The sequence below is a fragment of the Dromiciops gliroides genome, chromosome 3 (genome assembly GCF_019393635.1).
Source record: "Dromiciops gliroides isolate mDroGli1 chromosome 3, mDroGli1.pri, whole genome shotgun sequence".
In the NCBI taxonomy this organism is placed as follows: Eukaryota; Metazoa; Chordata; class Mammalia; order Microbiotheria; family Microbiotheriidae; genus Dromiciops; species Dromiciops gliroides.
The window spans coordinates 596,189,761-596,260,390 of record NC_057863.1 but is presented as its reverse complement, the minus strand read 5'-3'; the positions used below and the strand labels follow the sequence as shown (position 1 = coordinate 596,260,390).

The window sequence follows — 70,630 nt, the reverse complement described above, 5'->3', positions numbered from 1 at the left end:
TTTAAATTTACTTTCTCCTTCTCTTCTAATTTTAACTGCACTGATCATGTTTGTACAAAAACAAATGACTTAATTTATGTGACCAAAATTATTCATTTTACCTCCTGTGAACCTCTCTATTTCTTGTTTAGTCATGAGCTCTTCCCCTATCTGTAGATCTGAGAGGTAATTTCTTCCATGCTCCTCTATTTTGTTTATGATGTCACCCTTTATGTGTAAATCATGTACCCATTTGGAGCCTGTCTTAATATATGGTGTGAATGTTGGACTTTATCTAGTTTCTGCCAGACTGCTTTCCAGTTTTCCCAACAGTTTTTGTCAAATAGTGAGTTTTCTTCAATACCTGAGATCTTTGGGTTTATCAAACATTGAGTTACTGTGGTCCTTTGCTTCTCTTTATTATATACCTAATCTGCTCTACCGATTAACCTCTCTATAGCTTGCCTAGTATAAAATTGTTTTGATGATTATTGCTTTGTAGTATAGTTTGAAATCTGCACTAGCTACTAGGCTCCATTCCTTCCTACTTTCTTTCATTAATTCCCTTGATATTTTTTTACCTTTAGATCTTCCAGATGAATTTTGTTATCTTTTAAGTTTCTATAAAGTAATTCCTTGGTAGTTTAATTAGTACATCACTTAATAAGCAAGTTAATCTAGGTAGTATTGTCATTTTACTATAGTATCTCACTTTACCCAAAAGCAATGAATACTTCTCCAGTTATTCAGATCTGTCTTTATTTGTATAAAGAGTCTTTTGTAATTGTATTCATATCATTACTGTGTGTGTGTCATGGCAGGTAGACTACCAAGTATTTATATTGTCTGTAGAGTTATTGTAAAAGGAGTTTTTCTTTTTATCTCTTCCTGCTAGATTTTTAACATTCATAAAAGCTGATGATTTATGTGGGTTTGTTTTATATCCTGCAACTTTGCTGAAGTCATTAATTGCTTCAATTCATTTTTTAGTTGACTCTCTAAGGTTCTCTAAGTATCTTCTGCAAAAAGTGATAGTTTTGTTTCCTCTCTGCCTATGTTTAATTCCTTCAGTTTCTTTTTCTTGTCTTATTGTGACAGTTAGCATTTCTAGCACTATGTTATGTAATAATAATGATAATGGACATCTTTGTTTTACCCCTAAATTTGGTTCTTTATAACTATCACCCATTGTTCCTAGTTTTTCCCTCTGAAGCCAAATAGAACAAGTTTAATCCCTCTTTGGAAAGACAAGCCTTCAAATACTTAGACAGCTATTATCTCCTCTCAAGTCTTCTCTTCTCCAGCCTAAATATCCCTTGTTCCTCAATTGGCCTGGTTTTCAAACTCTTCATCATCATGGTTGTCCTTCCCTGGACAGTGTTCAACTTGTCCTAAAATGTAGAAACCAGAAATGAATAAGTATGTTCTGACCATTTCCCTAGTCCTGGACATTCCGATTCTCTTTATGTTTAAGACCTCATACATGTTTTTGGCCCCCATTTCACAATGTTGACAAACATTGCTATCGTAGTTCACTGCAACTCTAAGCTCTTTTTCATACAAGTGTCTAATCATACCACTCTATATTATACTTGTGAAGTTGATTTTTTTTTAATTCATGGGTAATGCTTTACATTTATCTCTATGACTTTATTTGTTGTTTTTTTTTTTTGGTGGGGCAATGAGAGTTAAGTGACTTGACCAAGGTCACACAGCTAGTATGTGTCAAATGTCTGAGGCCAAATTTGAACTCAGGTCTTCCCGAATCCAGGGACAGTGCTTTATATACTGTACCACCTAGCTGCCCCTCTATGACTTTAATTTTATTAGATTCCATCCAATATTCCAACCAGTCCAAATCTTTTTGGATCCTGACTGACATTCAATGTGCTAGAAAGGCTAAATGATGTAGAAGAAAGAATGCTAGACTTGGAATCAGAGAATTTGGGCTCAAATTTCAATTCTTCCACTTACCACCTGTGTGACCTTGGAAAAGTTATTTCATGTATCTGAGCCCCAATTTCCTCATGTGTAAAGTGAAGAGGCTGGGCTCATTGACTATTAGGGGTCCTTCCATTTCCAGATTTATGATCTTTTGATAGCTATCTTTTCCAGTTTTAACATTAATTTCTCTATTAATGACTTAGAGAAATTTTTCATATGGATAAACATTTGATAGATATGACATGTGTGCTTTTGTCCCAATCATTGATAAAAATATCAAAAAACATGAGGCCAAAACCAGAATTCTAAAGCATTCCACTGGAAACTTCCTTCCAAAATGACATCAAATCATTAATGACTACTCTTTGGATCTAGTCATTTGATCAGTTTTAAATCCACCAAATTACATTATGATCTAGCCTATATTCTTCCAACTTATCCAAAGAATTGTATTAAAGTCATATGCTTTACTAAAATCTAGGCAATTTCTCCCTCAACTCTTGCCCTCATATTAGTATCCACAATTTGGCTCCCCCAGTGGGCTGGTGACCATCTCGAAGTTAAAGGCATCAGCACTCCTAAAAATAGCTCATGAGATCCACCAGTTCTTCCACCTTTAGCAGTCATCTAGTACATACAACTAGTATAAAACAAAATCATTTCCTAAGATGGCACAGTAAGAGCAGAGTAACTCTACAACATTCCCTCATAAACCATAAACTCTCTCACAAATCCATGCAGTGTCAATGAGAAGACACAGTTCATTTAAGTAAGCTAGAGTACACTGGTAATGAGATTCACATATTGGGAGCACCTGTCTAGGAAGCATGTGGCCAGTGCAACTACCCCTCTGGTACTGAAGGACCCCAACATCTTCTCTTTTCACCTTTTCTCACTGGCCATTGGATCTTTGTATTTATTAGATACAATGGCTACATCTGTGTGAGTAATTTTATTTCAAGGTACCATGGTCAATAGTGAGGAGGGATGAGTAAATTCCCTTCTCCCATCTCCATTGCCTTTTGGGGTGGAGCAATGAGAGTTAAGTGACTTGCCTAGGGTCACACAGCTAGTAAGGGTCAGGTCTCTGAGGCCAGATTTGAACTCAGGTCCTTCTGAATCCAGGGCTAGTACTTTATCCACTGTACCACCTAGCTGCGCCCTTCATTGCCTTTTTTTTTTTTTTGGTGATGCAATTGGGATTAAGTGACCTGCCCAGGGTCACACAGCTAGTGTCAAGTGTCTGAGGCCAGATTTTAACTCAGGTCCTTCTGACTCCAGGGCCAGTGCTCTATCCACTGTGCCACCTAGCTGCCTCACTTCATTGCCTTTTGATATAGTTGGGGGGGAGAGCAGGAGGGAAGTGAGGACCACCTTTCACAACTCTATTCCCTGCCTCAGGTATGATGTTGTGGAGTGCTGGACTTAGAGTCAGAAAGACCTGAATTCAAATCCTACTTCAACATATTATTTTCACCTTTTGGGGGGTTTTGTTTTTTGTGGGGTTTTTTTTCCCCTTTTGTTCTGTTTCTTCTTTCACAACACGATTAGTGTGGAAATATGATTAACATGATTGTACATGAATAATCAATATCGGATTTCTTGTCATCTTGGAAAAAGGTAGAAAACTTGGAACTCAAAATCTTATAAAAAAACCAAATGTTGAAAACTATTTTTGCATGTAACTGAAAAGGGGCAAGTAGGTAGTGCAGTGGATAGAGCAGGTGCCCTGGAGGCAGGAGGATCTGAGTTCAAATCTGGCTTCTCACACTTACTAGCTGTGTGACCCTTGGCAAGTTACTTAACCCTGATGCCTCACCAAACAAACAAACAAACAAAATACATGCAATTAGAAAAAATAAAATACTATTTACTAAAAAAAAAAATTCTGCTTCAAATGCTTATTAGCTATGTAAACATGAGAAAGTCACTTAAACTCTCTCAGCTTCAGCTTCTTCTTATGTAAAGTGGGTATAAAAGTAGCACCTACCTTAAAGGGCCATTGCAAGGCTCAAATCAAGTAACACATAGAATATTTTGACAACCTTGAAATGCTACGTCAGTATCCGTTATCAGTATCATCATCTTTGTAGTTGTTGCTGGCATCATCATCATGTCCCAGAGCTGACAAGCTTAGCCTTTTAAAGACCTTGGTCAAATAATGGAAAGCTGCCCTTCCAATTTAATTAGGGGATCAATTAAATAATTAATTCATGCCCTCACATCTCTTACTTCATTTAACTCATTAACACCTTGTTAATGCCACCTGCTTATGATTTCCTTTGAATCTCCTTTGGTTCCAATCTGTGTGCCCCATCCTACTGAGGACTCGGGAGTAATCTACTTCTTGCTTTGATCATTTATTTTATGCCTCTCCAGAGAATCATTCATTTATTTTAAATCCTCAAGTTTATGTGCCCAAAGGGCTATGAGACTGTGCATACACTTTGACCCAATAATACCACTGCTAGGTCTGTATCCAAAAGAGATCATAGAAAAGGGGAAAGGGGGGCAGCTAGGTGGTGCAGTGGATAAAGCACCGGCCCTGGATTCAGGAGGACCTGAGTTCAAATCTAGCCTCAGACACTTGACACTTACTAGCTGTGTGACCTTGGGCAAGTTACTTAACCCTCATTGCAAAAAAAAAGGTGGGGGGGGGAGGAGGAAGGACCCACATGGACAAAAATATGTCTAGCAGCTCTCTTTGTGGTGGCAAAGAATTGGAAATTGAGGAGATGCCCATCAATTGGGGAATGACTAAGCAAGTTGTGGTATATGAATGTAATGGAATACTATTGTGCTGTAAGAAATGATGGATGAGCAGGCAGATTTCAGAAAAACCTAGAAAGACTTAAGTGGACTGATGCTGAGTGAAGTGAGCAGAACCAGGAGTACACTGTACACAGTAACAGCAATATTGTATGATGATCAACTGTGATAGACTTGGCTCTTCTCAGCAGTGCAATGATCCAAGACAATTCCAAAAAACTGATGATGGAAAATGTTTTCCACATCCAGAAAAAAGAAGTGTAGAATCTGAATGTAGATTGAACCATACTGTTTCTATTTTTTGGTTGTTTTTTTTTTCTTTTTTGAGGTTTTCCTCTTGTGTCCTGATTCTTCTTTCACAACATGACTATCGCAGAAATATATGTAATGTAATTGTACCTATATAACCTATATCAGATTGCTTTCTGTCTTGGGGAGTGGGGAGGGAAGGAAGGAAGGGAGAAAAATTTGGAACTAAAAATCTTATGAAAACAAATGTGGAAAACTATCTTTACAAATAACTGGAAAATAATAAAATACTTTCATTATTTAAAAAAAATCCTCAAGTTTAACAGCATATAGAATTAGTTTAACATTATATAGAATAATCTGTGATCATTTTCTTGATTTCTTTTACCCTTGTTATTTTGCCTTTCTTGTTTCTAGCATTGGTAATTTGGGTCTGTTCTTTTTTTCTTTTCTTTCTTTTTTTTTTGGGGGGGGGGCAGGGCAGTGAGGGTTAATTGACTTGCCCAGGGTCACACAGCTAGTGTCAAGTGCCTGAGATCAGATTTGAATTCAGGTCCTCCTGAATCCAGGGCCAGTGCTTTATCCACTGCACCACCTAGCTGCCCCTGTTCTTTTTTTATTAGATTATCTCACTACCCACCAATTTTTTAGGTTTTAGAAAAAAACCTGCTCTTTAATATATTTAATATTTCCATTTTTAGTATTAATCTATGTTCTTATCTCACTTATTTATCTTTTTCTGTTTTCTGTTTGCTTTGTTCAGGAACTTCTCTGTTATTTTCTTATTCTCATTCCAGTGTTTCTAGCTCTCTAGTTTCTTCCTCACCTGACTTGACCCAGGAACTCCTGGCCTCTCTAAAGCTTCCTCCATTGTACCTATCCCTAGGACCTCAGGCTTGTACATGTCTTCATCCAGAGAAGTGAGTCTGGATATATAGTGCCCCTTCTGTCTCTGTTCAAGCTATCTGTCTCTCCAACTTTCAACCCCCTGGGGTCCCCTTTAAAAAGCCAAGCCTAAGGATGAAGATCATTTTATGAACTAGCCATGAATGTCATCATCAGTATGGTGTCAGGAAGGTAACAAGGACTCAGCATTACAAACAATAATACCTGACATTATATAACATGTTAAAACTTATAAGGCACTTTACATACACAATCACATTTGAGCCTCCAATTGCAACCTGGTTAGGCAAATTCTACAAGTATTGTTGTATTCATCATTACAGATGAGGAAACTAAAGCTTAGAGAGGTTAATGACTTGCCAATAATCACACATCTGGTAAGTGTCAGAAGCTGAACTTGAACCTAGGTCTTTTTTTTTTTTTTGGCGGAGCAATGAGGGTTAAGTGACTTGCCCAAGGTCACACAGCTAGTAAGTGTCAAGTGTCTGAGGCCAGATTTGAACTCAGGTCCTCCTGAATCCAGGGCCAGTGCTCTATCCACTGCGCTACCCAGCTGCCCCTGAAACCAGGTCTTCTTGACTTCAGGTCTAGTACTCAATTACCATGTAAAATTTCCTTATCAATTAAGTTTTACACAAGGCATATTCTTCCTAAAATAAACAACACAGAGCAATTCTTCTGAGCTCAAAAACATACATCAAGAAATATAATATGTAAATGCATTTCTGTCTGAATATTGAATAGGGAAGATAATAAATCCTGCTTTATTGGTACAGTTCATTGATAGCAATTTACCAGGAGGCTGCATTAACTCTCCTACAATGTTCTTTGAGATATTTCCCCAAGGAGTTCAGACAACTGTTCTTTCCCATTTCTCTTTAATGCCAGCTGCTATTCATTTTCCACAGAATCCTTTAGCCTTTTTGTTAAACTTGACATTCCTTTCATTAATGTCATCAGTCTCAGAGTCATCATTACAGAGATGTCTCTAGCTGTACTTTTCTCATTTTTCAACTTGTCTTCCTAGTAACCATCCTATTAATTTCCACTCTGGAAAGTACATGTTCCTTTAAAGAATACTATTGGTTGTCTATGCTTTGTCAAAGGGTTGATCTTGTCTTGAGAATTCCACACCTTATTCAGAAGACAATAGAAGGAGGTGAGGTACCTCTTTAGTCATACCTACCACATATTCATTATATAATACATTCTAACTGTTGCGTTATGATCTTTAAATGTAGTATGTGACATCTCTGCTTTTCCATATGTGCCTGTGTCTTCTGTGAAGTCTGCCAGCAATGATCAGATTTTATGTAAGTTCTATATAGTCACACAGAAGTATCACGGACTTGACACAAGACTACCCAGGCAGAAGTCCTGCTTCTGTCGTAGACAGGACTGTGTGACCCAGGGCAACTCTTAAGACATTAAATTGCAGAGAAGATGCTACTTCCATTGATTGGTAAAGGGAGTTTCTTCATCATGCAGTTCCTTACACTAATGAAACCATAGATCCAGCCCCTCTCCTCTTCCTAACTTCAAGTTCAGCTCACTCTCCACTGCACCATTATAGATCTATCTTTGAATACTTACCTTTTTTTTCCTTTTGCTTAGAGGGTTGTCATTGTTCAAAGATTCTTTGGAATGCACAGATCCTTTTAGAATATGGTCAATGTGAGAATTATTTTTGCTTGACTGTGCATATTTGTTATGAAGGTCTTGTTATTCTTTTTTTCTTTCTCAATGGCAATGGTGGGGAGGAAGAGAAAATATACACTTTTTAATTTTAAAAAATAGCTTTTAAAAAAGTAAATGCATATGTCCCTAAGAAAATTTTAAAGTCTAAATGCTTTTCACATGTATATCTCTTGTTTTCATACAAAATGCTAAGATTTGCTTGATAGATAACTCTGTGCTTATGGCCTATGCTTCTTCATCTTGTATATATTATAACATTTTTCCAGCAGCCCTTTTCCTACATGATAAGTCTGCTATAATTTATTTATTTATTTATTTTTTAGTGAGGCAATTGGGGTTAAGTGACTTGCCCAGGGTCACACAGCTGGTAAGTGTTAAGTGTCAGAGGTCGGATTTGAACTCAGGTCCTCCTGACTCCAGGGCCAGTGCTCTATCCACTGCGCCACCTAGCTGCCCCTATAATTTTTAATAATGTGCCTTGGTATATTATTTCTGTTATTCTTTTTTTTAATTGTAAATTTTATTATTTTCCCATTACATGTAGAGATAGTTTTCAACATTTGTCTCTATAAGATTTCTAGTTTCAAATTGTTCTCCCTCCTTCCTCTCCCTTCCTGCCTCCCCAAAATATCAAGTAATCTGATATAGGTTATATATGTGCAATAACATTAAACATATTTCTGCATTAGTCATGTTATAAGAGAAGAATCAGAGCAAAAAGGAAAAACCTCAAAAAAAAACAGCACCAAAAACAAAAGAAATAGTATGGTTCAATCTGCATCCATATTCCACAGTTCTTTTTTTTTCTAGATTTGGAGAGCATTTTCTATCATGAGTCCTTTGGAACCATCTTGGACCATTGTATTGCTGAGAAGAATCAAGTCTATCACAGTTTATTTGTTATTCTTCTTGAAGCTTGTAGCATTTTTTTCTTATTCCCATGTTAGAATTTAACTAAAATGTGTCTGAATGGACTGAATCTTGGATTTTTCCTTAACAAGGTCCTGTGGATTCTTTCTCTTTGCATTATTATTGTATTTTTTTGTTCATTCTGGGAGTTTTTCTTTGATGATTTCTTAAAATATTTTCTTCATGTTTTTTTGCTTTCCTAAATTGTTATTTCTGTAATGCTAAGGTTGATGCATCTTGATCTTTTAAGTCTATCACTTGAATCTGCATTTTTTCTTTAGATAATTCAGTTATTTTTCTGGGATTATTTTTCCCATAGATGGACCACATTATCAATAATGCTATTTTTTGGTCTAAGTCTCTTATTGATTGAATCCATTTCTTTCAGGCTTTTTCCTATGTTCTCCACATTGATCTTTTATTTTGTTTTTGTTTTGGGGGTTTTTTTTGTGTTTGGGTTTTTTTTTAGTGAGGCAATTGGGGTTAAGTGACTTGCCCAGGGTCACACAGCTAGTAAGTGTTAAGTGTCTGAGGCTGGATTTGAACTCAGGTACTCCTGACTCCAGGGCCAGTGCTCTATCCACTGCACCACCTAGCTACCCCCACATTGATCTTTTAAATAATATTTCCTCTTTATTCTTTTTTAAGCATTTTTAAATGTTCTACACTGTTCCTTTATTTTGGAGGCAACTTGATGGTGCAGTGGATTGTTTGTTGTTGTTTCTCCTTCATGCTTGAAGAGGACCAAAATGACATCACTATGTTGGGGTCAAGGTACAGTGTGTCCAACTGTGACTGATCAGATCAATATGAACTCCAAATGCTCTACCACAGGTGGGGCACAAATAGTCTGTATGAACATTTGGGATGGAGATGGCTCTAAATTTGTACATCTCATATTTCTTTTAAGCTACTACAATTCTCATATAGCACAGCAACTTCTTTGATCCTGATCATGCCATGCTGGATGATCCTGTGCCAGTATCTCCCCTTGTCTCATAATCAATTCCAAAGTTCTTCAGATAGACCTTGAAAGTGTCCTTGTTTCACTTCTGCTGACCACCTTATGAGCACCTGCCTTGTGTAAGTTCTCTGCAAAATAGTGTATTAGGCAAATATACTTTTGGCATTCGAACACTGTGGCCAGATCATCTGAGTTGCACTCTCTGAAGTAGAGTTTGAATGCTTGACAGTTCAGTTCAAGAAAGGACCTCAGGGTCCTGTACTCATTTTGTCAGGTGATTTTCCAACTCTTCCAAAAATAATCCATATAAAAGCGGTTCAATTTTCTGGTAGACTGGACACTGGTAGACTGCCCAGGTTTCACAAGCATACAACAATGAAGTCAGCACAAAGGCTCTGTAGACCTTCCGTTTGGCAGGCAGCCTGATACTTCCCAAACACTGAGATAGCTCTGGCAATGCATGTGTCAACCTCATCATTTATGTGTATATCCCTGGAAAGATAAAAGTGGTACTAGACCTGGAGCCAGGCTTCAGACACTTCCTAGCTGAGTAACTTTGGACAAGTCACTTAACCTTTGTTTATCTCAGTTTCCTCATCATATCGTCATAAAATGAGAATAATAATTGTTTCTATCTCCAGGAATTGTTATGAGGATAAAATGAGATATTTGTAAAGCATTTTGCAACCCCTAAATCACTATATAAATACTAGTTATTATTATTATTATTATTAGGTCTTATTATTTTCTTGCCAATGTTAGCCCTTATTTAATTTCTTTAAATTTATCCAGTTGAGGGGATCTCTTGGGATGTTTGGCATTGTTCTCCTTTCCATTTGAGTTCTTAAGCTTTTGCTGGTTCATTGCTCTGTGGTATTGTTTATCAGTATTTTTCTTCAGCTTGCTCCTTTTCTATTTGTGCAACCATTTGTTGTTCAATTTTCATGTGTGGATTTTTAGGGTTAATTTTCTTTTCTTTGTTGTTTTTTGAGAAAGATGTTCCAGGAGCCTATTTCCCTTCAAACTTCTCACTCCACTATCTTTTTTTTTTCCAGTTACATGTAAAGATCATTTTCAACATTTGTTTTTATAAGATTTTGAATTCTAAATTTTTCTCCTTCCCTCCCTTCCCTCTCTCCTCCACAAGACAGAAAGCAATTTGATATAGACTATATATGTATAATCATGTTAAACACATTTCCAAGTTACTCATGTTGTGAAAGAAGAATCAGAACAAAAGGGGAAAATCTCAAGAGAGAAAAAAAAAACAAAAAAAGTGAAAATAGTATGGTTCAATCTGCATTCAGATTCCACAGTTCTTTTTCTGGATGTAGAGAACATTTTCTATCATGAGTCCTTTGTAATTGTCTTGAATCATTGTATTGCTGAAAAGAGCTAAGTCTATCAGAGTTGATCATCACACAATGTTGCTGTTATTGTGTACAATGTTCTCCTGGTCCTGCTCACTTCACTCAGCATCAGTCCATTTAAGTCTTTCCAGGTTTTTCTGAAATCTGCCTGCTCATTATTTCTTACAGCACAATAGTATTCCATTACATTCATATACCACAACTTGTTCAGCTATTCCCCAGTTGATGGGCATCCCCTCGATTTCCAATTCTTTGCCACCATAAAAGGGCTGCTAGAAATATTTTTGTATGTGTGTCACTCTACTATGTTGACTATAAATAACTTCAGTGATATTTCTGTGAGAGTTTTTACCTTTTCAAGGAAAACGGATAGCCTCTGCTCAAAAGTCATAGCTCAGGGTGGCTAGGTGGTGTGGTAAAAAAAAATATGAAAGTTTTTTAACAGTCGGTTAGGATAACTGAAAGACGAGCTACGCATGCCAGTCTGCCTGCTGCGCACGTCAGACTGCCTGCTAGGCACTCGACTTCAGGGGTTCGAGCTTAAAAGACAAGGAGAAAACGGAAGTGGGGCTTTTTCCTGCTCTGCTGGTCTCCTGACTGCATTGCACAGACGGTCTCTCTCTCTCTCTCTCCAAAGGTGGCCTTCGGTTTTGGTGAGTTTTTATAAGAAATATAGACTAAGCTTAGACTTAAGACGATTTGTATTGTGTTTCTACTTTCCTATCCTTCTAATCAACATCACCTTGTGACTACCATAACAATAAAAGGTCTATCTAGAAAACCAAAAGCTTCTTCCATTTACTAGTCTGGGAGATAAATTAAGGGAAAGGTTAAGTAGGGGAGATTTATGATCTAATATCCAATTTTAAATCTCACAGTGGTGCAGTGGATAAAGCACTGGCCCTGGATTCAGGAGTTCCTGAGTTCAAATCCGGCCTCAGACACTTAACACTTACTAGCCATGTGCCCCTGGGCAAGTCACTTAACCCCATTGCCCTGTAAAAAAAAAAAAAAAGTCATAGCTCTATAGCCTGTTTATTGGTCTGCTTTTGAGGACTCAGACATTTTAGACACTAGGATCTGCCTGGCCCCTAGACCTATATCATTTCCCTTAACAGGCCAGAGGGCCTGCCTAGAACTATGGCAGCTTCCAGACAGATGTTAGACCCTCCTGGTGATTCCTGTCCTAATGATTAATGGTGGGCCTGTAAATCCAGGCTGTAGAATTTTAACTTTATCTTCTAGGCCATAGAAACATCTGCTGAAGGTCTCTGCCAAAAGCAGGGCAGCTGAGAAATGAATGATTTCAGGGCAGCTAGGTGGCGCAGTGGATAGAGCACCGGCCCTGGAGTCAGGAGTACCTGAGTTCAAATCCGGCCTCAGACACTTAACACTTACTAGCTATGTGACCCTGGGCAAGTCACTTAACCCCAATTGCCTCACTTAAAAAAAAATAAAGAAAGAAATTAATGATTTCCCTTAATGATGATTTTACCTTTCAAAAAGTAGAAGCCCCAAAATAAACTGTCTATCTGCACCTGTTTCTCAACAAAAAATAGGAAATGGCCACTGAAATAAAAATGAAGAGAACCTTAGGGACAAGCAACTATTCTATTATAGAGATCAAGATAGGGAAGAAGAAGGAAGCCAGGCATAGTCTCCCCCAGATTTGGGAAGAGTAGATTTCAGGGACAGAATTAGGCCAAAAGACTAATATTCTGCAAGGAAAGTCAGCCAAGGAGGGTTGGGGAGTGTTCAACAATGAAAGCCTGAAACAAAGATGATTCCATTTCTGGGGCCACCTACACTGAAGAGGATATAAGCACTATTGCCAGTGCCCCCAACAATGTCCCTCCAAAGGAGGACAGAGGAATGGCATGGTCTTGAGTTGCCCAGGACTGGAGGTGTCCTTCATCTCCTGAACCTCTTGACTGCCACTGCTATTACTCCTCCATTCCATGCTCTGTGCTTCTGAGCACCCTGATCACTTTTGCTCTTCTGTCCAGATATCATCTAATATTTCTTTTTCCTTTAACTATAAGATACCTAGAGTCAATTACGTTCCCTCTTCCACTTCCTCACCTCAGTTCCTATAACCTGGTTTCCATTCCCACCACTCTAATGAAATCATTGTCCTCAAAATTATCGGTGACCTCGGAACTGGTAAATCTTGTTGCCTTTTCTTGCTCCTAACTTCTCAACTACTCTAGTGATCATTCTTTTCTTCCTGGATGTCATTTCCTCCCTTGGTTCTCCCAGACTTGAATCTCCACTTGACTGCACCCCACCCCCGGTTGTCCTATAGACTTCTCAAACTCAACTTGTCTAAAATGAACTAATCGTCTAGCCCCATAAATTCTCCTCTCCTCTAAATTACTCACATTAGTCCAAAGCATAGGTCTTGGGGTAATCTTTCTCCCTAGTTGTTCTGGAGACAGGATATAAATCAGAACTGCAGTCACTGGGTAGAAATCAGAGATGGTCTTTGTAAGAAGCAGGAGCAGGTCCATTTTATATAGGGGAAGATATGTGCTCTTTGAGTTGAGTGGAGAACTCTCCTGATCAATCAATCTTCTAGGGGATGTCTAAAAGTCTAAGATTCTTGGTATACCTATAGGAGAAACTGAATTTATATGTAAAACTTTCAAAGATGCTCTTCTCTATAATGTTATTATTGTATAGATTGTTCTCATAGCTCTACTCTTCTTCTCTCTGTATCCGTTTGTAGAGGTCTTCCCACTTTCCTCTGAAACCATTTCATAATCTTATAGCATAATTACATTCCATTACTTTCATATGCCACAACTTTGATAAGCCCCTTTAGTTTCCAATTTGGGGCTACCATGAAAAAAGCTGCTGTAGATACTTTTGTTCTTTTCCTTTCTTTGATCTCTTTGAGGTTCAGGCTTAGTAGTGGTAGAATTGGGCCAAAGGATATGTACAGTTTAGTAAGTTTTCAGACATGATTCCAAATTGCTTTCCAGAATGGCTGAACAAATTCACAGCTCCACCAGAAGTTTACCAGTGTATCTGTTTCCCCAAAGCCCTGCCAATATCTGTCTTTTTCCTCTTTTGTCATCTTTGCACATCTGATGGGTATGAGGAAGAACCTCAAAGTTGCTTTAATTTGCAATTTTCTAATTATTTGTTAGAGTATTTTTCCATATGTTTGTTGATAGCTTGGATAGCTTTCTTTTTCTTTTTCTTTTTTTTTTTTTTTGCAGGCAATGGGGGTTAAGTGACTTGCCCAGGGTCACACAGCTAGTGAGTGTCAAGTGTCAAGGCCGGATTTGAACTCAGATCCTCCTGACTCCAGGGCCAGTGCTTTAACCACTGTGCCATCTAGCTGCCCCTAAAATCTGCCTTTCCATTTTTTTTTTTGTGAGACAATTGGGGTTAAGTGACTTGCCCAGGGTCACACAGCTAGTAAGTATCAAGTGTCTGAGGTCGGATTTGAACTCAGGTCCTCCTGAATCCAGGGCCAGTGCTCTATCCACTGTGCCATCTAGCTGCCCCGATAGCTTTCTTTTGAAAGTGTCTGTACTACCTCTTTTTTTTTTTTTTTGGTGGGGCAATGAAGGTTAAGTACTACCTCTTAATCTTATAAATTTGAATCAGTTCCTACTATATCTTGGATATAAGACCTTAATTAGAAAAACTTTGCTACAAAGAATTTTCCCCAATTACCTATTTCCCTTTTAACCTTCACTATTAGATTTGTGTTAAAACTTTTAAAATCATCCACTTTATTGTATGTGATCTTTTCTATCTCTTGTTTAATCATGAACTCTTCCCTCATTCATAAATCCAAAAGGCAATTTCTTTTCTCCTCTAATTTGCTTATAATGCAACCTTTCATAGCTAGGTCATGTATCTATTTGGAATTTATTTTCCTATATGGTGGGAGTTCTTGGTCCAAATCTAGTTTCTACCAAACTGCTGTCCAATTTTTTCAACTGTTTTTGTCATAGTGAATCCTTCCTCCAGTAATTGGGATATTTGGATTTATCAAACACTGTGCTACTGTGTTTGTTTGCTTCTATATGTTGTAGACCTAATCTGTCCCACTAATTGACCTCTTTTTTTTAAACATTGCCAAATCATTTTGATGATTACCACTTGAGATTTGGTACTGATAGAGTCGTCCTCTAATGGCCTTTATTATTACCCTTAAGATTTTTACTCTTTATTCCTTCATGGGAATTTCATTATTTTTTTTAGCTCCATAAAATATTCCACTGGTAATTTGGTACAGCACTGAATAAGTAAATTAATTTAGGCAACATAGTAATTTTTATTATATTGGCTCAAGCTACCTATAAGTAACTAATATTTATAGAATTATTTACTTCTGTCTATTTCTGCAAAGAATGTTTTGTAGTTGGACTCATAAAGTTTCTGGATGAACATTGATAGTATACACTCCCAAATATTTTATAGTTTCTCCAGGTTGCTTTCCAGAATGGTTGTATTGATTCATAGCTCCACGAGCAATGCAACAGTGCCTTTCTTTATCCAACTGAGGAGGAACATTTGTGATTGTTGAAGGCTGTGTAGAGGGTTGTAATGGAAGGAATGTCTAAGATCCAGGTGTCACAGTTTCCAATACCAGCTCTGACACTTAGCTCTTTTATTCTGGAAAAGTTCAAATTGGTCAAGTCTTCCCCAAACATATCCCATTGTGTTCTGGCAGAATGATATCTTGGGGAAATCCTTTGCCATATGGACCCAGACCTGATGGAGACCCAGGTATTTTACCTGGGCTTTTATCGCCACCTGCTGGCAAGAGCATCACGGTGCTAAAGACAAGTTGGAAATTGAGGACAAGCAGCATCAATTGAAGAGTTATTCAGTTAGAACATTTTAATCAGAGGAAGAAGGGGAAGAAATGGACAGATTTGGAGGTGGGAGAAGGATTGGCTATATAAGTGCTAGAATTGTAGACCTCTGAAGCTAGAAAGAAACTAAGAGATCATCTAATCCAATTCCCCATTTTAAATTTACAGATGAGGACCAGAGAGGGAAAGAAATTTTTTCAATGTCACATAGCCAATTAGCAGCAAAGCAAGGACCTGCAACTGTTTGCCAGTGAAACTATTCTCCCTCTTCCTTCTTGGCTGAAGGAAGGCATATATGATGTTAGAGCCAAAAAGGATCCTTAAAAACTATCTAGTACAATCCTTTCAATTGACCAAGAAAGAAACTAAGACTAATTTTTCATGTTTTGAGTTCAGTGTAGACAAAGAATCTGTGTCAGATGCTGAGGAAGACACTGCCACATTCTGAGACCCACCATGAGGCTCTCCTTTAGGGGTGTAGGACTGAGTCCAACCTTGGAGAATGAGATTCACAGAGCTCTCTCCAGAGCTATATATCACCTACTCCCAGCTAATCCTAACACAAAGAAAGCCAAAAGCATGTATGAACACGGAAGAAGCTGAATGACTGAGTCTAAGCTCCATCTCCCAAAAGTTGGCCTTTATCTCCTTATTGTACTCCTTTGGTCTGACTTATAACAGGCTAGGTGAGGATGAAGATTCCAGAAAAACATAAGAGTCAAATGTAGTGGTAATTCCATTCATCTGGGAGATTGAGGTGGGTGGATTTCTTGATCTTAGGAGTTCTTCAATACAGTGTCCTAAGATGATGGGATGTTCACACTATTTGTCATAGTGAGTTCCCAGGAGTCGGGTGCCACTAGGCTGTTCAAGGAAGAGTGAACTGATCCAGGTTGGAAAAAGAGAAAATCAAAGCTCTGGGGGCAGCTAGGTGGCACAGTGGATAAAGCACTGGCCCTGGATTCAGGAGGACCTGAATTCAAATCTGCTCTCAGACACTTGACACTTCCTAGCTGTGTGACCCTGGGCAAGTCACTTAACCCTCATTGCCCTGCAAAAAAAAAAAAAAGGGGGGAAGAAACAAAAGAAATGGACCACAAGTAGCCCCTGTACTTCTGACCTGGGTCAGATAGGGAGACCCACTGTTAATAAGCAGCTATAAATGAATGAATAAGTAAATAAAAAGAGATAAATGAACAAACAAAATTTTATTTTTTTTAATTTTTTTATATTTTCAGGTCCTCCTGAATCCAGGGCCGGTGCCCTATCCACTACGCCACCTAGCTGCGCCCTCAAACACATTTTTAAAAGAGGAAATGTAAGCGGGAATTGGAGTTTCAATGAGGAAAAGAGAAAAGTGAGTAATTGAATGCCGTTACATAGAGGTTTGCTGGCAATTGCCTTTGCTACTTGAAAACTTGGCAGAGGAAAGTGTGCTGGTTGTGTGAGGGCTTGGAAGGAATATGTTAGTGGCCAACCAAAGGTGGCTGAGAGAGATAGCATAACCATAGTTATGGAAGGAGAGACCTCCTCAAGAGCATGGCCCACAACAACAGGCTGGGTGTTTATTGAACAAACAAGTTGCTGCAAAAGTTAGCCAAGAAAGAACAGCAAAATGCTGAGCATCTGGTTTTCAGCAAGAAGGATGGGGAGGTGCTTGGCTTGTTGTCCTGCCAGAGCCACGTGACAATGTTTGCACAAAAGTACAAATGATTTTCCATCCCAGAGCAGAAGGTGAAGGGGCTTGAGGAATCTGTCCACCCTTCTTCAGGTTATCAGAAAGAATTAAGTCTTCCATGAAAGACTGGAAAAAGAGTTTCAAGGAGTAAAGAGAGAAGCTGATGCTAAAGCATCTGAAGGAATCTTAACCTGTATCCTAACCAGGATGTTTAAGTAACAGAACTTATGACAGAGGAATAAGGGGAGAAGGTGATTACTGAACATGTGTCGTTAAGTAACATGTTCAAGGATCTCTTACTATAGAGAGAGCATTTGAACGAACAGGAAGAAGCAGAAAAAGGAGAAAATAGATAAGGAATTTGGGAACCTGATAATATATTACCCAGCATGAAAGCATGATATAGGGGGATGGGAAGGGAAGGGAAGGGAAGGGTAGGGAAAGGGAAAAGAGGGGAGGGGACAGGGAGAGGAGAGAGGGGAAGGAGCATTTATATAATGCCTACTATGTGCCAGGTACTGTGCTAAACACTTTGCAAATATCTCATTTGATCCTTACACTGGGAAGTAGGTGCTGTCATTATCCCCATGTTACAGTTGAACAAACCGAGGTAAACAGAGGTCTTAGTCACTTACCCAGTGTCACACCACTTGTAAGTTTCTGCAACCAAATTTGAACTCAGGTTTCCCTGATTCCAGGCTTATCACCATATCCACAGAGCCGCCTACCTGTCTTTGTAAGCATTCTTAATTACTTTTTTTGTCATGGATCTCTTTGGCAGTCTGGTAAAGCCAAGGGACCCTATCTCAGAATTATGTTTATAAATAATGAAAGGAAATGCTAAATTTCAGTTAGAGGGTAGTGAAAATAAAGATGCAAATTTTTTTGCATTCCAACTCATGAACCACCAGAAATCTATCCAAAGATCTCTTGGGGAGGTTCATGGTCCCCAGGTAGAAAAGACTTCAATTAGCTGGATGGACATCCATTGCAGCCCTCTTTCACTATCAAAAGCAAAATAGCTGATAACTTTTTGGCTTACCTATGTGAGAATTTTATCCTCCAAAAGGTGAGAGGGAACCACAAGTGTGAACCTGACGCTCACCTACCAGGAGGAACTTTTTGATGAACTAGAAATAATGGCCACCTTGGGGGAACGTGTAACTACTCCATCTTAGAGTTTGTGATTGACAGCAAAGACCGACATAGTCTGATGCGTGCCCTCGATTTTGAGAGAGAAGATGATTCGTAGAAAGGGGAGGTAGGATATCATGGGCCCAAAATTCTATAGGGGAATTGAGCCCAGGAAGGATGGGAAGCTCTCAAGACTGAATGTCAAAGACACCAAAAGAAACAACTCTAATGAAGAAAAGGACAAGAATTGCTAAACATGATTGCACCAAGAACTAATTAACTTTGATTTTTAAAAGACTTGTGCAGATGATTGAAGCAAGGGCAGTTAACAGAAGATGAATACAAAGTAGAAAAGTATACAGTTCTCATCAAGGCAGCCAAGAAATTCTGAACTGCTCCATTTTTGGCAGAGAATCCTGCCTCCAGCAGGTGTCCAGTCAGATAACTGAAGTCTTCCTCTGTCATGCCTCTGTGCTGGCTTGTGATCAACATGTCTTGTAAAAACAGAGTTTTAGGATGAGCAGAGGTTACTAATGTAAGCTAAGGCCCACAAAAAGGACTCCTGTGGCTATTTTAGAGAAAGTGAAGAAAAAACATTCAAAAGAGAATAATCTTTGGATTAAAGAAGAAAGAAGAAACATTTTTAGTAAGAAATAAAACCCAAGAGAAGTGGGACTAGAAGGGAGTACGTGACTGCCCTTGAGTTCAAGGCACCAGGTGTAAATGATATACATCTTAATCTACCAGAAGGCCTGGCAGATGTGATTATTCAGGTATTGCCAACGATCTTTGAAAGATCATGGAGAAGAATGTGCTGAAATCATCTTCTAACCAAGAACGGCTTGGAAGGTCAGGAAGGAGCTGCTGTGCTAATACAGGAGTCAAGCCCAAACCCACAGTCACCCTGACACAGATCCAGTCCCAGGAAGGCCTCACCAGAAAAGCAGACCCCCAGAGCCTCTGAATCAGCTGAAGCACCAGTGTTGTCTGGAACTAAGCTCACAGTCTGGTGAGTGGGCTGAGCCCTGGGCAGGGGAGAGACTATAGGGGTCTATGCTGGTGCTAAGGCAGAACTTGGATTTTACACCCCTGCTGAGAACCAGGAGGTAGGCCCAAGTAGCAGTGGCCCAGGTGGGGGAGGGGCACAGGCTCATTGGAGCTAACAACCACAACACACAAAACTGGTTGATTAGCAAGTTGGTCTGGGGTCATCTAAGGACTAGGGAACAGGCCAGGGGAGTGAAGAACCTGATTCTCCTTAAATCATAACACCTGGGACTTCTTAAGCTTGGGATACTGTAGCCTGGGAAGAGTACCCCACTTTAAGGAGCTAAAAGCAAGATCATGGCAGGGGGCAGCTAGGTGCCACAGTGAATAATGCACCAGCCCTGGATTCAGGAGGACCTGAGTTCAAATCCGGCCTCAGACACTTGACACTTACTAGCTGTGTGGCCCTGGGCAAGTAACTTAACCCTCATTGCCCTGCCCCCCAAAAAAAAGAAAGAAAGAAAGATCATGGTGAGGACAGCTATGTGGCACAGTAGATGAAAGCACCAGCCCTGGATTCAGGAGGACCTGAGTTCAAATCCAGCCTCAGACACTTGGCACGTACTAGCTGTGTGACCCTGGGCAAGTCACTTATCCTTCATTGCCTTGCAAAAAAGAAAGAAAGAAAGATCATGGTGAATAACAAAAAAGGATTGTGGGAAGATGGCAGAATAAGGCAGAAAATTGCTGGATCTCCCAAATTCCTCTCCAAATTACTTAAAATAACACATCAAATTGAACTTTAGAACAGCAGAAATAACAAAAAGTAGGGGCAAACCAATCTTCCAGTCGAAGACAACTTAGAAAAATGTTAAGAAAGATCTGACTTACCAGGAAGGTGGTCTGGTCTGGAGCAAAGTGTAGATACCACCATTTCAACAAACAGCAAGCCTTAGGGGTAACTGTCAGGTTCCTGGAGGGAAAGGACTGATAGTGGCCACTCCCTAGTTTTGATTCCAAGTCAGAGGGCAAAACTAATGCTTGCAGCAGCAGGAGAACAAAAGCTGGTGGCACATTTCCTGGACCATGGGGAGTGAGAACATGTGCAGTGTCAGCAGTGTGGGGACCCTAATCTCAGCTCAGGGGTAGAGAAGGAATACTTGAAGTTTCTCATAAACCAAGGTATAAGCTGAAAGAACAATAGCCACACCTGGCCTTGAATCATAGCACACTGGAGGAACCAAAAAGTCAAAGACCCCCAGATAACTGAAAACATGAAAAACCTGAAACCTGAATGCCATAGGGTAATTCCTGGAGTAGCAAAATCCACAAAACAATGGGCTGAGATCATTTTCCAGCCAAAGATGGCTTAGAAGTTTGGCAGGAAGGGGTTGCTGTGTCAGGGTGGGAGTGGAGCCCAACCCCATGGTCACACTGACACAGATCCAGTCCCAAGCAGGCCAAGTCAGTGAAAGAGAGCCCCAGAGCCTCTGGATCAGCTGCAGCACCAGTGTCATCTGGAACTAAGTTTACAATCTGGTGAGAGGGCTGAGCAGTTGGCCAGGGGGAGATTACAAGGGTCTCTGCTGGTGCTGAGGTAGAACTTGGGTTTTTCACCCCTGCTGGGAACCAGGAAGTAGGCTTTAGTGGTGGTGGCCCAGGTGGGGAAGGGGTGCAGGCTTGTTGGAGCTAACAACCACAGCACACAAAGTTTTGCTATCTGGGTAATTAGCAAGTTGGCCTGGGGTTATCTATGAACTAGGGAATAGGCCAGGCAAGGGAAGAAACTGCCCCTCCTTAAAGCATACCACCTTGGGGGTAGCTAGGTAGCACAGTGGATAAAGCACCAGCCCTGGACTCAGGAGGACCTGAGTTCAAATCTGGCCTCAGACACTTTACACTCACTAGCTGTGTGACCCTGAGCAAGTCACTTAACCCTCATTGCCCTGCAAAAAAACAAAACAAAGATAATTAGCAAAACAAGATATAATGGAGGGGAAAATCAAAGGGGGCATCTAGGTGGCTCAGTGGATAGAGCACTGGCCCTGGATTCAGGAGGACCTGAGTTCAAATCCGACCTCAGACACTTGACACTTACTAGCTGTGTGACCTTGGGCAAGTCATTTAACCCTCACTGCTCCCCCCCCAAAAAAAACAAAAACAAATAGAGAATTTTTTCAGCAAGAATACCTCCCTTCTCTGCAGGTAGCTTCTGAAATAATACAGGAGTTCTGTCAAGCCCTTCAGCGGCCTGATGTGTTTAAAAATTACTAAAAGGTATTCTTTCAGAGAACAAAGCCCTAAAGATCACATTGGAAATCCTTGTACCAATATCTGTAATCAGGAACTCCAATTAAGAATTTATACAAATGGGGCAGCTAGGTGGTGCAGTGGATAGAGCACCAGCCCTGGAGTCAGGAGTACCTGAGTTCAAATCCAGCCTCAGACACTTAACACTCACTAGCTGTGTGACATTGGGCAAGTCACTTAACCCCAATTGCCTCACGAAAAAAAAAAAAAGAATTTATACAAATGGTATTTTTTTGTGTGCCATTCATACCAGTGATCTTTTGAAAGTTGCTCTGTGCTTATTGCAATATGTATTTTAGCATTTTTCTGTAAAAATGGGGTATGACTGAGTTGGCTTAAATACAGGTATGTAGCAACACAAAAAGTTGACCTGCATGCCTACTCAGAGAATGTTGTATAGAAAAACATTTTGCTGTAAAAAAAATATAGCAAAGCTGTCATGGTATCTTTAATTTTTTTATTTGAAACTTAATTGAAATCTTTAAAGACCATAGCAGTGATTAAGCAATGTATATTCTAAAAAAATTATCGACTATAACACATTTGACACAAGAATGTAATTTTCCCTCATGTATGCCAATATTAAAATATGGAAAACAAAAGAAGAATCAAAACTGATTTTTTTGGTAGATAGCCATGACATTTCTTTAAGCTGTTTTAATGCTAACATGTGTTTCCTACAGAATATAGTGATTTCATAAATTAATTGATTTAAAAGTAGGTGCTGGTTATACATTTTTATATTAAAAAATTAATTTTATGTAGTGAAATAAATCATACCACCTGGGACCCCCTGAAGCTTGGGACAGTGCAGCCTGAAAACAGTGCTGCACTTTAAGGAGTTAAAAGTCAAGTAAAAGATAGGCAAGATGAGCAAACAGAGAAAGATGAGTAACATAGAAAGTTTCTTTAGTGACAAGGAAGGTCAAGGTGCACCCTCAGAAGAGGATAGCAACATCAAGGTTCCTATATCCAAAGCTTCAAAGAAAAATATGAATTGGTCTCAGGCCATAGAGGTGCTCAAAAAGGACTTTGAAGATAAAGAGAGGTAGAAGAAAAACTTGAAACCTGAGACATTATTCCCCACATCCCTAGGGCAGAGCCCAACCCTAAAATAAGTTAACAGCTAAGAAATAGGCCATTTAAAAAAATTAGCAAACAACAGAAAAAACGGAACATAGTTATTATTGATAGAGAAGATCAGGGTTCAAACTCAGAAGAAGACAATTAAGTCAAAACAGCTATTTGATAAACTTCAAAGAAAAATATAAAATGGCCAGAAGCCCAAAAAGAGTTCTTGGAAGAGCTTAAAAAGGACTTTAACATCAAATAAGTGTGAGGAATAATTATGACTGATATCTTGGGGGGAACCCAGTGTTCTCCCCTTCTTTCTTAGTTCTTTCTTTTCCCCCATCTACTTCAAGGTCCAGTTCTCCTTGAAAGTAAGATTACATTGAATCTCTTCATCTGGGTCAAGCCCAACCCAAGTTTACAAAGAATCTTGGGCAGAGACAGATTCATTTATCTAGATAACTGAAAGACTTTACTGACGTGATTTAGCCTGCTTTAAACCACAATTCTGTGGAAATTATTGTGCTCCAATCAGCTTGGTGGGGTCTACATTTTTTCTCTGAAGTCTTTTTGACCAAGATTTGAGTAACCTAAGTCACCAATCCCATGACTTCATAACCCACCTCCAATCATATCATCCAATTAGATTTCTTTGCTTTTAACCAATTGGATTTGACTGCTATGTAATGGACCACCTACAGTTTAGAAGGGCATATAAGCTGTGACCAATTCCAATGCCATTGGGGCCTTTGGTCTGAGAGAGACATCCATAGACCATCCTTTTATTAATAACCTACTGACCTATTAATAAAGTGATTAAATTACCCAGAAACTATTTCTCATGTTTTTAATTGTCACATAACAGAGGAAGAGTAAAAGTTGAGAAAAGAAATGAGTAATTCAAGAAAATCAAGACAATTATGAAAAGAAAGCCAGGGAATTGGAAAAAGGTCCAAAAATTTACTAAAGAAAATAATTCCTTAAAAATTAGAATTGGGGGGCAGCTAGGTAGCACAGTGGATAAAGCACAGGCCCTGGATTCAGGAAGACCTGAGTTCAAATCCGACCTCAGACACTTGACACGTACTAGCCGTGTGACTCTGGGCAAATCACTTAACTCTCAATTTCCCACAAAAAAAAAAAAGGAAAAGAAAAGAAAATTAGAATTGGACAAAGGGAAGCTAATGACTTATAAGACATCAAGAAATAATAAAAAATCAAAAGAATGAAAAATAGAAGAGAATATGAAATATCTCATTGGAAAAACAACTAAACTGGAAAACAGATCAAGGAAAGACAATACAAGATGTGTTGGACCACATGAAAGTGTGTAATTTAAGATTCTAAATGTGGATTCTAATGTGTTCCCCCAGTTTGGGGGAAACTGACTAAAAATCACTGATAAAACGAGTTTAGGTTTTTAAGGGTTTATTGGAAAATAGAAAGAAAAAGATTGAGAACAGAATTCTAACAGCCTGGCATTCCTATCTTTCCTCAAATTTCCTGTGAAGTCCTCTGCCGCCACCACCATCAAGTCCGGAAGCCAAAAGGGCCAGCGCTCTCTGAGCAGGCTCCCTTTCCTCCTTCCTGTCTCCTCCCAGACCATAGGAGGCTCCTCCAGTTGATTGGCTGGTAGACTTGATAGACAGCACCCATGAGCAAATGTCATTTCCTGACGCCAAGGAAAAGCCACAATGCCTCTGAGGCATTTTCCTCATGGTGGAGCTCTCCACAGCAAGTCTCCAGTAGGTGGCGTCATTCCAATCATTACAAAAGTCATCATTTTAAAGAGTCTCGTCTTGAAGTATACTTCAAGAAATTATAAAAGAAAATGGCCCTGAAGTTTTAGAACTAGAGAGTAAAATAGAAATTGGGGGAAAAAATCCACTGATCACTTTCTGAAAGAGATCCCAAAATGAAAACTTACAAGAACATTATAGCTAAGTTTCCAGGTCAAGGAGAAAATATTACCAGCAACTAGAAAGAAACAATTCAAATATTTTGGAGCTACAGTCAAGATAACAAGATTTATTGACTTCTACATGAAAAGACCAAAAGGCATGAAATATGATATTCTGAAGAGCAAAGAAGCTAAGTTTGCAACCAAGAATAACCTACCCAGCAAAGCTGAGTGTAATCCTTCAAGGGAAAAATGGATATTCAATGAATTAAAGAACTTTCAGGTATTCTTGAGGAACTGACTAGAAAAATTTACTTTCAAGTACAAGCACTGGGAGAAATAAAAGAAGATAAACGTAAAAGACTAATCATAAGGGACTTAATAAGATTAACTGTTTACTGTCTTGTATGGGGAAATTATATTTGTAGCTCTTTACATTGTTATTATTAGGGTAGTTTGAAAGAGTATACATAGATAAAGGGCTTGGGTTTGAGTTGATTGTGATGGGGTGATTTTAAAAAATAAAGTTGGAGAGGGAGAAGGAAAAGGGAGCAAATTATCTCATACGAAAGAAGCAAGAATGGAAGAACTTTTACAGAGGAGAGAAGGATAGAGTAGAGGGTGGGCAGGACAGGAATGTATTCTCATTGGAATTGAGGATTGGGAGGGAGGGAAGGAGACAGCACAAAACTCAAAATGTAACCAAAAAAAGAAATAAAGATCATGGTGAATAGGAAAGATTGCTCTAAACCACTAATAATAGGAGATACAAATCAAAACATCATGCCAAGCAAATTGGCAAAGATAACAAAACATGAAATAGTTAATATCAGAGAGAAATACTGTTTGTGGATTAGAATAATCATTATGTAAAGCAATATATAATTATGTTAAAAATGAATTAAAATATCTATTATTCCCTTTGACCCAGAGATCCCCACTGCTAGGCATATACCTCAAGAAATCAAAGATGGAAAGACATGTCACATATATGCCAAAATATTCATAGAACTTTTCTAGTAAAAAAAAAATGAAAGCAGAGTAAATGCCCATAAATAGTAGAATGGATAATCAGATTTTGGTATATGAATGTAATGGAATATTCAGGAGGTGAATTCAAATCCTTCCTCATTTTATGGCATGTATATCAGATTAAAAGTTGGGACTACTGTGAAAATAATTAGGAACCCCCAGTTAGGAAAATTCCTAACTTTCAGGCACAGGTTTTGCTTCTGCCCTCATTTAAATTCTTGTGTATCTCTAGATAGCCCCTGGCCTCTTTATGTTTGAGACAAAAATAAGGATACAGGAAACATTTAGGTAAAACAAAGAAGTAGAGCATATTACATTGTCTGTTACTAGATAGGCAAGAGGAATGGAAACTGGAAAAAGAAAGACCTTTTTTTAATAACTTCCCTCAGTCCTTGAAGAGAAGGGTACAACCTGCAACTTTGGCTTAAGTCTTATGCTCTGTGATGCCTGGAGGGGTCCAATGACCCTCTTTGATTTCTCCCTTCTCTTTCACATTTCAACACTCTTTTCATTTTCTCCTTTTATCTGTGGTCTCAGTGCCACCTATTCTTTCTCTAGCTTAGCTCCTTAAGTAGGGGCATCTAGGTGGCTCAGTGGATAGAGCACTGGCCCTGGAGTTTATTCTGACCTCAGACACTTGACTCTTACTAGCTGTGTGACCCTGGGCAAGTCACTTAACCCCAATTGCCTCAAACATCTGGAGCCACCTCCAGTCACCCTGATGTATGTATATCTTGCCACTGGACTCAGATGATTCTGGAGGAGAGAATGAGGCTTGTGACTTCACACAGCCCTCCCTCACTTAAATCCGATTCATTGCAAGTCATGACATCACCTCTCAATGTCATAGTCCTCTTCAAGAATGAAAGACAAACAATAACAAAAGCTCCTTAAGTCCTGAGTGAGGCCAGGGACACTTGTCTCCCTACTGCCTAGCTTTTGAAGTACCCACTCCTTCCTTTCGGTCTCTGTCTCAAAGAGTGTTTCAGAACTCTTGGACATGACTCAGGTCTGCCTTCTGTCTCATAGATATGAGGAGTCCCAAATAACTCTCAGGGTTAAAAGGGAATGCTTGTCCCTTTGAACTACAAATCGTGTTTTGCCAGTCACTCATCAAACCTCTATTAAAGAATGAACAAAAGAAACAGACCTGAATGCTGTATAATTATAACCACTAAGCTTAGTTCCAGAAAAGAACTGAGAAAATGTAGCTTTCTCCCCTCTTTGCAGAAAAGGGAAAGGGTGGGGGGTGGGGGGAGAGAATATGTGTGTGGATTAATGCAGGTACCACTAGATAAGGCTGACATGTTGATTGGTTATGCTGAAATGCTTTCTCCTCCTTTCTTTTTTGATCTTTGAAGGAATCAACTGAAGGGGAGAAGAAGAATATAGAGAGAGGAACGAAAGTGATATAAAAATAATAGCTATCAATAAAAATAAGATTTTTTATTTTAAAAGAAAAAGCAGGGGGCAGCTAGATGGTGCAGTGGATAAAGCACTCGCTCTGGATTCAGGAGGACCTGAGTTCAAATCTGGCCTCAGACACTTGACACTTACTAGCTGTGTGACTCTGGGCAAGTCACTTAACCCTCATTGCCCCACCAAAAAAAAAAAAAAAACAAGAAAGAAAGAAAAAAGAAAAGAAAAGGCACAGAGATCCATTTGGGACTTACAGGTCACACAAGCAACCAGGTAGAAGACTAAATATTTTCTCTATCACCCCTAACTCTCAAAGCTCTCCAAAACAGAAATTATACACCATAGATAAAAGCATTTTCAGTTGTCACCATGGTCTAGGGCACCCAGAATCTAAAAGAAGGTTTAAAAATTAAAAAGGTTCAAGAAACCCATGAACTATGATGCTCACTGACCATGAGCTCATTTAGCACCCCTCCCTCGCCAACTAGACTATTAGCAACAAGGCTAGGGGGCAGCTAGGTGGTGAAGTAGATAAAGAATTTCCCCTGGATTCAGGAGGACCTAAGTTCAAATCCTGTCTCAGACACTTGACACTTACTAGTTGTATGACCCTGGACAAGTCACTTAACCCTCACTGCCCCGCAAAAGAACCAAAACAAACAAACAAACAAACAAACAAAAAATAGAAGCAACAAGGCTACACTAGTAAACCAAGGAGGAAGAAAAGTCAAAGACCTTGAAACTAAGCAGATAAATCAATAGGTTAAACATTAACAGAAGGAAATATGACCTCCAAATGTCTTAAACAAGTTTATGTATCTATGAATAAATACTGCAAAACAAGGGAAAATGATCCTGTCCTTGATGAGATGGAGGATCCTGAGGAATTTAAGAAGAGGGAACCACAACATGCTATTCCTCAGTGAATCAAAAGAGAAATGAGCATTAGAAGAGCAGAATTTATGGCCTGAACAGCAAAAATAATAGGCAGGGGGCAGCTAGGTGGCACAGTGGATAAAGCACTGGCCTTGGATTCAAGAGGACCTGGGTTCAAATCCAGCCTCAGACACTTGACACTTAACTAGCTGTGTGACCCTGGGCAAGTCACTTAACCCTCATTGCCCTGCAATAATAATAATAATAATAGGCAGTACACAAAAACTGGAATTTGCAATGGCATGTCTTACCAAAGAAAGATAAGGTCTCCCAGAAAAGCATGATAGGACAAAAACCCTTAACACCATAATGCAGGAAATAGTAAAAGAAAGCTGCCTAGAATTGCTAAATATAGAATATGAAATACCAACTGAAAGAATTCACAGATTACTTCCAGAAAAACAAAACAAAACCAAGGCTGCCATCTCCAAGACACATAGTGGTTAAATTTAACAATTCAATTCAGAAAGAACAAGTTATGCTTCAAGTGATCTGGAGAAAAACCTTCAAATACAAAGGAAAAGAAATTTGAATAACACAAGACTATTCTGTACCCACCCAAAAACATAGTAAGGAATGGAATAAGGTATTCCAAACAGCAATGGAGTTTAGGATACAGTCCAGAGTTATCTACCCTGCAAATCTGAGCTTAACCATATGTGAAAAAAAGATGGATGTTCAATAATAGTCATTTGAAACATTTTTAGAAAGAAAACCAGAACTGAGGGAGTAGCTAGATGGCACAGTGGATAAAGCACCAGCCCTGGATTCAGGAGGACCTGAGTTCAAATCTGGCCTCAGACACTTGACACTTACTGGCTGTGTGACCCTGGGTGAGTCACTTAGCCCTCATTGCCCTGCAAAAAAAAAAAAGAAAGAAAGAAAGAAAGAAAGAAAGAAAAGAAAACCAGAACTGAAGAGATTATTTGCTTCTTGAACACACCAAACAACAGAAATACAGGTGGAGTGACTAAATACATCAGCCAAGGACAGCAAAAATAACAGAGTAACAGCAGAGACCAGTAAAAGAGTTCTGTCTAAATGTACACAAAGAGACATTAAAGGTGGAAGTCCAGTGGAGGTAACCATGAATGGGGTATGGAGCATTCTGTACAGGACCTGGTGACATTCTGCCTACAGGTAATGTTTTTGTTTTTCTTTCTTTTCGTACTCCATTAAAACTTGGGAGGGTACATGAAAGGAAGAAAGGGAAGCAAGGGGTAGAGAGGGATGTGTGATCCTCAGGTCAAATGGAGGGCTAGCTATGAGGGGAAGGTGGCCCCTGCAATATCAGAAAGAGAAGAATCTACAGAAGAAAGTGGGTAAGAAGGAGGAAGGAAGGGTTAAAAAGGAAGGGAGAGGGAGGAAGGAGGCCTTACTTTGGTGGTAGGAGAGGGTTCCATTGATAAATGCTCCTATGGGTGAAGGAAAATGAAGACTTTGCACTGGGTATGGCCTGGGGAATCCGGGGCTTAAAGAAGTCTTCTTATCCTACCTCAGGAGGGGGAAAGTTGGAACTCCTAGAGGCAACTGGCATCTAGGGCAATGGGAGAGCATGAGCCCAGGAATATTTTGAAGCAAATGGGGAAAGGTAATCTTGGGAGGGCTGAATAACCAGGAACATGGTGGGGGAGGGGCCCTACCACGGGACAGTATCTTCTCTGACACTTACAATAATTAGCATTGTTCTGGGAGTGAGACATAATGGAAAAGGGGAATCAATGAGACAAATTCTATACGAGCAGAAATTGCCTAGAGGAAAGAGCCTAGAATGGATACCTTGGAAGCTTTGATTAATAGAGGAGTACAGAGAAAAGAGAGACCAGATGATTATAGGGATCTTGAATCAGAGAATGAGACTCTAGAGTAAACAGAGAGGATGGATAATGAAGAGAGTGAAAGAAATCCTTTTTGGAAAGGGATGCCAAAAAAATGAAATTTTAAAAACTAATGAAGAGGATAGTTGAAGGGAAGAAGAAAGGGGAATCTATTTGACTGAAAGGGGGAAAGAATTGTATATAACTGCATAAAAGCAGGAGAGAAAAAGGACCTAATAAGCAAACCCTGAAGGAAAAGGGAATGACTAAAGGAGGGGTCAGGGGTCAGGGGAAGAGAGCCTGTGGAAATAAGGTCACATTAAAAAGAAATAAAACTGAATTTTTAAAAAGAGTAAAGTAACTGAAGGAACATAGGACTGTTTAGAGCAATCTCATAACTTTAAATGTAAGTGGATTAAATAATCCAATAAAGCAAAATAGTGATAGATTGAATAAGAAAACATAACCCTACAATTTAGTGCTTACGATAACATATTTAGAAAACAAAGACATACACAAAATAAAACTGAGGGGAAATTTTCTATGCATTAAGTGAATCCAAAAAAGTAAGAGATGCAGTCATACTACCTGACAAAGCAAAAACAAACATACAAAAAATAAAAAGGGATAAACAAATTACATTATGCTGAAGGAAGCTATAAACAACAAATCAATATCAGTAATAAACTTATATATTCCAAATGCCTTAGTCTCCAAATTCATAAATGAAACATCCATGTATAGTGAAGGGAGCAGAGCTGGGAGGACATCGTGCATAGTGACAGCAGTATTGTTCAATGAGCAAGTGTGAATGACTTAACTACTCTCAGCAATGCAATGATCCAAGACAGTCCCAAGGAACTAATGAGGAAGCTTACTATGCACCCCTCTAGCAATGCTTTAATCAGGAACTCTCTCCAGCAAACTGATTGTGGAAGCTTTTTATAGGTCTGGAACAGAGGCAATCCTTACACACTGCTTCAAGCTGATTGGTTGGTGTCATCCAAATCCATTGGTTCTGAAGGTGTTCTCAAGGTGTGATTACAATCCAGTTAACTTGAAGTAGCTTAATCAGCAGTTCATCACTCTCACTTGATTCAATCAGTCTAGATTAATCTCCAGGTGGGTGTTTGAGTATCTGCTAAATCTCATTATTTCATCACACCTCCCACTTTCCCTCAGGGCAAAATATATTACTATACCCACTTGAGTGTGTATGTTATTCCCTCTTTGAGCCAATTCCTTCCCCATCTTGCCCTCAATTCCATAAGCTTTTCCTTGTTTCTTTTATGTGAGCTACTTTTCCCCAGTCCACCTCTCCCTTTCCCTTTCTTCCAGTGCATTCTTCTTACCCCTTAACTTTATTTTAAAGATGTCATCATGTATCAGGTAGGTGACACAGTGGACAAAGCACCAGCCCTGGACCCAGGAGACCCTGAGCCCAAATCTGACCCCAGACATAAGCCACCCCACCCTGCCTGCCCCACAAAAAACAAGGATAAACAAAAATAAATGCTTTATAGATATCATCCCTTCATATTCAATTCACACCTGTGCCCTCTGTCTAAGTATATTCCTTTCAGCTACCTTAATACTGAGAATGTTCTTATGAGTTAGAAGCATTATCTTCCCATGTAGGAATGTAAACAGTTTAATTTTTTAATATCCCTCATGATTTTTTTTTCCTGTTTACCTTTTTATGCTTCTCTAGGGTCTTATATTTGAAAGTTAAATTTTCTATTCAGTTCAGGTCTTTTCATCACGAATGCCTGAAAGTCCTTTCTCATTGAAGTCCCCTGAAAGATTACACTCAGTTTTGCTAGGTAGGTGATTCTTGGCTGTAGTCCCAGTTCCTTTGCCCTCTGGAATATCATATTCCATGCCCTCCAGTCCTTTAATGTAGATGCTGCTAGATCTTGTTTTATCCTTACTGTAGCTCCACAGTATTTTAATTTCTTTTTTCTAGCTGCTTGCAATATTTTCTCCTTGACCTGGGATCTCTGGAATTTGGCTATAATATTTCTGGAAGTTTTCCTTTTGGAATCTCTTTCAGGAGGTGATTGGTGGATTCTTTCAATTTCTATTTTACCTTCTGCCTCTAGAATATTAGGGCAATTTTCCCTGATAATTTCTTGGAAGATGATGTCTAAACTCTTATTTTGATCATGATTTTTCAGGTAGTCCATTGATTTTCAAATTATCTCTCCTGGTTCTATTTTCCAGGTCAGCTGTTTTTCCAAGGAGATATTTCATATTGTCCTCTATTTTTAAATTCATTTGGATCTGCTTTATTATGTCCTGGTTTCTCATAAAGTCACTAGCTTCCATTTGTTCAATCCTAATTCTTAGGCAATTATTTTCTTCAGAGTGCTTTTGTATCTCCTATCCCATTTGGCTTTTCGAGCTGTTGACTTTTTTCTCATGACTCTCCTACATCGCTCTCATTTCTCTTTCTATTTTTTCTTCCACCTTTCTAAATCTTCCTTCTTTCTCACCTACTTTCTCTTCAAAGTCCCTTTTGAGTACTTCCATGGCCTGAGACCAATTCATATTTTTCTTGGAAGTTTTGTATGTTAGAGCTTTGACTTTGTTATTATCTTCTTCTGAGGGTGTATTCTGGTCTACTTTTCCCCAAAAAAAGCTTCCTATAGTCCGTTGCTTTCTTTGCCTACTCATCTTGACCCAGAAGCAGATCTCTGATTGAAATCTGATTCTCTGTGGTCAGAAGCTTGGTGTGCCTGTGCCCCTCCCCGGCTAGGCCACCACCACTCAAGTCAGCCCACTGAATCAGAACCTGAGCACTTTGCCCCAACTCCAGCAGAGACTGCAGCCACTTCACCCTGGCCAACTGCCAAACCCCATCACTGGTCCACAAGCTGAGCCTCAGAAAAAACACTGGTTAGGGGGCAGCTAGGTGGTACAGTGGATAGAGCACCAGCCCTGGAGTCAGGAGGACCTGATTTCAAATCTAACCTCAGACACTTAACACTTACTAGCTGTGACCCTGGGCAAGTCACTTAACCCCAATTGCCTCACCAAAAAAAAAAAAAATGCTGGTACTGAAGACTCTGAGGCCTTGGAAATGCTATCTGTCCCAGGCTGGATCCACACTGCAAGCTGAGCTCCTCTCTCAGCCCAAACAGCAGATGATCCCAGTCACCTAATTAAGCCATCTTTGGCTGGAAAATAGTCTCACTCTGTTCTTAAGTGGGTTGGGCTGCTCCAGGCGTTGTCTTATACCATTATTTTTGGAGTGTGTGCACAGGTTAGTTGGGATCTGGGGGAGTCACAACCTTTCCTCTGCCATCTTGACTCCACCCTCCCCCCTCCAATATGGTCTTTTTTTTTTTTTTTTGGTGAGGCAATTGGGGTTAAGTGACTTGCCTAGGGTCACACAGCTAGTAAGTGTTAAGTGTCTGAGGCTGGATTTGAACTCAGGTACTCCTGAATCCAGGGCCAGTACTCTATCCACTATGCCATCTAGCTGCCCCCCAATATAGTCTTTGTTGTTGTTGTTGTTGTTGTTGTTGTTTTTTAGTGAGGCAATTGGGGTTAAGTGACTTGCCGAGGGTCACACAGCTAGTAAGTGTTAAGTGTCTGAGGCCGGATTTGAACCCAGGTACTCCTGATTCCAGGGCCGGTGCTCTATCCACTGCACCACCTAGCTGCCCCCCAATATAGTCTTTTTTTTTTCTTTTTTTTTTTTTTTTTTAGTGAGGCAATTGGGGTTAAGTGACTTGCCCAGGGTCACACAGCTAGTAAGTGTGAAGGGTCTGAGGCCGGATTTGAACTCAGGTCCTCCTGACTCCAGGGCCGGTGCTCTATCCACTGCGCCACCTAGCTGCCCCCCCCCAATATAGTCTTAATAGCTAAACCAGGGAAAGATAAAGCAAAGGAAGAAAACTACAGACAAATGTCATTAGTGAATATTGACTTGAATTTTTTTTAAATCCCATCAAACAGATTACAACTATTTAATCAAGAAATCATTTATCATGATTGAGTGGGGTATAAACCAAGGATGAAAGGATAAATTCAACATTAGGAAAACAAACAACATAATCATATTAAAAACCAAAACATCCCAAACCACATGATCATCTCAAAGATGCCTTTGACAAATTACAACACTTTTTTATGCTAAAAAACCTACAAAATATAGGCATAAAGGGATCTTTTTATTAATAACATAAAAAGCATTTATCTAAAACCAAAAGCAAACATGATGTATAATGGGAATACACTAGGACCTTTTCCAATAAATACAGGAGTGAAGCAAAGATGCCTACTCTTTCCACTATTATTTGATATAGGTCTAGGAATGCTAGAAATAGCAATAAGACAAGAAAAATAAATTAAAGACGTAAAGATAGGTAAAGAAGAGATAAAATTATCCCTATTTTCTGATGATATGATGTTTTCCTTAGAAAATCCTATGCAATCAACAAGGATACTAATTGAGATAATTAATAGGTTCAGCAAAGTTACAGACTACAAAATAAATCCTCAAAAATCAGTAATGCTTTTATTTAATAGTAACAAAACACAAGACTCTATAACAGAAGGGGAAATACCATTCCAAATAACTTAAAAAAGGCCTTAAATATTTGGGAATTGGCCTACCAAAGCACACAAAAAACTTTTATAGATTCAATTACGAAATGTTCCTTAAAGAAATAAAGAACTTAAACAGCTTAAGTAATATTCAATGCTCATGGATAGGAAGTACCAATATAATAAAAATGACAGTACTATGAAAACTAATTTACACTTTTAATGCTATACCAGTCAAATTACCAAAGAGATACGTTATAGAACTTGATAAAATAAAAACAAAATTCAACTGGAAATGATAAAAAGAAGTAGGGATAAAGGGAGAATAGTGCTTCAGACTTCAAACTAGATTATAAAGCAGTCATCAAAACCATCTGGGGGCAGCTAGGTGGTGCAGTGGATAGAGCACTGGCCCTGGATTCAGGAGTACCTGAGTTCAAATCCGGCCTCAGTCACTTGACACTAGTTGTGTGACCCTGGGCAAGTCACTTAACCCCATTGCCCCGAAAAAAACAAACAAACAAACAAAAAACCATCTGATAGTGGTTAAAGAATAGAGAGATAGATTAGTGTAACACCCTAGATAAAGGAGAATCCAAAACACTAGAATACAATAACCCAGTGTTTAATAAAGTAGAAAAACTAAATTGTCTAGGAAAAACTCCTTATTTGACAAAAAGTGCTGGGAAAACTGGAAAGTAGTCTGGCTGAAATTAGACTAGACCAATACCTTACACCATATTTCATAAGATACTCTAAATGGATATGCAATGTTAAAATTAAAAATTATACTTTAAAAAATTAGAAGAGGAGGCAGCTAGGTGGCGCAGTGGATAAAGCACTCACCCTGGATTCAGAAAGACCTGAATTCAAATCCGACCTGACACTTGACACTTACTTGCAAAAAAAAAAAGAAAAAGAGAAGAGAAGAGAAACAGAACATATATAATGCACAGATTTTTCGATTTTTTTTTTAACATATCGATCAGTTGTACAGACTCTTCCTCTAAAAAATTCTATTATATGAAATGGCTCTCTCAGAGGGGAAGGGGGAAGGGTATTTGGGATATAAAAATGATGATTTAAGAAACAGAAGATAACAATAAAAACTTATTTTTTGTCTGTTTTTTGGTTTTGTTGTTGTGGTTTTTTGCTGGGCAATGAGGGTTAAGTGACTTACCCAAGGTCACACAGCTAGTAAGTCTCAAGTGTCTGAGGCCAGATTTGAATTCAGGTCCTCTTGAATCCAGGGCCTGTGCTTTATCCACTGCACCACCTAGCTGCCCTAAAAACTTATTTTTTAAAAAAGAAAGAGTATGGGGGGCAGCTAGGTGGCGCAGTGGATAGAGCACCGGCACTGGAGTCAGGAGTACCTGAGTTCAAATCTGGCCTCAGACACTTAACACTTACTAGCTGTGTGACCCTGGGCAAGTCACTTAACCCCAATTGCCTCACTAAAAAAAAAAAAAGAAAGAAAAAAAGAAAGAAAGAAAGAAAGAAAGAGTATGAAAAATATGAGAGGTGCTATGGGCAATGGGCACAGAGCTAAATAAAGCAACACTAAATAAGGATACATTGTGATACAGCAGAGAATACTTTGAATTTAGAGTTCATGGACCGGTGTTCTAGATCCAGAGCTTATTAGAACTAGGAACCTTAGAGGCCACCTAGTCTAACTTCCTTATTTTATAGAGGAAACAGAGGAAGTAACTCAAAAGTCAAATTTGTGTCTAAACCAGATCTTGAACCCAGATCTTCTGCTTCCTAGTCCACCATTTCCCCACCACCACACTACACTGAGACAATCTTGGCTCTGATATAACTGGTTATTAACACCTACTTCACTTCTTTGTAAAGATAAAATGAGATAACGTGTCAAACATTTTGCAAATGTCAAGTCAGGTTAAATTGATAAGCATAATTGACAAATGCATACTGTCTGCCAAGCACTTATCTATCTAATGCTGGGGATACAAAAAGGTAAAAACCAAAACCCAGTTCCTGTTCTCAAGGAACCAATAGTCTAATGAGGGAGAAAACATGTCAACAACTTTGCACAAACAAGACATATACGAGATAAATTAGAGCTCATTTCAGAGGGAAGGCATTAAAAATAAGGAGGATTAGGTTTCTTGAAGAAGGTAGAACTTTAGGTGAGACTTGAAGCAAGCCAGGGGACAGAAATGAGGGGAGAGAGAGTTCCAAATATGGGAGACAGCCAGTGAAAATGCAGTCAAGAGATGGAGGGTCACATGTGAGGAATACATGAGGCCAGTGTCACCGGATTGCAGAGTACATGAAGGGCAATAAGGTATAAGACTGGAAATAAGGTAGGAAGGGCCCAGGATATGAAAGGCTTTAAAAGTCCTGTATTAGGTCCTGGAGGTAACAGGAAGTCATAGGAGGGTTGAGGGATTTTTTTGGTGGGGGGTGGGAATGTGGTCAGTCCTGTACTTCAGGAAGATCACCTTGACACCTGAGAGGAGGATGGATTGGAATGGGTAGAGAGTAGAGGTAGGAACACCAAGCAGTAGGCTATTGCAATAATCCAGATGTAGGGTGATAATGAATTATGAAGATGTAAAATGATTGCCTTGCTTCAGTGAAGACCCAGTTGAAATTATGTAACAAAAATTTGTAGTACACCCAGTCAGCACCACATCATTATTTTTTTCCAGCAACATGAGTAAAAGTGAAGGCAGGGGCAGCTAGATGGCGCAGTGGATAAAGCACCGGCCCTGGCTTCAGGAGTACCTGAATTCAAATCTGGCCTCAGACACTTGACACTAGCTGTGTGACCCTGGGCAAGTCACTTAACCCCAATTGCCTCAAAAAAAAAAAAGAAAGAAGAAGTGAAGCCAGCAGATGGTAGGAATAATACAAAACTCAGGTTTGGAAAGGCAAGACCGGTGATAGGATAAGAAGGCAAGGGACTCAAAAGAAGATGGTACAGATTTGAAGTGGTTCACCAAGGAATCAAGAAGGGGAATGAGGGAGAGTGTAGCCAGTATATGGGATGATGGCCTGAGAAAGAACTGAGGAGTTGAGAGATTGGAGGTCACAGTGAGAATGAGCACAGGGTTATGAGATAGAAGGGAGAGGGAGAAGTAAAATGACAACAGGTTATGATCAGATAAAGGAACTTTGGAGTTCATAAACATGGAAGTGGTACACTTGTGGGTGATGGAATGATCAAAAGTATAACTATATCTGTGTGTGGCTAAGGTGGGATGGAGGAGTAGGTCATGGGAATGAGTAAATTGAGGAACTTTGATGTAAGGGTGTTTGAAGAAGCATCAGTATATATGTTGAAGTCTCCCAGTGTGAAGGTAGAAGTTGGGGAGGAGAGAAAGACATGAGCCAGGAACTGAACACATTGAAAAAGGAAGGGGAGTGTCCCAGAGGTCAGTAGAAAATAGCCACCAGAATGTTAATTGGGTGACAAATATGGATTGAATGAACCTCCAAAAAAGAAAAATTACTGAGCAATGATGGTAGGGAGAGCCTGGAAGTGGCAATGAATGGCAAGAAGCATTCCAACCAGTGAATGGGAGAGGTCGGGAAGGGTATTAGTGAAAGTATAGCCAGTGCTGAAAACGGTGGCCTGGGAATTTAGGTCATCAGAAAGGAGTCAGGTCTCAGTGAGGACAAGAGACAGAGGGAGAAAGAAAAGGTTTAAGATGAAAACTAGTTTCTTTCTTTTTTTTCTTTTTCTTTTGGGGCAGTTGGGGTTAAGTGACTTGCCCAGGGTCACACAGCTAGTAAGTGTTAAGTGTCTGAGACCGGATTTGAACTCAGGTACTCCTGACTCCAGGGCCGGTGCTCTATCCACTGTGCCATCTAGCCCCCCTCCTTCGATTCTTTTTTTTTTTTTTCATTTTACACTATTGCTGTTATTTTGTATACAGTGCATTTCACTCTGCTTCAGTTCATGTAGGTCTTTCCAGGTTTTTCTAATAGTATCCTGTTCATCATACCCTAAATAATGTACCTTAAACTTGAAAAAGAATTTTCTTCGTATTAGCCCAGCAAAGTCATCATAACTATTTCCCTCCATCCTATTCCTTTCCCATGATATTTACTCTATTTTCCATCTTCTTTTAAACTATTCCTCCTCAAAAGTATTTTACTTCTGGCTGTCCCCTCCCCTACTCTACACTCCCTTTTTTTCCACCCTTCCTTCCTTATCCTCTTCCCCTCATACTTTCCTGTAAGGTTAAATAGATTACTCCTCCCAACTGGGTGTGAATGTTATTCCCTCCATGAACCAACTCTGATGAGTTTAAGGTCTTTGAGCTAATTCTATGTTCCAAATTTTCTTCCTCCCTCTCTCCTCAACCCTCCCTATGAAATCAAGCAATTCAATATTTCATACTTGTGCCGTTATGCAGAACGTCTTCACCTTCCTTGAAAGTATTTTGCTTTTTACTACTCTCTCCTAGAATCTGCCCTTCCCTCCTTCCCCTCCCCCCCTTATCTCCCTCCCCTCCATCAGGGCAAAATATATTACTATACCCACTTGAGTATGTATGTTAGTCCTTCTTTGAGTCAATTCTGATGATATTAAGGTTCAATCACTCCCTAATTCCTTCGCCCTCTTCCCCTCCCCTCCATAAGCTTTTTTCTTGTTTCCTTCATATGAATAACCTCTCCCCAGACCATCTCTCCCCTTCCCCCTCCCCCAGTCTATTTCTCCTACACCTCAACCCTATTTTAAGGATGTCATTATGGGTTAGTTAGGTGGCACAGTGGACAATGCACCAGCCCTGGACCCAGGAGGCCCCAAGCCCAAATCCGGGGCCCATACATAAGACACCCCACAAAGAACAAAACATAACTTCCCTTCGTATTCAGTTCAGACCTGTGTCCTCTGTATTATCTTCCCATATAGGAATGTTAACAGTTTGATCTTTTAATATCCCTCATGAAGTCTTTTTCCTGTTTATCTTTTTATGCTTCTCCGGGGTGTTGTATTTGAAAGTCAAATTTTCTATTCACTTCAGGTCTCCTTCGATTCTTAACAGAAAGATATTGGGTGGAGGCACATCCAAGGCACGGGACAAAGGAAAATTTAGAAGCTCAGACAACTCAAAAGACTTTTTCAAAGTCATTCAGCTGGTTTGTCCAGGGTTCTTTGTGCAACATTCCATTTAATTCATCAAGTGCTAAGCACTGCATTAGGGACAGGAGGCCACTGATTAAGTGTTAGCAAAAGGAATTAAGCACCTTAAATTTTTTTTTTTTTAGTGAGGCAATTGGGGTTAAGTGACTTGCCCAGGGTCACACAGCTAGTAAGTGTCAAGTGTCTGAGGCTGGATTTGAACTCAGGTCCTCTTAAATCCAGGGCCGGTGCTTTATCCACTGTGCCACCTAACTGCCCCCCTCCATAGCTTTTATCTTAAACTTTTTTTAAGTTAGCATGTCCAGTAGGTAGTTGATGATATATATGGGAGTGAGGCTCAGGTCAGAAACAAGGCCCTATCTAGAGGTGGGAGTCATCTGCATAAGAATGATAATAAAAGCCATGTGAGCTGATGAAGTCACGGGAAGAGAAAGTCAAGAAAGAGAGGCCAGGACAGAGCCTGGGGAGACACTCACAGCCGAGGGTGATATGGATGAAGATCCAGGAAAGGAGAACAAGAAGAAGCAGTCAGACAGGTAGGAGGAAAGGAGAAAGAGGAGACAGAAACACAGAAAAAAGAGAGAGGCATAGACACAGAAAGAGACAGAGGGAGATGAGAGACAGAGAAGAGAGAGATCCAGAGAGAGAAAAGAGAAACACAGAAAAGAGACACAGAAGAGACAGAAAACGAGACAGAACCAGAGATAGGAGACAGAGAGAAGAGCCGAAACATACAGAGAGAGAAAACACACACACACACACACACACACACACACACACACACACACACACACACACACACACACACACACACACACACACACACACACACACGCGCGCGCGCGCGCGCGCGCGCGCGCCCTCCTCCCAGAGCTACGCTCTATTAGTGGAGGCCAATAGGATCGACTCCTCACAGCCACGCTCCTCCCTCTCTCTCCGCCTGCCCCTCCCCCTCCCTCCTATTCCTCCCCCTTCCTCAGTCTCCTACACTAGCCCAGTTCGCGGCCTGGGCTTTCTGTCCCACGACAGCCACCGTAGTGGGCGTTGGTGCTGCTTTAGGGTTGGGGAATGAAGTGAAGGAAGGCGGGTTGAGTGAAGCAGGGCGGGGATTGGGCCAGGCTCGCGATGGTGGGCAGAGCCTAGAGGGAGAGGTCAAAGGGTAGTAAATAGTGGTGATGTCAGGCGGGCAAGATGGCGGAAGGGTGAGATCCCCATCCCGGCGCCGGGGCCCAGGGACGGGAGGGGAGGCTGAGACGGGGGGCGGTGTATGGAGGCCGGCGGAGGCCAGTCTGTGGCCTCTGGAGGCGAAATCGGGCCGGGAGAGGGGCACCCGGAGGAAGGAGAAGGATTGAAATATGAGGGGGGAAGTCATAGCCGGGTTTAACGCCCCCCGTCTGCCCCGCCCACCCTAGGTCCAGGCTCTGCTTCTCCTCCCCGACGGGGTGTAGTTTACACTTCTCCCCCCAGTATTCCTGCCCCACCCCCACCCCCGCCCAGGGGATCTTCACTCCCCCAGCCATTTTTACTTTCCTCTAAGTCCTGGGGATACCCATACACCCCAGTATTCCTGTCCTCCTAGTCCAAGGGACATTTTCCTCCCGGTTCTCCTGTCCCCCCAAACCCAGGGAACATTCATCCCCCAAGACCAGGGGATGTCTACCACCCCCGTATCCCTCTCCAATTTCAGGGAATTCCTCTTCTCAAGCATTCGCGTATCCCCGACCCCATACCCCAAGTACGTGGAACGTCCACCCCTTGCTAAGTCTGTGGAGGGGTCACCCACCCCCCACTTCTGTTCTCTTGACCAAGTCGATGGAAGACCTCCCACCAAGACCTATGAAATGTTCCCCCCTCCCATGTGGCTGTTCCCCTCTTCCCACACTGTTCCTCTTTCTCCAGCATAGCATATGGAATGTTCCCCTCCTTCGTGTTCTTGTTCTCCACCCCAGCCACTGTTCACAAGAGCATTTACACATCCACTCGAACTAACCTCTCCCTTACCAGTTCCTGTCTCCCGGTTCCCACTCCTGTTGTTTCCCCCACACTTTCTGCCACCTCCCCCCATACAAACATGAACACCAGCCCCAGGAATGAATTTCAGGCACCCGGCACCCACAAGCAGCCCCACGCACACACACCCCCTCGGAATCCACTTTGGAAAGGGCTTCAATACCTTGGGGGCGGGGGTGGTAAGACCTGCCTGCCCAATCTTTGTGTGTCCAATTTGGTGTGCCTGTTTCCTCCCCAGGGAGGATGGAGGCTGGTGGAGAAGCTGGCTGCAGCAGAGCTACCAGGTTGTCAAAGAGAAGGTAAAGAAGGGTCTGGGATCCTTACCCCTTCTAGGCCGAGGAGTGCAGAGATTTAACCTCTCTCTTGCCTGTTGTCAGAGAACTCTGGCCTAGTTGTATGACATTTGTAGATGATACTCATCTGGTGTTTTCAGTCCACAACCTTGTTTGATCCCCACAACAATCCTGTCTGGCAGTGTAAGGTTGGTCCTGTTTTGCAGAGGAGGAAGGAGTCCGAGCAAAGAAGTGACCTGCTTATGATAAAATGACTGGGAAATGGCAGGTCTTCTGATTCTGCCATGCCAAAGATATTTAGGTGTATGACCATTTGCCTTTTCTGGGCCTCAGTTTCCTCATCTGTAAAAATAAGGGGGAGAGGCAGCTTAGGTGACACAGTGGATAAAGCACCAGCCCTGGATTCAGGAGGACCTGAATTCAAATCTGGCCTCAGACACTTGACACTAGCTGTGTGACCCTGGGCAAGTCACTTAACCCTCATTGCTCCACAAAAAAAAAAAAGAAAAAGAAGGGGATAGACTAGGTACCTAGATAAGGCACCTTCCAGCTCTGACAGTGTGTAATTCTATAAATTATGCAGGGCTTAGGATGCCAAGCTATGGGGGATACAAAGATCAATGACAGCCATTACCCTCCCAAAGTGGATAGTCTAAGACTGTTACAGGAGTAACATAAAAGTATACTGTGCTGTGTTCCTGGGACTGGATGGATGAGAAAGAAGACAGTAAATACTACCAGAGGGGAAGGTGACTAAGGCCTGGGGCAATCCACAAAGAGATGGAATTTGAGTTTGTCCTTGGACCTCAGACTGGCAAAGAGAAATAAGAAGAGCATCCTAGGCAGGACATAGCATGAGCAATGTTCCTGGATTAGTCAGTGGGCCGTTCTGTCTGGAGTGGACTATATTTATATTTATAAAAGAATAGAGGGGAGCAAAGGGTGGATAGGCAGAATTTTAGGATCTAGAGTTGGGATTAGACCTTGTAGATGGTCTAGTCTACCCTCTCATTTTACAGAAGCCTAAGGAAGGGAAGAGACTTGCCCAAAGTCACAGCACAGATAGGAAATAGCAGAGCTGAGATTTGAATCTAGGGCCTCTGACCCCAAATCCAACTGCCTAATAGCCCCTAGGTGACTCAGTGGAGTGGAGTGAGGAAGACCTGAGTTCAGATTTGGCTTCAGACACTTGATTAGCTGTGGGACCCTGGACAAGTCACTTAAATAAAGCCTAATGTCTTCAATTTAAAATGGGAATTTATAACAGCACCTGCCTCTCAGGGATGTGGTGAGGATCAAATGAGATGATGTTTGTGAAGTGCTTAGCACAGTCCCTGGCACATAGTAGGCACTTAATAAATGCATGTTTCCTTCTTATTTCCACTTCTTGGCACTGCCATGTTATGCCTGGGATGCAAAATGGTCCAATAATATGCACACTAATGCCATTCCAAGATAGTTTGTCAAAACTAACTCCTGAGTTGACCGAAGTTAATTACTGTTTACCTAGGCAGGAGACAGGTAAGACCAGTTTTGTTTCTCCAGAACAGGCTTTCCTTCCTGGGAACCTATAGCCCTTAGTTTGACTAAGTCTAGGGAGCATTTGTAGTTGGTAAAGTGACCTTTGGTACAGATCCAGCTTCAGCCCCTGATTCTGTCCAGAGCTATTCCTGTTGCTCAAGAGGAATGAAAGACAGGATTTAACCTATAAGGAGCCTTGAAGTGCTTTCCTCCTATTTAAGGGCATTTCCTAGAAAAACTAGTTTATTCATCCTAGCAACAGGCTAGGGCGGGGGTGGGCGGGTAGCCCTGTTGGGTTGTTGGGAGAACCAAGGAAAGACAAGACCTGGTCCTTGCCCTTTACCCTTGGGGAGCTCCTGATCCGAGGAGGGAAACACCAGGTCCTAGAAAACTCCATAAGAATACCTAGTACTTGGGGGCGGCTAGGTGGCACAGTAGATAAAGCACCGGCCCTGGATTCAGGAGTTCCTGAGTTCAAATGCTGCCTCAGACACTTGACACTTACTAGCTGTGTGACCATGGGCAAGTCACTTAACCCCCATTGCTCGGGGGCGGGGGGGGGGGGAGGGGAAGAATACCAAGTACTTGAACCAGAAGGTCTCCAAAATCATCCTACTCTAAACAAATGTAAATTACTGTAGCCTTCCCTAATTACATACAGAATTCCTGAGGGAATGAAGGAATAAAGGAAATAAGTAGAACTTGTTAGGATTTGAAAGAAGGAAATATGTGGAAACAGCCCAAGGGAGAGTTGGGAGGTGAGAGCCTGAGCCATGGCTGGAGGGCAGTTTGACTCAGCCCTGATGTCCTACCAGTCACTTCTCCTTAACCTACCCGTCCCCTTGACTTGTGAGGATAATCTTTGCTCTGCCTTCATCCCAGTGCTCTTACTCAAATTCTCCGGGAAATCTGACTTATCAGATTATTCCCTCCAATGATGCAAGCCCCAGCCTATCTGTGTTGCCTGTCCTAGTTGACCTTTATCTGTGTCCTCCAGTAGCGTCCTGCTATTATTTTAAGGACCAAAATAAAATTACGTGAAAAATCATAAAAAGCATCCAAGTGCAAGGCAATTTGATCATTATTATCACCATTCTCATTAATATTAGTTGTTTCTAGATGGGGCGTTGGCTGGTAGAGAGACCTACCTAGGATTGTAATCTTCTGAAAATTGCCTCCAATATGTAAGTTCTAGATTGAATCCCCGTTAGCAGCAGAGCCTGACCCATGGCCATTTGGGCCATGGGAGGAGGAGGAGGAGAATGGAGACAGGGTTGAGCAGAAAGGGAGAGAAAAGTGGAGAGATAGACCTAAGAGCATAAGAGGTCTAGAGCCCAACCCTTGGTTTCCCATTCCCCTCAGTCCACAGAAGCCCTGGAATTCATGAAACGGGACCTAACCGAATTCAGCCAGGTGGTACAGCATGACACAGCATGTACCATCGCAGCCACTGCCAGTGTGGTCAAGGAAAAGCTGACTGTGAGTATCCCACCTCCTACCCACACTCCCATGGGGTGGGGAGGGGGGAGGATTGCCTCAGGCCTTATTTGTTTCCTTATGCCCCTGACTGCTCCTGTTTGCCCCACGGGCCACATGCCCCTTCTCTAGGAAGTCCTTGTTCTTCTTGTTGAGAAGATATTGGGTGTTTGCTTATTTGTTTGTAAGCAGAATTTCTAGTCTTTCCCCCCTCCTCCCCAGCTGCTGTGACCACTCTTGGCCTGGCTTGTCTTGAAATTAAACTAGTTGCTTGTGATTAGCCAGTTGGAAGCTCTTGCACAAACCCCTTGCCCAACTCTGAGCTCCTCATTTCCTATCCCTTGTTCTCCTGTGCCTTTTTCCTTTCAGTCTTCACAGTCCCAGGGTGGTCACCAAACCCTAGGCGGCAGGGGTGACTAGTTCTGAATTGGGATCCAGTCTTCTCACTCTCTGTGCCTCCCACCCACCCAGTTTTATGTGAATTTGAAATAAAACGCTTCTTCTCCTCCACTGATTTCTCTGCAGACTGAAGGTTCTTCAGGAGCAACAGAGAAGATGAAGAAGGGCCTATCTGACTTTTTTGGGGTGATCTCAGACACATTTGCTCCTTCCCCTGACAAAACCATTGATTGTGATGTCATCACCCTGATGGGCACACCTTCAGGAACCACCGAACTCTATGATAGTGCCAAGGTATGTGTCTGGTGCACCCAGGGAACCCTGTAGACAGAGACCAGTCTGTACAGAGCCCTGTGGCTGGACTCTGGGGAGAGAGGCATAGGAGAAAGAAATGGGTACCCATAGAAGGTGGGGGCAGGAGTTGACAGGGTCTGCTCTCTCAGTGGGCATGCTGATTCCTCCTATTCCCATGGCCTTTCAAGATTTATACCATGCTTTCCTCTCAACCACCCTCAGAGGCAGGGAGTAAAAGAGTTACTATCCCCATTTTGGGAGATGAAGAAACTGCATCTGCCAGAGGTTAAATGACTTGCCAAAGACGGAGACATTGTTACTGACTTTAGGAAGTTACTGATACAACGGAAAAACAGGCTATTCCCTGCAAAAGACCCCAGCCATAGTAATCATAGTTGACATTTGTATCTTACTTTGGTTTACAAGCCACTTTATGTGAATTATCTCATTGAATCCCCAGAGCAGCAGTAGGAGGGAGGTACTGCTGCCTCAGTGGATCTATGACAGCTCAGGGGTCAGCCCTCCCTCCATCAAGGAAGACCACAGCTTATCCTGGGCATTTCTTGTCCTCCACAGCCTTCTGTGGATCTTAGGTAGAGGGCACACCCAATGTTAAGGGGCCAGAGCTTAGCCCATGAGCTAAGAATGTTTTTTACATGTTTAAATTCAGCAAAACCACTCTTAGCTCCCTGGCTGCACAGAAACAGGTGGCGGGCCACGTTGGGCCACTGGCTGTAGCTTGCCAACTATTCTCCTCATTTCCCTGATTCAGAGAAGTAAAATGAATTTACCAAGGCCACATAGCAGGCAAGCAGAGGAGCCAGAATTCAAACCAATATGCTAAATATGAGGACACTTCTTTTTCTCTTATATTAAACGGGCTCTCCTTCATCCCCTGTATCTAGTCACCCCTCCAGAGAAGTCCTCAAGACCACTTCCCTAGGCAGTTGTAATAACCCGCTAGCTAATGTTCCTGCTACTAGTCTCTTCCATTCTGTCCCTAACATACAACTCAAGTCATTTCCCTAAAACAGTGACCGCATTTCCTACCCAAAAAAATCCACCACCCTCATCCTGCATTCAAGACTTTGCATTATTTAGCCCCAACCCACCTATCTGGACTTATCACTCATTTCCCCAGAGAAGGCTTCTGCTCTAACCAAACTGGCCTTTTTTGTTTGTTTCTTTGGAGGCAGTCAGGGTTAAGTGACTTGCCCAGGGTCACACAGATTATAAGTGTCTAAGGCCAGATTTTAACTCAGATCCTCTTGACTCTAGGGCCAGTGCTCTACCCACTTCAATACCTAGCTGCCCTCAAGCTGGTCTTCTAAACTCAGTGCTCTGTCTCACTTCTGAGCTTTGGCCCAAGTTGTCTTGCTCCCCCGCACCCCAACCCACTTCCTTGCCTCCTCTGTGCTTCAGAACTGGTCTAGGCTTCAGGGTCCAACCCAAGGCCTACCCCTACATGAGCCACCACTGACATTTCCCTTTTCTTTTTTTTTTTTTAAGTAAGGCAGTTGGGGTTAAGTGATTTGCTTAGGGTCACACAGCTAGTAAGTGTTAAGTGTCTGAGGCTGGATTTGAACTCAGGTCCTCCTGACTCCAGGGCTGGTGCTCTATCCACTGTGCCACCTAGCTGCCCCCAACATTTCCCTTTTCTGACTCTAGTAGCAACGGATTTTTTACCCTTAAATCTCATGCTGTCTCATGTTGCTACTCAGCAGTTTCAGCCATGCTTCTGACCCAACCAGACCATACCATGGGGGGCAGGAACTGTGCCCTACCAAGAGGAAGCTGGCTCTATGTAAAAAGAGTCCTGGACCTGGGAATCAAGAGATCTGGCTTCTAATTCTGGCTCTGCTTCTAACTGACTGTGTTAGGCAAGTCACTTTTCCCTGAGCCTCGGTTTCTTCCACTGTAAAATGAGAGGGCCAGAGTCTTAGAGATGTCCAGAATCCCTTTCTGCTCTTAGAGTCTGGGTTTCTGTCTCCCAGATTCCCCTACAATGGAAGGCCCTCAGTATAGAGAGACTGGAGGAGAAGCTGAATGCAGCTTTGGGGAATTGGTCAATTTTTCACTTTCATACTACTAAGAAAGAGTAATCTTTGAATAATTCAGAATTTCATAGCTGTGGTTTGGCTGCATATTTTTTCTTGATTTATTGTTAATGTGTTTTAAAGGTCCATATATTTAAAATTGGAGGGGCCCTTACAAGTGCTTAAGGCCAGTCCCCTCATTTTCCAGGCGAGAAGACTGAGGCAAACAGGATTATAAGTGATTTGCTCAGGTTTACACAGCTAGTAAGTGCCTGGGTCCATATTTGCACTCAGGTCCTTCTGACACAAGTGCTGTGCCACAGAGCTGCCTCGGGGCAGCTTTTTAGAATAAAATACTTTTGGGGCCACTAGGTAGCTCAGTGGATAAAGCACTGGCCCTGGTTTAGGAGGACCTGAGTTCAAATCCAGCCTCAGACACTTGACACTCACTAGCTGTGTGACCTTGGGCAAGTCACTTAACCTCCATTGCCCTACCAAAAAAAGGAGAATAAAATACTTTCTACGCTGATCCTGACTCCAGTGGCTCCTCATTCCCTGCAAGCAAACCATCCAAACCCTTTATCCTGGCATTCAGGTTAGATTTTGTTTCTAAGGACGTGCTGACTGTGCTGGGACAGACAGCTGGGTGGCTTGCTAGGCCTAAACCAAATCCAGGGCAGAGGCTTTGGCCCCTTGCTTTGTGGGTTTCCATCCTCTGCTCAGTGCAGTATTAGGCAGTGATCTGAGGACAGAGCCGGGGGGAGTGACGGCTCCCCAGCTTGTCATTCCAAATCCCCAAGGCTCTTATACTTAAAATCAGTCTTTAAACACCTCCCCATCTCCAGCTTAACCTCTGGAGGCTCCTTGTAGGAATGATAATTCAGGTGTGTCCCATCTAAAGACTTCACTTACTTCAAGGCTCTATGATTTCACTGGTGAGAGGTCTCCTGAAGCAGATCACAAAGCCTCCCATCTTCCCCAATGATCCCGAATCTCTGGTTAGTAAAGATTCAGCCCCTGCTGACCAGTCCTCTCCAGCTTCACCAAGGCCTATCCTTTGATGATTGACCAAGCCCATGACCAGGCCCTTCCTGAAGCCTCTGAGCCAGTCAGAGGCACAATGGCCCTTAGATGGAAGAGCAGTTAGGAGTTTGTGCCGAAAGCACCTGGGTGGTGGGCTGGACTGAGGGGCAGGGGTTTGATATGAGCAGCTTGATCAGGAAGACTTCGGGTGGGTGATATCCTTGCATGTGCCGGCTCCTGGACAACCTCCAGAATCAATCAAGGCCATTATCACGTAGTGCTCAGATGTGCTGTCCATCACAGATTACAGAGTGCTTTCCCACAACAGCCTTGGGAGATGACCATGAGAGCAGTATTGTTCCCATCCCCATTGCACAGATGAGGGAACTGAGGCTCTGAGAGGTGAAGGGACGTAGCCAAAGTGGCATCACCAAGACCCAGGGCATTCTAGTGCCCCGAGTAAAAGGGTGGATCTGCCTCATGCCACAGCCTTACACGCTGACCTGGGGCCTCCCTTGGGAGCTAAATAAGCCTACCGGAACTTTCTCACGGGTGGTTATTGGAGAATGGAATACATGCCTCCTGAATGCTGGGCTGCCGGAGAGAGCAAGAAGCAGACAGGCCCAGCGAGCAGGGGATGCTTCCTCTACAGGCTGGGCCCCAGGTTGCTGGGGAGGGATGGGCCCACTTCCCTTAGCGGCCGGTCTCACGCTCTGTGCTTCTTTGTGTCTCTCATGCCAGGCTCGTCTGTACAGCCTGCAGTCAGACCCAGCCACGTACTGCAATGAGCCCGACGGTAAGGGAAAGGCGAGGGAGGCGGGGAAGCCACAGACAGGCCCCCTGCCCACACTGATGACCAGTTCTGCTGCTACCAGTCGTGTTCCGTGGCCCTGCTCACTGCCCTGAAACTCTTCATCAGAGAGGCTTTGGGTCATGGATTCAGAGCCAGAAAGGACCCAGAGCAGTGGGGCAGGGGGAAAAGAGCACTGGACCTGAGTTTGGATTCCTGCTGGGCTTTTCACTGTCCTTGTGACCTTCTGCAGGTCTCTTAACTCCTCTGGGCCTTGGTTTCCTCAGTTCTAGGAGGGCCTCACTGGTGCCCCCTCACTCCTTCGAACCTCCTCATTTTATAGGGGCGGGCACCATCTCCTTCAGGAAACTACTCGGTTTCCTTTTCTTCCTGTCTCGCTCCTACCACATGAACAATAAAGACCTTTCTCAGACCTCCTCTAGCCCTCCTTTGTTTGCAGCACCTAATCCTGTGTCATGTCTGGGTCTGTCTCCCCGCCTTACTAAAGCATATGCCCTTGGGAGGACACAAACTGCTATTTTCCCTAGATTGTGTATCTCCCACAGTCCTTGGCAATTTTCTACACAGAGGGAGGGCACTTAATTAGGCTTGTCATGTTGTGTTGTAGCACCCTATACTGCACCTCTGTCCCTTTGCAGGGCCTCCAGAGCTGTTTGACACCTGGCTATCTCAGTTCCGTTTGGAGGAAAAGAAAGAAGAGATCTCCAATCTGCTCATCGGCAGCCCTTCCATCCGGGCCCTCTATACAAAGATGGTGAGGAGCCCTTTGGGGTGGGACTGAGTTCCTGGGCAGCCACTAGCTGATCCAGGTGTCAGGGAACCAGGCCCAGAGCAGAGAACTCAAACCAAGGGGCCTAACCATTAGGAGCCGGACTGATTCTCTTGCCTTTCATCCATTCAGCAAACATTCAGCTCCTGGGTACAGAAACTTGTTCTAGGTGCCAGGGGAGTCACAAAATGCAGGCCAGACGTAGACCCTTTTTCCATAAAGTTCACAGTCTAGTACAGGGACCTGTGGTTCACAGTATTAGGTGAGTGCATGAAGGAGTGTAAAACACAATGAAGTCAGAGTTGTCAGTAGAGAGGGGGGATCAAGGAAGGCTTCATGGAGAAGGCAACATTAAACTGGACTTTTGGGGGGGGGCAGTGGGGGTTAAGTGACTTGCCCAAGGTCACACAGCTAGTAAGTGTCAGGTGTCTGAGGCCGGATTTGAACTCGGGTCCTCCTGAATCCAGGGCCGGTGCTTTATCTACTGCAACACCTAGCTGCCCCAGCTCCTACATTGTTTTAAAGCTCACTGGCCAGTACTGCCTGGTTCAGACTAAATGGTAAGCCCAAAAGAATCTTGGCACTTCATGCAGCCTCTTCCCCTGTGATAAAGACTTTCTCCTTTCCCCAGGTCCCAGCAGCTGTCTCCCACTCAGAATTCTGGCACCGATACTTCTACAGGCTCCATAACTTAGAACAGGTATGTCCAGGTGGTGGGTGGCCTGTTGGTGGGTTATGGGGAATGAGAGAAAGGGCTTGGGGGAAAGCGTCTTGACCACCAGCCATCTCTTCTCTTTCTCTAGGAAGAGGCCCGGAGGGATGCTCTGAAACAACGGGCAGAACAAAGTGTTTCTGAGGAACCAGGCTGGGAGGAAGAGGAAGGTAACTGAAGAAGGGCTATATGGCCAAAGGGGCCACCTGCCCATCATCACACAGACTGCTAGGAATTTTGCTGTGCTGAGATTGTCATTCATTCATAAACATGCCAACTGGGGCAGCTAGGTGGCACAGTGGATAAAGCACCAGCCCTGGATTCAGGAGTACCTGAGTTCAAATCTGGCCTCAGACACTTGACACTTAACCAGCTGTGTGACCCTGGGCAAGTCACTTAACTCTCAAAAAATAAAATACAATAATAATTAAAAAAAATAAACATACCAACTGCTCAAAGAGCCATGAACTATATATAAATTTTAGATGATACACAATCCCTACGGAGCCTATGTTTCTTTTTTCTTTTTTGCAGGGCAGTGAGGGTTAAGTGACTTGCCCAGGGTCACACAGCTAGTAAGTGTCAAGTGTCTGAGGTCAGATTTGAACTCAGGTCCTCCGGAATCCAGAGCTAGTACTTTATTCACTGCTCCACCTAGCTGCCCCCAAGCCTGTGTTTCAATAGATGACAAGCCTATATGTGATGAGATGTTACACGATAAATGTTTTATTGAGGTGCCAAGTGCTATTTGATGTCTGAGGGCCAAATTTGTTGCTGACTTCTTGGTGGAGACTGCATTTGAGTTTGGCTTTAAATAATATGTGAGAATTCAGCGGGTGAAGAGGATGCAAGCTCTAATGGAAGAAATATTACAACACATGCATCTTCTGCTGCCTGCCTAAGTCCATGCTGGAAATGTCTTAAGCATATGTTGGGACCCTGTTCAGTTGCAATGTTAACCCCTTTTCCTTTTCCCATTGCCCCCACAGAAGGACCCTTGGGAACATCTCAGCTGAATATGCGATCCCAAGAAGAGAGAAAAGCTGCCCCAGATGTTAAGGGTTGGGCCAGTAGCCCTCAGAGTCCTTCTGAGGAGAATTTGGGAGTGGTGGCCACCCCCTCAGCTGAAGTCACCCCATCGGAGAGCAGTGAGAGTGTCTCACTTGTGACACAGGTGGTCAATCCTGCTTTTACTCCTGAAGCCCCAGCACTGGTGCAGACAGCCCCTGCTAAAGACCTCTCCCAAAGGCTTTTGGAAGCCACTTTGGAAGACCAGGTGCCCATAGCTGATGCAGGAGAGACGGGCCCACCTCCTGCGGAACGGCCCAAGTTTTCAACCCCCACTGTGCATCCAAGCAGCTCTGAGCCCAAGCCAGTAATCAGAGTAGAGACTCTGAGAGAGGAAGGACCAACAGATTTGCGAGTGTTTGAATTGAACTCGGACAGTGGGAAGTCCACGCCTTCCAACAATGGCAAAAAAGGTGGGTCTGAAAGTCCAGAGCCTACGAGGGAGTTGGAGGGGAAGGGAATAGTCAGGAGTGACCTTGAAACATACTGACCCATCCTCCTTTATTCTGGTCAGGTTCTTCGGGGCAGATCTCAGGTCTCACTCACCCTGGGCTGGGAGCAGTGATTGGGAGGTATTATGAGCTGAAATTACACCATCGTAATGCTGGGGTTAAAGGATATGGGGAAGAAATGAGAGGACTAAACCAGGAGCCACCAGATCTCATGGTGCATTCTTCCAGTGCTAACCGTCCTCATAGAGGATATAAGTCAGAAGCAGGAGCGTCCAGGGGAGCTGAAACGTCAGTCTTTCTGTCTCTTTCTCCCTCCTCTCCCTCTCCACACACACACACACACACACACACACACACGTTAATATATGTGTTCAGGTGCACTGTCTAACAGTACAACAGAAGTTAAATCCCTTCCAGCTCTTAAGCCCATAGAAGGAAGAGATGATGTGGGAGTCAGAGTAATAAGAACTCACATTTCAATAGCAATATAAGAATAATTGGGAACAGCTTAGTGGAAGAATGAGACTTGAGCTTCAGAACTCATGTGATTTGCAGAAAAGGGCTGAAGGCATTCTGGACTGGAGGCAGAGACAGAAGAAGGGGAAGGAGCCTGGGGGCCACATTCCAGGGAACAGTGAAGAGACCAGCCCACTAGAGGGGAAAGGAGTCAGGCCACCTGAGGTCCGGCCACATCTCTAGCACCGAATGGATGGGACTAGACCCCTTTATGGGCTTGTTTTCTTCTATGTAAAATGAGAGTGTGGCGCTATGGCCACGAGATAACAGGACTTCCCACTTGGGAGGGACCTTGGGAGCCATCTTAACCACTCATATCTGAAAAAGGCTTTCCCTTCCAACATTCCAGAAATGGTCAGCCATGTGTATTTGCAGACCTCCCATGAGGAGGTTCCCAAAGCAGCCCATTTCATCCCACTTTGGGATTGATCTTATCCTTAAGAAGTTCTTTTTCCGTTAAAAAAAAAAAGTTCTTTTCCTACATTGAGCCTCAATTTTCTACTAGTCTACCCCCTAATGAGATAACATGGTAAGCACTTTGCAGACCTTCCAGCTCTATATAAATGCTAGTGACCATTCTTTTTAGTATTGTTTATTATTATTATTACTACTACTACTACTACTACTACTACTACTACTACTACTACTACCCTCTGGGAGTTGATGGCCTTTCAGATATTTGAAGACCTCTATGATGTCTGCAGATGAGATAGTCTCTTCCTCAGGCTAAACATTCTCAAGCATCTAGGTGGTACAGTAGATAGAGCACCAGCCCTGGATTCAGGAGGACCTGAGTTCAAACCTGGCCTCAGACACTTGACACTTAATAGCTATGTGACCTTGGGCAAGTCACTTAACCCTCATTGCCCTGCAAAAAAACCAATTCATCCTTGAATACTTACTAGCTATGTGACCCCAGTTGCCTCAAGAAAAGAAAAGAAAAATGAACTCACAGTCCATCACCAACATGGCTACTCCTTCTGGTTGCTTTTCTTTCTAAAATGTAGCCAGAACAGAATATAGAATTACTTCCGGGGCTCCCCAGAGCACAGTGGAGGGGGTGATTCCTGAGATGGACCTTCTTGGCCTCTTTCCTTCTTAAAGCATAGTGTCTCTGAATCCCCTCCCAGCTCTGAAGTTCTGGGAGCCTTGGCAGGCAGGCAGGTAGTAAGCATTCGTAAGTGTGTCCTACATGCCAGGTACTGTGCTAAGCATTGGGGATACAGAGCAGCAAAAAGAAAGAGGATCTCTGCCCTCAAGGAGTTTATATTCCAAGGGAGGAAGATAATACTGGGGGGTGGGGGGGGCAGGGGATGAGTCCAGCAGAGTCAGCAGCACAGCCAGGATGGGGAGGAAGCAGGGCCAGCCTGGCCAGTCCCCAAATTGGAAGGTGGATGCCAGGGAGCGGTAAGAAAGGAAGTGAGTTGGGGGAGTCAGGGCCAGATTTTGGAAAGTTTTGACTGCCCAGCCAAGGAGCCTGGCTGCTAGACAGCAAAGGCCTGACTTGTTTCTCTCAGCATTTGAAGAAGAGCATTCTTGGGATTGCTGATAGGAGATTGGAGGCAGGGAGAGCAAAAAGAAAGCAGCCTGCGAGTGGAAAGGAAGGTTTGAATGTGAGATTGTTTTAGAAGGATGTGGGCACGAGGGAGGAGTTAAAGGTAATGGTTCATTGGAGCTGTCTGCATCCCAGGCCTTGGCAGTCATTCAGAAACTGACCCCTAAGACAGATGATCGGTCTTCTCTGCATCTCAGCATCAGCTGTGCCCAGGGAGACTTTGTTATTCAGTGGAAAGAGCCCAGGACCTTACCAGGCTGGGCCACTTACTCAGGGTGGCCTCATGCAGAAGCCACTTCAGTTTCTTTATCTATAGCAAAGCTTCTTAAACTGTGGGTCGCAATCCCCCATAGGGTCATGTAACTGAAGGTGGGGGTCATGAAAAATTTAGCCACAGTAAAAGGTTATGTATGTCTGTTTTATATACCGATATATCCAGGGTGTAAAATTTTCTCAGGCAAAATGGGGTTGTGAGTGGAAAAAGTTCAAGAAACCCTGATTTGTAAAATGGGTATGAGAGCTGCCAGGGATGCTGTTTGGTTTTTTTAATTGCAGCCCCATCCCTGTGTATGAAAGAGTGTGGCCACCAGGTGGCACCAGAGGACACAGAGCACTGGGCCTGGAGTTCCAATTTGGCCTCAGAGCCTTACTAGCTTGTAACCCTGGGCAAGTCACCTCTGCCTGCCTCGGTTTCCTCAACTCTAAAATGGGGATAATAGCAGCACTCGACCCTCAGGGCTGCTGTGAAAGTCAGATGAGATATTTGTAAAGTGCTTAGCACGGGGCCTGACCCTTAGTAGGTCCTTTAGAAATGCTTATCCCTTTCCCCCCCAAAGTATGATATCTCCCTAATGTCCCCCTATCTCTAGCTCGAGGTTCATGAGATTACTGGCTTTCTGCTCCTGGTGGATTGTGAGTGATGAGGCAGACTGCTGTAGAAAGAAGGTCAGATTTGGGGTCAGACCATCCACATCTGAATTATTTTTTTTTTTTTTGAGGCAGTTGGGGTTAAGTGACTTGCCCAGGGTCACACAGCTAGTGTTAAGTGTCTGAGGCCAGATTTGAACTCAGGTACTCCTGACTCCAGAACCGGTGCTCTATCCACTGCGCCACCTAGCTGCCCCCACATCTGAATTCTGATGACCATTTACTAGCATGAAGCCAATTGATTCACTTCTCAGAGAGGTTCAGTTTCTTCATCTGAAAAACCAGAGTCTTGAAGTTAATGAAGGTCTTGTCCAGCCCTAAGTCTCATGACCCTGTGATGAAGACCTCTTAAGGCCTTTCCAGCTCTGATATTCAGTGAATGTTACAGTAACTTCCTGGTGTGAGGCCCAGTGGATACAAACATGGCAAACTCCCATCCAGCTCTTAGGGAGCCTGCAGTCTGACAAGGGAAAAGGCAGGTCCCCAGGTGACTGACAGAAGGGAGTATAACTAGAGATTGAAGCAAAGGATGGGGCGAAATTGCCCGAGAGAGAGACTGCCTTCACCTTGCAGTGGGGAGATGGCGTCGGTGCTGGGCCTTGGAGGAGGCGTGGGAGAAGACAGGGCAAAGCCCGTTTGGCCAGAACGTGGGGTGCATCGAGGGAAGACAAGACTGAACAGGGAAAGTGCAGCTATATGTTGGGGAACCTCAGAGGCTAATCAGGAGCTGAGGCTTTATTCAGCAGGTAACCACCAGGAGCCAAAAGGTGGTGCTGAGTGAAGGAATGACACGAGTAGGATCAGTGTATTTGGAAGATTCCTCTGCAGTAATGTGAATGGAGGAAGGGCCCAGAAGAGAAGTTCCTTGAGGGCAGGCACTGTGAGCTTTTTGAGCTTCATCTCCCTAAGCACACGCCCTTGACTGTCAAAGCAAAAACCCACTGCCTGCTTTCTCACAGCCATCATCCACTTCAGCTCTCGCTCTCCCTGGGTTCTAGCATCATCTGCCCATACCTTCCTTGACACCCGCTAGAATCTCCGTTTTCTTCTTAGAAACTGCCCTTCCTCCTAGACCCTGTCCTCGCCGACAGTTTCCATTTCGCAGCCGCAGATGGCTGGTTCCTTTCAGAAGACACAAAGTCTCTGACCCCCTCAGCACTAGAGGTACTTCTTCTGTAATGGTGCACCCAGACAGACAAGGCACTCACAGTTGTGTCTGAGAGTGGCCGTGTGCCAGATTTCTGTTACACAATTGTAACGGGCCCTCGCTACTCTTTGGTAATCTTTTTGTCCTTCCTTGATTCACCCACATTCTCCAAGGTGGATTCTCCAAACCTCCTCTTCTCTCAGGTCCCTCAAACAGCCCGTTCTCTTTGCTCCCTGCAGACCTCAACTCCAGCTTTGCAGACACAACTGAAGCAACCCAGGCTGCCCTTCCGGACTGATTTGACATTTCTTCCCCTTTCCCACCACCATGCCTTTTTTTCAGGATCTTCTCTTACCTAAAATGGTTTCCTGCCTGACCTCTACCCCTTAGAATCTTTAGCTCCTTTTTGGGCTTTAGCTCAGATGCCTCCTCTTCCTCAGAGCCTTTCCCCTTAGCTGTTAGTGCTCTCTCCCCTCCTCCAATGATCGCTGGTGTACTTAGTCTTGTGGAAGGTTAGTTCCTTGAGGGCAGGCACTCCTTTTTATTTTGTCTTTCTATCTCCTGCCTAGCACAGGGACTGCTTGTGGAATGGAAAGGCATACACACTCCCCATGTGTATGCCTTTTGTTCCCTGCTGCAGACCTCAGAGCCCCTCGACCTTGTTCTGTTCTCCTCTTTCTGTGATTCAGCCAAGCCCTTGATCCAGTGTCCTCCCGTTTCCTCTGAGAGCTTGCCCCTGTTGCCCCTATAGAGAGTCTCTCATCTTTAATCTCTCCCTGTTTCCTGATCTTTCCCTAGTGGCTATAAACTTGTCTGGGTCTCCTCTATCCATTCAGAATCATTTACTCTTGCGAGCTCCTTAAACTACTGGCCTTTTTTCTTTTCACTGCCAAGCTCCTAGGGGGACAAAAAAAGAAAAAAGAGAAACTATCTACACTTGTAGCCACTGGGGGGAAAAGAAAGAGAAAAACTGTTTACACTTGTAGCCACTCGCTCACCTTTTTCTCACCCTCTGGCCTCCAACCCTACTCTTCAACTAAAACTGTTCTCTCCAAGGTTACCAGTGATCACCATGATTATTGAATGCAGTGGCCTTTTCTCAATTTTCCTTCTGTTTGTCCTTGGTGTATCTCTTGATAACAGGCATTTGTTAAACACCTACTGTGTACTGGCCCACGTGTTAAGCACTGGGCATACAGAGAAAGACAAAAACAGTCCCTCCCCACTAGGAGGTCATGTTCTTTTGTGGTTGGTTTTGGGTTTTTTTGGTTTTTGGTGAGGCAAATGGGGTTAAGTGACTTGCCCAGGGTCACACAGCTAGTACATGTCAAGTACATGTCTGAGGCCGGATTTGAACTCAGTTCTTCCTGACTCCAGGGCTGGTGCTTTATCCAGTGCACCACCTAGCTGCCCCTGGAGGTTACATTCTTTTTTGTTTTTGTTTTTTTGGTGAGGCAATTGGGGTTAAGTGACTTGCCCAGGGTCACACAGCTAGTAAGTGTTAAGTGTCTGAGGCTGGATTTGAACTCAGGTACTCCTGACTCCAGGGCCAATGCTCTATCCACTGCGCCACCTAGCTGCCCCTGGAGGTTACATTCTTAAGGGGGAGGCCTGTGAAAGGGAATCCCTGGTACTAATAAGAGCCAGCATTTCTATAGTTCTTTAAGGTTTGTGGGGTCCTTTACAAATACCTCATTTGGTCTTCACTACAATTCTGGAAGGGAGGTGCTGTTATTATCTCCATTTTATAGCCTTTCTGAGGCTGAGAGAGGTTGGTGACTTGTCTAGGGTCACACAGCTAGTAAGCATCTGAGGCAGACTTTGACCTCAGGTCTTCCTGATTCCAAAATCCAGTGCTTTATCTCCTTGACCCCCAGTAGCTAGGAAAACCAGGACGGGCTTCCTCCAAAAGAGGGAACTTGAGCTGCCTTGGAACAGGGAAGCCAGGAGGTTGGGGGAGGGGGGGTAAGGCATGGGGGACAGCGTGGAATCCAGTCATCATGCGATTTTTGAGAAACAATGAGAAGGCCTCTATGGCTGGATTGTAGAGTAGGGAGAGAGAAATAAAGTCTAAGAAGAGTAGGATGTGGCCAGGTTGTAGGGCTTTAAGTGCCAAATGGAAGATTTTATACTTTATCCTGGAGGTAATAGGGAGTCATTGGAATCGACTGAGTGACCTAGTCAGCCCTCTACTTTAGAAAAATCATTCTCGGAGCAGAGTGGGGAATGGATTGGAGTGAGGAGACCTTGAGATAGGAAGAGCAGTTAGAAGAACCAATTAGAAAACTGTTGTAATAATCCAGGAAAGAGATGATGAGGGCCCAAAATAGTGTGGAGACTCAGTCGAGAGATGGGGGTGTCCTGAAGGTCGAAATGATTAGAATGCTATTTTGGACATGTTGAGTTTGAGATTCCGGCTGGATGTCCAGTTTGAGCTGTCCAGAGAGGCTGGTGCTGGACCCTCCAAAGTTCAGGAGAGAGCCATGCCCCAGCCACCCCTCTGCTCCCCTGTCGTCTCTCTTCCACTGTCTTTTGCAGCATTATTCTCTGGCTTATTCTCCTACCTCTCTGGGTGCTCTTTGGCCTCCTTCAGTAGCTTACCTTCTGTCTCCCACTCTCCTCTCCATCTCGTGTTCACATGCCCACCTTTCATGTGCTCTGCATCCAAGCTAGATGACAATCCTGCTGTTTCTCCCCCCACCCCCACCCAAGCCTGGTATCATCCCACCTTCCCTCTCCTGGCTTTGCATGGACTGTCTGCTATGCATGCCCTCCTCACCTTGACATCTTAGAATCACTAGATTCCACGTGACTCTTCCTGTCCCACAGTCTTTCTCATCTTCCCCACTCCCGAGTGAATTCTTTGCCAATTCCTCTTCAGACTACCTTGTATTTACTTTTTTCTTTTTTTTGGGTGAGGCAATTGGGCTTAAGTGACTTGACCGGGGTCACACAGCTAGTAAGTGTCAAGTATCTGTGGCTGGATTTGAACTCAGGTCCTCCTGACTCCAGGGCCAGTGCTCTATGCACTGGGCCACCTAGCTGCCCCTTGTATTTACTTTTAAATGTTCATTTTATGTGTCTTCCAATAGAACGTAACCTCCTTGAGGGCAGGACTGGTTTGGGGTTTTGTCTTTGTCTGACCAGTGTCTAACACTGTGATTTCTGCTCCGTAGGTATTTAAATATGCTTTGAGTTGGAGGCTGGAGGGTTAGGAGGGTGTTACAGTTGAGGCAGTCCATGGATGAGGGCTCGAACATTCACTATTGCCTATGGAAGGAGAATCCCTAAATCTCCTACTCCCTGTGGGGTTTCCCCATACCTAGCCTGCAGGCCTGCCGCCCATAAAACTGTCAGTGTGGAAAGATGTCTGGAGTTAGCCAGCCCAGGTCAGACGTAAAGTGCCGGATAAAGACAGCTAGAAAGCCAGGCTACCAGCTGTCCTGCACCTCCAGTGCCATGTAGTGCAGTGCAGAGAATGCTCAGGACGAATGGAGAGGTTCCCCCACAGCCCATCCTTTCTGGCAGCTGAGAACCTCAGCCTCCAGGCTGACTTGCTATGTGAGCCTTCTCTGGATCCTCCTCATTTCTTAGTACCTTCCTTGTATAGTCAAATGCTATAGCCTAGGAAGTGCCTTGCAAATCTTAAAGCATTAGGCAAATGCTAAGCATTATTATTATTACAATGATGGGTTTAGATCTGTAGTGTCAGCTCCAGACTTTCCCAAATTCTAGTCACATATTTCCCACTGCCTGCCAGCCATATTCAGTCTGGAGAAGAGAAGGCTATGCTAAGAGAAAAGTATTTGAAAGGATGTCCTAGAGAAGAGAGATGGGACTTGTTCTGCTTGGCCCCAGAAACCAGAACTAGGAGCAAATTAAGGAAACTGGATAGAGGTGAATTTCAGTCCTATGTAAAGAACATGTCTAAAGTGAGGTGGTGAGCTCCCCATCATGTCCTTGTCACATCTATCACCTGGATGATCAGTTACAGGTTGGACTAGGTAATACATGGCCTGAGTTTCCCTCCAGCTCTGATGAAATGGGTTCTAAGGTCCCCTTTTTAGCCCCACTAGGATCCCATGATTCTACATGTATCTTGCACAGGACTGAGTGAAAGTATAGAGTGAGTGATCTAAAATATATGTCTGGTGCTTGGTATTTAGAACTGGAAAGCACCTTAGAGATCATGTTGTCTAAATGTCGTTGACTGTCAGACAGCCCAGTCCATCAGACACCATCTGGTGTCCCCAGTTCCCTCTGATAGGGGGAGTCATAATAATGAGTGACATTTATATAGCACTCCCAAGTTTGTGAAGGGCTTTGCATCCATTATCTCATTGGAGTCTCCCAGCCACCCCGTGAGATAAGTACTGCAACATCATCATTCCCATCCAAAGACCAGGAAATGAGCTGAGGCAGATTGGGTGACTCACCCAAGGTCACATAGCTAGTGATTGTCTGCGGTGGGATTCAGACCCAGCTTTCACTGCCTCCAGGCTTGGCACACCAGCAGCTCTGCTAGCTTCCCCTCGGGACCCCCAGGACTCTCACTGTAGGGATGGAAGGAGGGATTCTGACACATCACCTGCACACAGCCATTCTTGGCTGTTAGTTTGGGATGAGGGGCCCATCCCTCCTGAGATCCCACCAAGGCCTGGAAGTGTCCAGTCGAAAGGGATGGGTTCTAGGAGATTAAGACATTTGTGGAGTCACCAGGGCAGGCGTGAGCTCCCTTTAGGGTGTGCTCTATCCAAGCCTTCTCTTTGCCTTTGGTTTGGTTCTAGGTTCCAGTACTGACATCAGTGAAGACTGGGAGAAGGACTTTGATCTGGACATGACTGAGGAAGAGGTGCAGCTGGCTCTGTCCAAAGCTGACGGATCTGGAGAGGTGAGGCTGTGCTAGCTAGGGAGGGTACCAGTTCGGCTCCTCGGCCATGTCTGAGGGGCTTTGGCAGCAGCAGTCTCTTCTCCCTTCCTGCCCACAAAGTCGACCCTTCTGGGGCTAAAGAGACATAAGACACTTCCTTGTCCACACTAGCAAGGCAGCTAGAGAGCAGCAGCAGAGGGTCCTCCTCTCCCCAGGGGGCATCCCTGCTTCATTCAGTGAGCAGCAGTCTGGGCCCAGCAGGCAAGCTTGAGATGGGGTCCCTGCCACTGAATTCTCCCTCTCTCATCCCAGGGAGGTGAACACAGTAGATGCTGTGAGGTCAATAACAAGGCAAAGGGTCATCAATGAAGTGGGGCTCTGTGGCACAGATGTACTTAAGGGATCCAGGCAAGGATGGGCAGGGAAAGTCAGCTGACAGACCTAAGTTGGGGGCTGCCAGTGAGAATGTTACAGCTCCTGGGGGTTGGCCCTGGTTCCCCCCAGCCTCTTTGGTGCCAGTGTGAGCCAGCAGGGCCCAAGGGTGGACTGGCCAGCCCTTTGGCAGTTGGGTGGTTTGGGGCTGGATTGGAGTTGAAAAGCACATACAAATGTCTGGTTTTTTGTTCTCCCCACTCCCATTTGCAGCTGGAAGACGTGGAGTGGGAGGACTGGGAATGAGGCGGGAGGGCTTGGAGAGGACAGCCCCTCCACACCACACAGGCCCCCACCTCCCTTCTCAGCCGGTCCTAGATGGCACCATCTACCCAATGCTGTCTCTTCCATGTCCCTCTCCTGGAGAGAAAGCCTCTTCCAGTGCTCTCCCAGGAGGCACCTGAGGCCAGACAGTGTCATGTGACCTGTGCCAATTCTTGGACTGGGGGGAGGGGAATACCACCACCACCACCACCACCGCCGCCACCTTTGAAGAGCCCAGATTTCTCTGCTGTAAATCCACTGCCCCCAGGCAGTACCTGCAGTGGCCTCCTGCCCGCCTGCCCGCCCGTGTATGTGGAAGCTAAAACTACAAACCACTTTGGATCCAGCCCCAGTGGTGCCCTTCGCTCACCTCTTGTCCCCTCGTGTCCCGTCTTTCAGCTACAAGAAAGCAGGGGACAGCTTGGGGAAGCCCCTTTCCTGCCTTAGGTCCATTCCCATCTTTTCTCCCTCATGTCTTTCCCCACCCTACCATAGGTGGCCTTCTTTGTCTGACTCTGCTGGGGTGGGGGGAAAGGATGACATAAATGTCCAGCTGTCCTCCGGGGAACCTAGTGCAAACCCATTCATGTGTCTTAGGGGACTCCTCCCTCTTCCCTTGCCAGGCCTTCCCTTCCCTCTTCACAAGGCTCAAGTGATTCTAAGTGGGTACTATAGTAGTGATTGGGGACCAAATGCTGCCCACCACCATCACCAAACCATCCTGTCTCCCAGTGCCTCTTTTGCAACACCTGCTTCTCAGACATTCAAGGAGCTGAGGTGGCCACAGGCCTTGGTCTGAGACCGTGCTCTTCTTGCATTTCTGGCTCTGCCTCCCAGAGCCAGGAGCAGCAGCCTGTAAACTCTCCTCTTGTTCCCTGGTGGGGGGTGGGGGGACCTTTGAGGAAACACATCATGTGGAATGTAACTGCTTCCTGAGCAGGAGAGAAGGTGCACAGTCCCTGCCAACCCTTTTGCAGCCTTCAGTGGGTAAGCCATGAGATACCCCCTCCCCCCCATTGCTTCTCCTTGGGGCATGTGTTGTGGGGCGGGCCCATACTCATTTACATCTGTCTCCTGACTCAGTTTGGCTAGTGTGGGTTCCCCTTCCCCACTTCAGTTTCCTCTGTTATGGGGAGATAGGTGGCTTCTGTCTTCATTCTCTCTTTGCCTCCTTCTCTGGCTGGGGAGGGGCTTGCCTGGGTTCCTCAACACCCCCTCGATGCTGCCCTGTGGACTCATGTCCATAGGACGGTGTGTTTGACAGCCATTGGAAAAGGGTCAAGGTCATGGGCCAAGGGGAGGGTGGCAATCAGTCATATTCATCAAGAAAGTCAAGTTGGGGAAAATGCTGAATCTTTCTCTGGGGGTGGGGGGTGGGGGTTTTCTCTTTGTAATGTTTAGTTTCACCTTTTGGGTTGTTTGTGCAATATTATATATTTTAAATTATAATGCATCTCCCCAGAGCATTTTGTAGCTGGGAAAAAGAGAAAAAAAGATAACAGCTGTTAGTTTTGTAATTTAAAACCCCCCCACAAAGAAACTTTGTCCTGAACCTTTTGCAGACTTGCAGTTAACAGCTATTAAAGACATTCGACATTAGCCAGAGGCGTCTGGGGCTTTGTTCTTGGCACCCTTGGCGGTCACAGGGGAGGGGGGTTGGTAATCTGGGCCCAGCCTGACAGCAACATTCATTCCATTGTGTCCAGTGGTTAGACAGAGCCCCGACCCACCCCTTGCACTAGATTTTGGGGCTAAGAGAAAGAAACTGCTGCAAGCTTACAGTACCCTGGACTGGGGACCCTGCATGAAGGGGACAGTGGCCTGCCAGGACCCATTCAACATACTGCCCAAGCAGCAGGCACCTGGCCCTCACTGAGACAAGGAGTCAAGAGGCCTTTTCTGCATTATTCCCAATGCTTCTGCTTTTATTTGGAAAGGAAGTTGCAACAACGGCGTAGATCCAATAGTTCTCCCGGTAACTTTTCTCCTCCTCCTCCTCCTCCCCCAGGTGTGTGCTTCTGGGGTCTATTTTAATTTACTTTAGTTAAACACCTGCTGTATACAAATTCACATCGGGCGTGATAAATGGGAGGTCTGAATGAAGCCCTTGATTCCATGAAGGTCTTTTAAGGGAAAAGAGAAAGGGGGTGGGGATGAGTTTTATAGGATAAGCAAACGTAAAGTGTAAAATATATATCACCATTTTAGAAGCAGACTTTGGGTTTTCTTTCTCCCCTGCTTTATTGGGGAGGACTTGCTATTGCTTTTATCAAGTGTTTGCTAGCCATGGATGCCAACTAACTTCTTCGATTGAAGGCCGGAGGATCATGTCTGGTTCTAGGAGCCTCTTGAGCAGGTCCTGGCATTCAGCCGAGATGCCCAGGTGCCCAGGGAAGGACACCCCCTTCTGCTGCTGCCACAGCATCTTGGGGATATCTGTGTCATCAAAGGGTAGGCTGGCGCACAGCATGACATAGAGGACCACGCCCATGCTCCAGACATCCCCCTTCTTGCTGTCATGGGGGATGCCCTGCAGCACCTCTGGGGCAGCATAGGCTGTGCTCCCACAGAAGGTCTGACTCAGCTCCCGCCGTGTCTTGGGCAGTACCTTGGCAAAGCCGAAGTCAGTCAGCTTCAGGTTGTAGCCCTGCAGCAGGGCGTTCTCACACTTCAGGTCGCGGTGGGCCACGCCACAGCCGTGGCAGTAGCGGATGGCCTCCACCAGCTGGCGGAAGAGGGCCTTGGCCCGGCTCTCGGGCAGAGGCCCTCCGTGCAGCACGCAGTCAAAGACATCTCCCCCCTCGGCCAGCTCCATCACCAAGTAGGTCTTACCGTCGGCCGACTCCAGCATCTCATACACCTGGATGATGTTCTTATGATCCAGGCTACGGACGATCTGGAGCTCGCGCGGCAGGAACCTCTGGATAAATTCTTTGGGAAAAGGGAGAGAAGGAGAGGAGAGCAGTGAGACAGCACGACCACCACCAGAGGACATGGAAACGCAAGCCCTGCTGTGTCAGCCCAACTCCATACTGTGCTTGCCCAGAGAGAGGCTCCCTTCACGGCTTCTCTTCCCCTGGTTTCCAAAGCCCTTTCACATCTCTCTCTCTTAACATCAGTGGGTAGGACAGGAGTTATACAACCACTCTACGCCTCAGATTTCTTAATCTGCAAAATGGGAGCTTCTTGCAACACTACAATTTCATACATCTAGGAAAGCAGCATGGAGCCAGACTGTCCCCACGCTAATCCCAAGTCTGCCCTAGAACTAGCTGTGTAGCCTTCACAGACCACTTCCCCTCTCTGGGAGGGCATTTCTAATCAGTAAAATCCAGAGGGGTTGGTCCAGCTCTAACCATCCCTGAGTCCCTGCACTTCCTACCTTACAAGGTGGTTAGGAGGATCAGCCTGGAGGGGCCTTGGCCCTGGAAAGCACTTTAGAACCCGCCTGTAAGGTCCTATATAAATGTAAAGTGGTGGCATTAGCCCAATTTTATACACGGGGAAACTTAAAGGAGACAAAACCCAAGGTCACAGACACACACACAAAAACCCAAAACACATTTATCGTTTATCATTACTTCGGGACCAAGTGCCCAGCCTGATTCTCTTTCATTAAACTGGCCTTGTCCTCCTCCCTCCCATTTTTTGCTTCCTCTGGCCGCGAGTACCCCTGCTTCTAGGACCCTTGAGAGCACAGAGCCTCTCAGCCATCAGCTCGACACACGTGATTGCATGCACTAAGCGTGGGGAGGAGCTGCCACCTTGGAAGGGCTTGCAAGATGCAAGGTCCTGTACCGCCAGAACCTCCGGCCAACACGTGCATGAGCAGAAGAGAGGGCCAAAGGAAGCCAGCCCCGCAGGCTGCACGTCCTTCCTCCTCCCAAAGAACATGGGGCCCTGCCCGGTCCCCGGGTGGCAGGAAGCAAGGGTTTGAGGCCTTGGCGCCTCGTCGGGGCCCCCTCCCCTAGCCCGCCCTCCAATAGGAGTCGTCTGATTGGCACAGGTGAAGGAGAAAAAGGTCTTTTCTCACCTTCTGGCCCTCCCATCTTGTCTATAATTTTAACTGCCACTTTTCTTTGATGTTTTTTGGAAAATGCTTCCTTCACTTTTGAATAGGTCCCTTCCCCAATGGTCTTGCCCAGCTGGTATCCATTGGAGAGCAGAAAGTCCTCCATGCTGTCTCTCCTCCTTCCTTCCTTCCCCGTCACCGCCTCAGCTCATCCTGCCTCTGCGAGGCAGCTCTACTCCACCATCGCCCTCGGCCCGCGCCTCTCCCCCCCAGGACTTCATCCGCAGCCGCCCCCAGCGCTAGAACATTCTCCGTCTGGACACAGCCGCGGGTGGGGGAGGGGGCGGGGGCCGGACATTTTTAAGCTCGGGTCCCGATTATGATGTAAACTGATGTGGCACAAGTGACCCGGGGGTGGGCGGGGGGTGCTGCCCCGGCTACCAAAATGGGCAGTGCCCCCCTCCCCCGCCCCCTCGGGCCCCGCATTGTCACCATCGCCCGGCCAGCGGAGAGCTGCGGCTGGGCCAGCCCGTGCCTCGGTGGGCGCCTGCAAGAGCAAGATCGCGGGCTGCCGCCGTCCAGCCGGGGCCCGAGACCGAGCGGAGGCCAGCCGCGCCGAGCCGTGCCTTGGGAACGCCTATGCCCGATCTAGAGGCCGCTCGGCGCCCCTGCAGTGTGCACAGTCCAGGGCCGGCCGCCCCCGGGGCCCCGCGTCCGTCCCACCACGACCCGCCGCGGCCCGACCCAAGAGGCGGCCCGACCCGCGCCGTCTCGCCCGAGCAGTGAGGGTTCCGCGAGGGGAGGAACGGGCCCGGGGCGGGCCGCGGCCCCCGGCTACTGTGAGGTCAGCGCGCCCGCCCCGTGGGTCACAATGCAGCCCGCGCCCTCGACGGCGCGGCCCCGCCGCGCGCCCCGCCCCGCTGCACCAGACACCTGCCCGGCTACCCCTGGACCAGAGCGTCCTCCCGCGGCCAGGGCTCGGGCAGCTGTTTCCCGCCTGGGACCGGCTCCGGCCTCCAGCAGGTGAGAATCACAGGCCAGAACGGGCGGGGTCGGGCGCGGGGCGGTGGGCCGAGGGCCGGGCCGGCGCTGAGCGCGGCGTTGCTCCCCGCAGAGCTTCCCGGGGCCCGGACATGAGCGCCCAGGAGCCCCAGCAAGGTCGGAGATTCCCCATTGAGGCCGGAGACTCCCCCGGCCTGGCCGCAGCCCCCGAGCCCCAGGACAGCGCGGAGCCCGTTGCTACGGAGCACACCCCGGTCAGGTGAGAGATAAAGGGGGCGGCCGGAGCCCGGGGGTGCCTAGGGCTCGGCCCTGACCCCTTTTTTCCTCCTCCCCCCTCCTCCGCCCATCATCGCACAGGACTTAGAACTGGAGGGGCGGGCGGGAGTGGCGTGGGGGGAAAGGGGGAGGCTATCATTGGGTCCACCCATGCCCATGTCCCTATTTGGCGGGTATGAAAACTGAGAGCCAGGAAAGGGATAGGCATGGAATCGGGATTCGAACTTGGAGCTCCCGACTCCAAGTGCAGCCGTAATTGACTCTTTCCTAGGCCTGGAGGTTCTAACCTCCAACTTCTACGCCTCCCCCCTCCCTCGCCCCCTCCCCAGCAGGCCGCTGCGACGCTGCCCTGGCTGCCACTGCCTGACGCTGCTGCACGTGCCCATCGACGTCTACCTGGCTATGGGCGGAAGCCCCCGGGCCCGCGCCACCTGAGTGCGCCTGCGCGACGGCTCCGAGGGGGCCGGGCGGGGGCGGGGCCGGCCGCGGGGACACCGCGCTGAGGTCGCGCGCGCCGAGCACGAGACAATGATGCACATTTTAAAATAAAAGAATGATGCACATTTTAATAAAAGCACAGCTTACACTGTTCTTTACACTTTGGGCTGGCTGCGTGTGTGTGTGCGCTTCTGTCTGTCCTTCAGCCTGGCCGCCCGCCCCTGAAATGCAACACCATGCAACCAACATTTTAGGAAGTGTGCTCAGTGAAGGGGATACCGGGACAAACGCGTGAAACCGTCCCTAAAGAAGCTCACCAACCAAAGCGGGTAGGGGTGGGGATGGGGGGAGTCCGATACTGAGCGTGCCCTGGAGAAGCAAACCCTGGATAATTGGAGAGAGGAGAGGTGAATAGGCAACCAGGGGTGATTATGAGGGAAGGCTTCCTAGCAGTGGTGGCACCGGTGGTGACTCAACCCCCCACCCCTTAGAACAGCGGCTCTCAAATGGGGAGGGGGGCGGGGAATGCCTTTTAGAGTCTCTGAGACCCATTCAGGGGGTGCACAGGTCAAAACTTTTCATAATGATGCTAAGACTTAATTTCTCAAAAAGGTAAATACTGATAAATATAACCCACATAAACAAAAAGCTGGTGTGGTGAGAAGGGCCTTCGATAATTTTTTAAAGTGTTAAAGGGGGGAGCAGCTAGGTGGCGTAGTGGACTGGCCCTGGATTCAAGAGGACCTGAGTTTGACACTAGCTGTGTGACCCTGGGCAAGTCACTTAACCCTCATTGCCCCGCAAAAAAATTTTTAAAATAAAAAAATTTTTTTAAGTGTAAAAGGGCCCTGATACCAAAAAGGTTTAGAACTTCTGCCATGGAAGAAAAGGACTTGGAAAAAAAGGAAGAGTAACCCAAGCCTTCCACACAGCCTGGACAAAAGCTGGGAGGGAGAGGGAGATGTTGAGGAACCAGTGAGTGGGGAGATAACAGGAATGGAATATGAAATAAAGCAGAAAAAGTATGTCAGTCTTTTTTTCTCCTTTTCTCATTTCCTTTTTCTCTTTTATTCCATTTCTTAGGGTTTTCCTCCTCAAATCTCTGAGCCTCAGTTTCTTCTGTCAAATGAAACCTTTGAGATTCTTTCCCACTCCAAACCCTGTTAACCTCCCTCCCTTTCCACCAGTTCTTTGTGCTCTGAGGGACACAGGACTTAGACCCAGGCCCTGCTGTCTCAGATATAATAAATCCCAGTAAAGGGGGCTGACTCAGACTTAAAAGTACAGAGCTGGAAAAGACTTTTATCTAATCCTGCTTCTATCTTCAGATGAGTTTCATCCAGCCCTGTACTCTGGGGAAGAAACATGTGAACATGCAGCTGGGGGAAAGAGGAAGGGGAAGAGGGGAGAAATTAGGGGAAAACTCTGGGTATTATTTAAGTTGGGCCTTGAACTATGAACAGGATTAAGGACCTGTCTCTTCTGACAATATTTTTGGAATAGTTGAACCTCCAAACTATAGGCCAGTGAACTTGATTTTGATTCTTAGTAAAATTCTAGAACCTCTTCACCTAGAGAAGGAAGTGGTCAGTGATCGCAAGGAAGCCGACCACAGTTATGACCCAATTAACCTCATTTCCTTTTTTGATGGAGCTACCGGGCTGATAGGTACAGAGGAATGCTAAAGATAAACAGCACAGCACTTGGCAGAGTTCTTGTATACTAGATGCTAATAGGATTAGGTCAGTTTGAAACTGTTTGAATCGCCAGACTCAAAGAGTAGTCATCCATGATTTGACATCAGTAGGAAGGTCTCTACTAGCTGGTGGAGCACCCTAAGGAATCTGCTGGAGTCTGTGCTCTTTGATCATTTAATGACCCCAGATAAAGGCATAGGCTTCACACTTATCACATTTTCAGGGGGCACAAAACAACCCACTAGATGATGTACTCATGATCCAAAAATATATTGACAGGCTAGAACATTGGGCAGGCCAACTTTTTGTATCAAAAGGTGGGGAGTATATATTGAGAAAACAGTGTAAGGTCTTTTTTGGGGGGGATGGGCGATGAGGGTTAAATGACTTGCCCAGGGTCACACAGCTAGTAAGTGTCAAGTGTCTGAGGCCAGATTCAAACTTAGGTCCTCCTGAATCCAGGGCTGGCACTTTATCCACTGCACCACCTAGCTGCCCCCTCAGTGTAAGTTTTTAATGCAAAGCAATGTAACTGTCATTAAAATAGTTGTAACTTTAAAAAAATAATGGTGATAGTCAATGAGATGAATGCAAAGCTCTACCCTTAGGTTCCAACAAAATCAATGTCACAGGTAATGATAACAGTAAGAGTTAAGGTTTATCTAATACTTTAAAGTTTACAAGGTTCTTTCGACTTTGATACTCACAACAGTCTTCTTCACAACAATCTAGTAAGTACTACTACTATCCTCATTGTATTGTATCCTTATTGCCCTTAGAGAGGTTAAGTTAAAACTTGCCCAGGGTCATACCAAGATATAATAAGAACAATAAAAGATATAACTGTCTTCCAAGTATTTGAAAGGCTCTCTTGAGGCAGAACTGGGACCAATAGGTGGAAATTACAAAACTATAAATGCTATAAGTATCCCAATTCAATATAATTGTGACAATTAGAGCTACCCCCCCCCAATAAAATAAGCTTCTGCGCAAAAACATTTATAGCAGTACTTTTTGTGGTGGCTAAGAACTGGAAATTGATGC

General features: G+C 44.2%; 3 protein-coding genes across 4 annotated transcripts; 2 read left to right on the top strand and 1 right to left on the bottom strand.

Annotated features, from left to right (window-relative positions):
* The first annotated feature begins 39,996 nt into the window (after nt 1-39,996).
* BSDC1 (BSD domain containing 1) lies at nt 39,997-63,760 on the top strand. Of its 2 annotated transcripts, none has more exons than XM_043995905.1 (11): nt 39,997-40,122; nt 41,835-41,895; nt 44,773-44,889; nt 45,412-45,579; nt 49,380-49,434; nt 50,088-50,203; nt 50,850-50,918; nt 51,022-51,100; nt 51,920-52,411; nt 61,383-61,486; nt 62,111-63,760. In XM_043995905.1, the coding sequence occupies exons 1-11, from the start codon at nt 40,076-40,078 to the stop codon at nt 62,141-62,143; spliced, it is 1,341 nt and encodes a 446-aa protein (XP_043851840.1). In that variant the 5' UTR covers nt 39,997-40,075; the 3' UTR covers nt 62,144-63,760. The 2 variants fall into 2 exon arrangements, with proteins under 2 accessions (XP_043851840.1, XP_043851842.1); XM_043995907.1 differs by lacking the exon at nt 39,997-40,122 and adding an exon at nt 40,703-40,788.
* Nucleotides 63,761-64,185: 425 nt separating this feature from the next.
* On the bottom strand, nt 64,186-66,339 carry TSSK3 (testis specific serine kinase 3). The gene is made up of 2 exons (XM_043995908.1): nt 66,195-66,339; nt 64,186-65,092 (listed from the first exon to the last, which is right to left on the bottom strand). Exons 1-2 carry the CDS (start codon nt 66,337-66,339, stop codon nt 64,431-64,433), a joined length of 807 nt encoding a protein of 268 aa, XP_043851843.1. The 3' UTR covers nt 64,186-64,430.
* Nucleotides 66,340-67,044: 705 nt separating this feature from the next.
* On the top strand, nt 67,045-67,886 carry FAM229A (family with sequence similarity 229 member A). The gene is made up of 3 exons (XM_043991554.1): nt 67,045-67,196; nt 67,288-67,434; nt 67,784-67,886. The coding sequence occupies exons 1-3, from the start codon at nt 67,045-67,047 to the stop codon at nt 67,884-67,886; spliced, it is 402 nt and encodes a 133-aa protein (XP_043847489.1).
* Nucleotides 67,887-70,630: the final 2,744 nt, after the last annotated feature.

What these genes read in the sequence shown, in the direction of transcription:
- BSDC1 (XM_043995905.1), top strand. Translation starts at nt 40,076, where the DNA reads ATGGATGAAGATCCAGGAAAGGAGAACAAGAAGAAGCAGTCAGACAG. An exon ending in ACCAGGTTGTCAAAGAGAAG is followed by an intron (nt 41,896 to 44,772) that starts GTAAAGAAGGGT and finishes CATTCCCCTCAG; the next exon opens with TCCACAGAAGCCCTGGAATT. An exon ending in AAGCTGACGGATCTGGAGAG is followed by an intron (nt 61,487 to 62,110) that starts GTGAGGCTGTGC and finishes TCCCATTTGCAG; the next exon opens with CTGGAAGACGTGGAGTGGGA.
- FAM229A (XM_043991554.1), top strand. Translation starts at nt 67,045, where the DNA reads ATGCAGCCCGCGCCCTCGACGGCGCGGCCCCGCCGCGCGCCCCGCCCC. An exon ending in CCGGCTCCGGCCTCCAGCAG is followed by an intron (nt 67,197 to 67,287) that starts GTGAGAATCACA and finishes TGCTCCCCGCAG; the next exon opens with AGCTTCCCGGGGCCCGGACA. An exon ending in ACGGAGCACACCCCGGTCAG is followed by an intron (nt 67,435 to 67,783) that starts GTGAGAGATAAA and finishes CCTCCCCAGCAG; the next exon opens with GCCGCTGCGACGCTGCCCTG.
- TSSK3 (XM_043995908.1), bottom strand. Translation starts at nt 66,339, where the DNA reads ATGGAGGACTTTCTGCTCTCCAATGGATACCAGCTGGGCAAGACCATT. An exon ending in CAAGATGGGAGGGCCAGAAG is followed by an intron (nt 65,093 to 66,194) that starts GTGAGAAAAGAC and finishes CTTTTCCCAAAG; the next exon opens with AATTTATCCAGAGGTTCCTG.